This window comes from Varroa jacobsoni, unplaced genomic scaffold, assembly GCF_002532875.2.
Source record: "Varroa jacobsoni isolate VJ856 unplaced genomic scaffold, vjacob_1.0 scaffold_184, whole genome shotgun sequence".
Lineage (NCBI taxonomy): Eukaryota > Metazoa > Arthropoda > Arachnida > Mesostigmata > Varroidae > Varroa > Varroa jacobsoni.
Window position 1 is genome coordinate 260,228 of NW_019213086.1, and position 70,946 is coordinate 331,173.

Genomic DNA, 70,946 nt, shown 5'->3' on the forward strand with positions numbered 1-70,946 from the left:
GTACACCACCACGCAAGCGATGGCCAAATTTGAATTGCCGATCTGTTTTTGGTCGAAATTAATTACTAACGCTGTTTTCCCACTGATCCCATGGGTCGCAACATTATGGTATACGTAGCGACGTAACAGTGTTGGTATCAATGGCGATAATGGCTTAGCACAATCAGACGTGGAACTCGAAAATGTTTACTTCCTCGTTAGAGTAATGATTAAGTCAATCACCACGACTAGCATCAGAAAATTCGGGAGACGACCCTTTGGAAAAGTGTAACACCTTTTCTGCGTAAGAAATCTCCAAATGACTTTAATACTTCTCAGAGAAAGCTTCATAGGAGTTTGTTAGCCTTGAAATAGCCTTGAAAACTCTAGTCCTATTTAAAAAAGACCACTTATCTAGCAGGACCTAACTTTTTGCAGCACCTACGCCGAGATCCGCCTATCCTAAACGTATGTTAATACGCCTGCTATATTTTTATCGAGAATTCGTGTTCGTGTATCCACCATTGACGAAAAGTAATCGCATCTTTTTTAGACACAAATGGGTAGGCTTGCAGTATATTTGCCGTAAAAAGAATGGCTATAAACAAGCAGACACCATCTATTTCAGTAAAAGAAAACATTGTGCCAACTCAGTTTCGTCCTTAGATATTCATATTCACGTGTATACGAACCTATATTACGGTAACGAACGATGCTTCTGTAAAAAGGAGTTTTGTGCTTGCCATTTCCATAAAATGAAGAACATCTAAAGGCTATTGCTATGTAGTAAACTATAGGAAAATGAAAGGCCGATTAAGAAAATCCTGCTTAGTTATATACGGCACGTTATTTTTTTTCGTCAAAGTATTGTCGTGCGTTTATTCCTAGAGCCTACTTCAATTGATGGCTTTCTGAAGATGCTGGGCTTTATTAGTGCAACCTCGATGCGGCAATGCGACATTCGTCTACAAGAATGCGAAAGGTCATAATCTATATTGGCAGACTTGAACCGTTTTGCCTTCACCTTTAAGTGGCCTTAATTAAAAAGAGGGGCCTAGGTCCACACATCACTCGTAGCCATATGCGTATTCATATCAGGATATATTCGCTTGACATTCATGAGTCTGAAGCTATTCATTGCAAAAGAACACGGAATTCTTGCTAAACATTTCGCCCCTAACAACATAACGTCACACGAACATGTAAGCTTAAAAAAGGACTCATCATTTTCACACACGACTTGTCAATATAAGCTGAGAGTCGTTAATTAATCTATAACCTTTTGATACCCCGGCAGTCGGGAAATGTCTGCTTATAACTTACACATTTCCTTTAGAGTCCTTCCAAATTTCATATGTTTCGCCAGACGCTTTACTAACATTGTTGGTGATTGGAAAACGACAGGCAGTAACCACCGGATCAATGTTGAGTAGTCGCACACCCTGCGAAAGGTTGCTCCACGCCTTAGGCTCCCAAATACTACGACTCGCTAGAACCAGTTAAGGTAGAGCGCAATAGTCCCGCTCCGCTTCATTCCGTCCGTGTCCTCATGGACTCTGTCCCTTCGTGACTTTTATGAGGCGACCTTTGACAGCCTTAGCTAGACCCTTAATGCATATTGGGACTAACTGAAACGATATCAAAAAATCTACTTAAGGCAGGTAATGGCGAAACCATGTTGGTCGTGGCCATTGATGTGTCGTGAGCCGATGTCCAGACTTGTAGTGGTCGCAATTGAAGCAGAGCGACGCAAGCTACTATGGAGAAGTGAGAGAGAGAAATGAATAGAGTAACTGTTTCTTCATTAGGAAGGCCAGTCAGACGAAGCGAAGTTGTAGAGATATTTTCAACACTTGCCCGAAGTCGTTCAGCCCTGCGCTGCAGCTAAGCAAGACACATCCTGGTTACACAATATAGAAATCCGAGAAACGGCACTTTTAAATATGACACACAATACGACACTTATGGTTATTTTCTGTGAAAAGAAAATTTCCGGCCAGTGTCGAAGTTTTAAAAACGCTTTAGATTTTAGATGTCACTCGACTGTTAACTTATTCAATATTAATTTCTTTTCGATTTATAACTTGCGCCAAGGAGGACCGCGCCCAGTGGTTTGAAGATCCATAATATTTTTTCTAAATGGATTTGGTAGAATCTTAGAAAAACCAGTTGCAGTTGTGCAGTTTGCACCTTTCTGATCCCGGAAATATCGATACGTAGACGAGCATTCGATTCAAATTAATAAAAGATATTTTACAGAATCAAGCATTCACATGGCTTAAAATTGCCTTCTCCTGCACTATTATTATTGAGATACTGCGGATGGAAGTTAATACGAGCCATGGCTTCTCCGATCTGGACCATCGACATATTTATCAGGCGTCCATTTACTGCACGGTTGACCATGTAAGCGGATCCAGATTTTTTCTCATCTCAATCGCCTCATGCCATTTCATACGAATCAAGCTGTAAACGATGACCGTTTCGCATGTCGGGGTCGTCAAAAGAGTTTCTTTTTCTATTTATCTTGTTAGGCTCAAGGTCCGGGAGCATCCAGGTATGAAAAGCATGTAAACTTATATAGCTTGTGCTGCTGAATTTTATGAATCTGGCGAAATCCGTGAAGTGATCTAACAAGATGACAGTTGTTTCAACGAGCTAAACGAAGTCATAGATAATTTCGTTCGTTATACAATGCGTGCGGCAAAAAAGTGTTCAGGCTTGCTTGCAATTATTCAGCGAACCTTGACATCGCGACGATTATGTACAATGCAATAGAACATTGATTAATGTCTTCCCGCCAAGCAAACAGCGCCCTTTCAGGGATCTCTTTCAGTAAATGCGAACCCCACCCGCGCACTTTGAATAGAACTGCCGAGACATCTTAAATGGGCAAAATTATAGCCCGGAAACGATTTCCACTACCTCGACAATTTCAGCAATGCTGTCTCCCTGTTGGCTTCTTTGCTTTCGTTTCACCTCCTGGCATTTCCACTCGGATTTATAGGCCACATTCTCTCAGAGATGAAATAATAACCATTTTTGATATTTGCTCTGCTGCCCTTCTATGTTGTGCCGCGCTCTCGTCTTCAGGCTGGTGATCATCCACTAAGCAGAGAAGTGCTCCGCTGCCCTCTCGGAACGGGAGAAGCAATGAAACTGGATACCGAATAAATTAATCTTAAAACAGTATTGTGAAATACTGGCTTGCAACCAGCGGGCGATAAAAGCCAAAAAAAGCACTCAAAGACGAGAACGACGAAAACTAGGCAGGCAACGTCAACGAAAACGACGACGATAAAGAAGAAGGCTTGAATTTCAAATACTCCTCTTTCATTTGCGGACCTCAACCCAACTTCGGCCTGGCTCGAGTCGTCAGGGCTACTGGCGGGAGCATTGCGTACCCTCTAGCCCGCCAATCGCAAGCCAGGGGCGAAACCAAATAGGTGGCGACTAGGGTGGTCGCCAGGATAGAGTACAGGACGACGAAACGGGGTATGTCCTCTGGAAATCTGATCCTGTGAATCTGCTGCACTTGCTTTTACAAAACCTTCCCTAGAAAGACTCCGAAGTAGCACCATCCGTACTGGCTGTCTATGCCTCTTCCAGCTACTGTTCAGTTGCTCCAGTTATTGTTGTCACATCAGATGGATCTTAGATTGTATCCTATTAATTTTTCTGACGGCAAAGACAAACGTCTTTAAACGTGAGTAAAAAAAGAGGAAGATTCGGGATTGAAGACAGTTCCTGTTGATGCCCCGGAGAAGCTAGGACAATGATGACGAATAGTGCAACGTGTCCGTTCGTCAGCTGTGGCCAGGTTGCACTATGTTTAAGAGTGCCTTCTGTTACTGAGAATTGATCTAACCAGCGATACCATGAATTGAAGCTGTCGTTACGTGTTGTCGGAGAACGCTTGCTTCCGCTGAAAAAGTAATCACATTGCGCGTATGTGCGCATCTATGCAGTGGGATAATTACGGACGAACACTGAACTATCTAGAGTCGGCGTTAGACTTATCTACCCCTTCATTGGTGAATTCGACCTACTAACTTTATGTTCATTTTTTACTAAACCTTTTACTATAGGATGATTTTCTAAAAATTCAAATTAAAAAAACAGTTGGATATTCTAGGCAATCCAATTAACCGGTAGATCCAAATTTGTAGTAAAAGATAGGTTGTATCGGGGCGTTTCCCAGAATGTATTCTGAAAAAGGGGTCCTCAAGTTGCGACTTACCTAAATTTCACTGTCGTAGCAGTAGTAGTAGTAGTACTATAATGAGTACTTATGATAGCAATGGAGGGCAGAAGCTGTACATGACCACTTGGAGGCAAACCGTATCATACCGTATGCTATTCACTGTTGTTTTGTATTTTCAAACAGGAGAACGAGTTGCCAGAGCCCTATGTGCACAAGGGCTTTTTGACACTACCTACTGGCCGTAAGCGAGAAATCGAATGCGTCGTTTTTTGTTTCCTTGTACAGTTGGTTTTATTTTTATGATGATGATGATGACTGCTATTATAAATGGATAAGATCGTTAGATATATCTTCGTCATGTGTAAGTCTTCCTTACTGGATAAGTGTATAGTGTTTGCTGTCGTTCGGTGATTGGTTCCTAGCTATTTCACCGTTGACCTTTCTGAGTGTTTCCAATGTAATAGGTAATGTTAAGATTTACTTTAGTAAATATACAATGGGGACTACAATTGGTATTATCAGTAATATCGCGATTAGCACAATTTCATTGTTTATATAACCAAAAGACACGGGTAGACCTTCTCCTAGATAACGAAAACGATCATTGTTACCACAATATTGTAAACGAGGCTCAAATGAACGTAATCAACTTCAAATACTATGATAAACGCATAATAGTAACTAGGCCGTCTTTTTTTTCCTTTCTAAGCATGTTTTTTCAAGTGCTGCTAGTGTACCATAGTTGCTTAGCTAGCAGTGATAACATTACGAAGAGTATACATATAATCACTCCTTGAACATGTACCGGACATAAATGTACATTAATTTGCATTTCTTTCATGGTTATTGACAATATTCAAGATCAAATAGCCTTGCCCTATTAAAGGTGATAGCTTATGCCGAATTCCCTTATTTCGAAAACGCTATTTTAGCATAATCTGATAGGACTATATGACACACTGTAATGTGACCGTTTGCTGATATGTGATTCAGAGCACATAGTTGCTCATCATCAAATGCTAAATCTTTTAAGGTGTGTGATTACTTCTATTTGTTAACTCTTAAATAGGATTTCCCATTCGTTATGTGTTCGGGGGGGAAATAAAATAGTAACAACGCCACATTTGAGACCTTCTATATTTTGTTCAGCAGCTTAACGTTGAACGGAACCGTACCACAAAAAAACAGTGTTTTAGATATACTTCATATTCATAAATGGTCAATGAATTTTTAAGAAATGTATGTCTTCAAATTGCAATCCTACCTGAACGTGAGGATATACTACGAGCTGTGCCTTTCTTATTAGCTCAAATCTAGGCCACGTTTTAGCGAAACAGTTGAATCGTATTCGTACTAACGCTTTTTTTTTTGTTATCCTTTCTACCAACACTTCATTTGAATGGTGTAACTGCAAGTTCAGATCCATCCATATGCCCCGTCTCAATTCAACAAATCAATATTTCCTTGCAGAATAATATGTAACTTGCTATTATTACCATTATTGTTGGCAATAGCCTTCGAACTATAGATGCTTTCCCTTCCAAATGCAAGAAGAGATCCACAGTTTTAAAAAACTACGTCATTCTCATAGTTTATGTTTATAGTGTGTATATATATATATATATATATATATATGTAAGATGCTACGTGAAACCATCGACAGCTGTTCTCGTTTCTTACCCTACCAACAATCTACCTCCATATTATAAGAGCATCTTTTCACAGCCGATTTTACGGCCGGCCTTATGGAACGGCAAGACACCTAATGTATATAATACTTTTTATTTTTACGTCTTGTTGCACTGAATACGTTAGTTCTGAAAGGAAACAGAAACAACTAACAGTCGCGTTATTCTGTAGAATATGGTCATGAGACAAACACACCAGGTCCCTGATTGGTTTAAAGCTCAGCAGAAAAATGCTTCCATCGTGTAAACGCCAGAACCTGGCCAGAATTACAAAATGGAAGGATATGTGTGAAAGCAGCAGATAAACTAGATATAACAGTGAACTAAATCATCATAGAGGCAATAAGGAATATATAATAGACACTCCAAATGAACATAAATCAGAAACCATACACGAAAGAAGAACTGATACAAAACTAGAATAATATAATTTGTTTATCTTGTCTGCTTGCTGGAAACTCAGGGACTATTCTTATAGTTATATCATAGCGACCGTTGTTCTTTAGTTGTGAGAATATTGCCTTTAGCTGTGAGTTGGGGCAAGTAATTTGTCGCCTAAATGCCCCATCGGATCGGACGGAGGCTGAAAGTTAAAAACGATGTATTGATTTTTAAAAACGTTAGTGCTTCTCAAAATAGAACTGTCATACGAGTAATGATTGTGGCTAGGACATTATAGATTTCAGGTTATGGCCAACGAAATTACGAATGCTAAGAGTTTAACCCAGAAATACGCTAGTTTCGTCTCGGAATCCTATAGCCGCTCAACTCGGATAAATTACTAATTATTTGATTACTAATTACCATATTGTGTAGTAAATTCAACTAATTAATTATTACGGCAATTTATCGAGCATTATGTTAGTTTAATCGTACACCAATATATGTACGCTTCCTATGTGAAAGGTCACTCCGACAGCCATGTCAAACATCTTCATTTCCGCAATACCCTCCTAAAAATCTTGGACCCAACTTAGTATCATCCCATCAAATGTTTCCATTATACTTTTCGACAATGCGAGACTAGCTAGCAATGTTGCTGCAGAATATAAACTTACTTTTTACAAGGAAGCATAAGTTAATGTAATTTTTTCGATATTCAAGTCTAGACTCAGAAGGCAGTATTCGATATTATATAAATGGATCCTGGTATCCTTACGTGTTTACATCGATCTATTTTCGGTCCATTTCGAGTTCCTCCTGTTGGAGATCGCAGCGATCTTTGACGTTCTTATCGTCAGGAAGAGGATATAGGATCTTCGTTGTGGGCATGCCCTCCCAGTTGCCGGGAAACCGATCTCCGTTTGAGCGATTACATTGCATTGAAAGTGGCATCTGGGCATAAAATTCTGCAAGCAGGCGGACATTGTATGGGCTCCAATCAATAGATTTGTAGTTTTCGCTAATTGGCTTTCGGGCCGATGTACGCTCATGATGTGTTCTGGAAAAAGAAAGAGCACAACCTTAAATATGACCCATGTCCTTCACTTATATAGGTACACATACAAGGATTCTGTGTTGGCGCTAAAAAGCAAGAAAACACTTAATGTTCAATTCGTGAATTACTCTTACTACGGCTTTTTCGAAGAATTAGCGGTTATCCGCTGTAGGCTCATCGATAAGAAGAGAAGAAACAACGCGATTACATCTGCCGTCATCTAATACAATGCGGACTATACAATATGACCATTTTTTTAAACAACCCATTCTACCTGGTATCTATGCTTTATATACAATAGGTAAGCATACTCACATATGCATGTAGTCAAAGTACGTTGCCAAGCTAAATGAATCTACAGAGCTCTTGCAAACTTCGAGGTCAGTTTTGGGGAAGTAGTGCATGTATGTTATACACATCTCATCCCGAATGCCGTACCCTCCGAGTGTAACTTTACTTCGATCTACCGTATTGTAACGACAGGTAATTGTTACAGCGTCACCCTGCAATTTTCGAACAGTATATGGATAATGCTGTATAAAAAGTTCTTTAGAGAGATATCGAGTCCTGGTAGGGTCGCGTTGGGTTTTTCTTGGTCCCTGATTCCTACAGCACACCTGATATTTGGCTAAATGCATAATAAAACAAAAAGTGTCCCAATCAGCTAGCTACGTCGACTTAAGCTTTGCGTTAAACAAAAATAGGCGCCGTTGTTAACGACGGAATAAGCACGTGTTTTCGATAGCCATAATGGGAACTGCTTTTACCGGTTTGATGTTTACTGGCCGAGCCAACCTGCGAATTTCCTGAAAATGACTTGAGTAATGGTTATCTCTGCCGATTTCACCCAGAGACCTTCCCCCGCGTGAGTGTTCGACCCACACTGCCACGCCTGCCAGATGTGTGTGCAACTGGGCCGCCACAATCACAATTCCAAGCGGTGGTAAGCTCTACAACGAAACAAAAAAAAAATCGAAATAGTAGTTTGTGTAGAAAACAGAAAGTTCCTAACATGATATTTAAAGTGGATCTTAAAATGTCTAGTGTTTAAGAGAAGGTCGATAAAGAGAGCGATATGTAATTGTAAATCAAAAGATTTATCTGCAATACTCGCGCATTCTGCCGTAGTTCTCGATCTGACCTAGGGCCGTGTTTGAGGGAATACTTACCGCTCGAGTACATTCAGAGATGCAATAGCCCGTAAGATCGAACGCTTCTTGCCCAGGCGGAATCGCCATCTTATCTGTATACTCCAATCCCACCTCTAGGATTCCAATGTCGTAATTCCTTAGTTGATCCGTATAGTGAATCTGCATGCCCGAACTGTCCACCAAATCTGGTTCGTATAAAAAATTATGGCCATGTTAATTAAATATCACTTGACCGAAGCATGTAGAACGAAATAACGTTGCGGCGCCTAAAAAAAGGTCTTCGAACAGTTGCACAATAAGGGTAGACGCGTAAAATTCCCTCGATAAACTATTTATATTCTCTAGTTCATTAATGAAAATGCATTTATTCCTACCTATTTTTCTTAGTAAATCTTAGTTCTGTCGTGATACGATAACCAATAAAAAGACCAGAAGATTTCTTTTCTCGCGGAGATAAGATAAAGAGTAATTGCCAACGACAGAGCATGATTGCCAATATTCATCTCCCTAATCAATTCAGTAACAATATTTAGAACAACCAATTTTACGGCATGTAACATTGCAGTCTATGTACCTGTTCGTACGTCTGGATTGTTGAAGTGTACCTCGAGCATTACGTAGGCTGAATAATTTCGGCCTCCTACTGGCAGCCCAGCCTCCTTAGGATATTGAAGAGGCTGGATTGATGCGCCACCCAAGCGCACATAAGCACCATTATAAAGTGTAGGCATAATTTATTAACACAATGTTACCTTAGTAAGCATGGGCACTACGGTATCCATTAAAGCATGCTGCTTTTTCTTAACTTAATTATTTCCTATTTACTGCGATGCAACTATTATCCAGTCAGTTATGATTCTGTATTCGTCTAAACATTCACTGCGTACAGCTTGTTGATTCGATTGAAAGTTCGCACCTGCGTATGGATTCAAGATACCAAAGTGTCCCTAAGATGCGATCTAAGACGTAAAGGCGTTGGCGCCGAAATAAAAAACATAAGAAGCAATTTTCTTGGAAAACATATTTTCAAACGAGCTTTAATAAAAAGCGATGTCTTTGCTACATGAATGCGCTGTAGCAAGGATGAAGCCGTTATTACCGGTGCTCCCATTGCCCAGGCGGAAATGACATTTTTGCATCTCTCGAGTATCACAGGCTTTCTAGGACTTTGACAATCATCGTTCCAATTTGGGAGTACTTCGTGAACACCAACTTCGCAATGAAACAGCTCCATATGGTGAACTACGCCTTCATTTCCGGGCGTTATGATGGCTTCATACTGCACCACGTGTTGTTTACGATGGAATTCCGGAGGAAATCGGAATACCTTACACCAATAAGTGGTGTCGCGACCCGGAACTGCCACCTATGCAACAATGTCAAATAGAAAATTAACTTTACAAAGTTTACATTGTAATGACCAATGTCTGAAGAAATGCCCTAAAAGAGTATTGAATACCATAAAAATGTTATAAACTCATGCCATAGCGAAGCATCACTAGACGATGTTAGAACCGGTAACGACCATTATGAAGATATCTCCACATTATTAGGTCCACATTATTAGCTAAAGCAGGCCTTCGAAAGCAATGTAAGCCCCGTGTGGAGACCCCAGGTAGCCACCATAAGCTTTATATATCAATAACTAGTTATCACTGTAGCACCTCTCCATGTTTCGAGTTTTAGGTCCGCTTTTGCCCTTAGGCATTCCATTAGACAAACGGCTGGTTCCGAGCACAAAACAAGATCTCTCTCTCTATGCTGCTACGGCTTCGAACCTAGACCTCAACGTACGTGTCCCTAAGACTAGCTAATCCCTAATATCGTCGTGAAACCGGCAGTTCTCCTTCAGCAGGAATACTGTTGGTAAAAATGTCAAGCTCCTAACAAATATAGCCACATTTGTTAATGAAGACGATGTACTTTAAAATTCAGGACATTATATTACAGCGTTCAGTCTATAACTTAGAATAACATAATGCGATACGTCATGTGCAAGTATTTACCCGGTCGTTAGTAAATGAAAGTGTTTTGACATGCTCTGTAAATTCTTCATCTGCGGTTATTGTTTTGAGGATGGTAGTACGTTGAAATCCTTTAACGGGTGCGTGCGTAATTCGTAATCCATCAGCTCTTTTCAGCGGACCTGGACCTGATGCATAAACCACATGTACAGTACCTTCTTGTATGACATAGTCGCGGGGATCACATGTATCGAAGCTTCGCGAGAAAAGAAACCTGCAATCATTCAGGAGACACTTTTTACAAACAGGATCGTTTTGCCATAAGAAGACGATGCTTTTAAAAGTAAAATTGATCACTGGAAACCCAGTCACATAAATTAGATAGAATGGTGTGATGGAATAAGAATCAATGTTTAAGGTACCTGAGCGCAGATCCCTTTCGCTTGAGCGAATCCAGCCGACAGTGCTGCGGTTCCTCGACGTAAAGAAAACCTTCGGAATTAGTGTGTCCGTCCTGAAACCGAATTTAGAAAAAGCTCGTAGTCAAGTCAGCTTTTGTACTTAAATAGCGCCTTTCCTTATTCTCTATCTTTACCCATGGCGCGGGTTCAGGCTCATTCAAACAAATTAACCTAGTCATAATATCAACCGATCGTTATCATTTACTTTGAATTAAGCTGTAATTTATTTTCAATGATCTATTGGCTACAGGTTTAGTGAATAGTCATTCAAATATATTGTTTGAACGATTCTGAGCTTCTGCAAATGTTTTTATCATTTTTTTTTCAAAATAAAGTTTGCCTCTCCTATTAAATGTTGTTTGACATGAACTTCTGATATATTAGAATGTGCCAAACTACCATTCAGTTATAACTGGCCATTTTGGTATGTCCCTCTATTCATGCCCTTTTTTCGAATAAATTTTTACTCTAGCAGCATATTGAAGCATTTGCAAAAATCTCCGCCCATAAATGTACCCATTTTTAACCTAATTTAGATTAAATTGAATATCTAGCATCAATAACAGATACTTATTCTTAAATGCCTCATCCGACATGTAAAATATTACATCGACACGCGTGATTTCTCTCAAACCTGTCGCTTTTGCTGGCTGTTTAGGCCAATTGCCTTACAATAAATTTACTAATTCAACTTCATTTAAAGTTGAAGACTATTATATTCTTCGTCAAGCAGACTCGTTGAACGTGATGATAGCAACAAGCATATCGTGGCTCGTCTGATAGAACCTCTACGCCTTTAGTTATCGCGAAAGTCTGGGCCATACCAATTCGCTACATGATACATCGATACCAAGCACTTTGATCAAATGGCGTCACGTATTCATTAGTTCGATTTAGCAGACGTAAAGTAATAGGGAATTGCTGAGGTGTTGACCGGTTTCTGGGTTTCTGGGACAGGAAGCTGGGTTTCATGAGACCTGCACAGGAGAAAATAAGAGGCGGCAAGGAAAGAATGACGCAGACGCTATGCTTCTAGACGGCCGAGGAATTTAATAATGGCACCACTGTAGAGTGCCACCGGTCGCACAATAGCCAAGGCCATACATACTACTTTCGCCTCCGACCTACTCACGCCATACGGACGCACTAGGCAACGATGGGCTGTTTAGGCTACGGGCACGGGAGGCGATCCTTACAGAAGCATAAAAGATAGGGTTGACTTACCAGGCGACTCTTTTCTCTCCTGTGCGGTCATTCTCACCCCGTGCGAGAGTGACGGAGGAAGGGATCTGGGGTATGCGCTTCCAGGGAATGTTGTCTTTCTAATGGGGGAGAGGAATAACAGTGAACGACTGAAGCTGCTATGAAGAAATAAAAAGAGATTACACACTCTCACAGCGAGCGGCTATGCTGATGTATGCTGCTAACTACAGCTACGCCGTCTTCTGATCATGGTGATGGAAAGAAGTAGGCTGATATGAGTCCGCTTTGAGTGAACTCAGTCACAGTGCTTTGCGCGATTAAATACCACCTTCTATTCCTAGGTGTTCATGGTTTAAAAACAGGGCATTCTTTGCATGGCCACTGCAAGCATATATACAGGTGGTTCACTATTTTAGAGACTTACTTCACACCCATTAACATATTTTAAAATTCATATATACGCGCTTAAATCTCCTATCAGCAAATAAAAATCAGGCAGGCCGAATGATTAGGGTATGCGCTAAACATTAGTATATAATGTTACCAACAGTGAAAAGCACAAATAATTAATGGTAGTAGTAACGTTTAGTAACAATGACGACGTTTTTGTATAGAAGCTCATAAACATGGATATTTTTTTTCTCAACGCATAACTTGTAAGTAGTGCTTTTATCCCACATTTTCTAATGTTGTCGATTTTGTCGACAGGGATTCCCGTCATTGTCATTTACCTTTATTGTATGTGAAAATTCCACAGTATTTCGTACTCGTAGGAACTATAAAACCTGAATAAACTTACAAGTTCCACATTATTAGTGCAAACATAAGATCGCTGTAGTGGCCTGCTACAGAGACCATGACATTTTAGTCGATGACTTCAATCATCATTTTTTTTTTTGCGCAATGAATGCGCCCAATGGAGGCAAACGAAAAACGGCCTTGTAGGTGCAGACAACAGTCTACATAAGTATTAGAGAGAAGCGAGACAATATCAAAGATCTTGGAGCATTCGCCGCAGCCAATATGCGGAGCGACCAAAGCTGTAAAGGACGGTTTATTTATGCCGCCAAAAAATGCAAATTTTTAGAAAAAAACGATTGCGGGTTTGGTAAATTGCACGGATTTCTTGGGACGCATTCCAGCAGGTCTATGCCTATCGTCTAATTATTTTAGGTCAAATTAAGTCAGTACTGGGCAATTCAGTTACGTAGCATTTTGTAATTGTAGCAATTTGTAGCATTAATACGACATTCTCATCATTTATTTTTTGCTGCCATCAGATACGGTACAGTAACAGGCTTGCTTTAGTGAGCTGAGTTGAAATGCGTCTGCTGTTGAAAGGACATGTTACTAATACCCCGATTATTAGATTGCTCAAAGAGCATAACTGTACATATCTGTATATGTTAAAACTGCTATCTAACAGCATTATATTATAGAATTAGCCGAGTAAATAATAAAATACATGTTAAGCTGCGTTAACTTGGCGTTAGGTGGCTTGTGATCACAAAACGTACCGCCTATAATTCTGGAATTAACTAAATCAAAGTAATTTAAACCTATTTCTCGAATAATTACATTGGAGCTACTCAAAACGGGAGAGTTGCAAACAATGAACTGAGCGAAAGATGTATCACAGCCCAAACAGATAAACATTTCTGTTAATTCATTGTCTTGGGAAAAAGGATAATGCTAAACTCCTGGCTATTCGTCGTTAAACTTTGACCTGAATCGTGATGTTCGAAGGAGAAAGACCCATTTGTTTTTTCTACTGCTATAGATTTGCAATCATGAATTATGCGAATCAGTAGATACTGTCATCACCCAGACTCGAAGAAAGAGAATATTTATTTAGAAAAGATCCTCATTTGTTCATGTCAGTTCTTTCCAGTCCAGAAAGTACTTTAATCCCGCCAGAGCACCTAATAATCTAGAATCACTAAAAGATATTTAATTTAAGATTATTTATTTAAGGTCCTTGTATATTAAAAGAGAACTCTGAGTGTACACCAACGCAGACAATCTCTATCCAAAGTTGATAGTAAAATATGGCGCTGATTTTGATAGGTCAATAAGATATAACTATAATCCACATGTTGTGCTACAATTTTGATAGCTACTTACCTCGAAGTGGTGCTGACCTCGCCTGTCAACCCAAAGGACACAGGTATCGGCACCGCTCAAATTGCCTCGATCCGAAAAGCCAAATGCAAACCAGCTGCTGGGGTGAATCTGTAATTTTAGTTCAAAAGTAACCACGCGCGCTTGGTAGTCCACTTGCCAGAACAGATAGAAGTGTCCGAACGAGTCGAGCTGCAGCGACGAAACCGGACTATTTCCGTTGGACGATACTGCGTCAGCGCCTGAAGAGCCAAAGAAGGCAGCTTCAACTTGGTGCTGATGCATCGACCCTGTAACGAAAAGAAAAGCTAACGTGACAAAAAATCCTTTCTTTTTTTTTACCTTGATGACGCATCAGATCCTTCCAGTATTTTTACCCGTTACAGCAGTCAGTTGAATCGACAATCGTATGTAGATTCTAATCCTTCATTAATAAAATTAAACCGCTAAACAATGGACAAAATATCTGGTATGACTTAACATAAACCGGATTTTACTTTTAAACTTCCTGCCCTCAGCCTCCCTCACCCCGAAACGACCCATTCCGTTGCTGTATGTTATCGTTTGCATTGACTGCTGCTTAACGGTCGCTGGTGCTAAACTTGCTTAAACCTATGTTTCCTACTGCATCCCAACGCAAAGTTACTCTCAAAAGCAACAAACAGCTACGCTATCAAGAAATGGCACATATCGAGTTCTACTGAACTTTTCACTAAATGGAACATAAATGAGTTGAAAAAAAGTTTTTAAAAGAATATAACAGAAATGGATGGACGTTTGCGTAATGGCTTTATATCGTAGTCGTCGTAACTGCTAGTTGATGTCTGCTGCCATAAGTCTTGCTTTATTCAACCACTTTAACCTAACTTGAATACTAAACGATAAAATACGTCTCTATAATTCCAGAAAAAAACTGTTAGAAGCTAAAAAAAAAGTGTACTGAGTCAGTATGTACATCTAGCTTTCGTTGAATCTGGGTAATGCATGTCTTGCTTAAGACTTAGTCATGATAACTTAAAACATACGGAGGTTCTCGTTTAGCGCCTGCGTTCCCCGTATAGCATTGCTATTTCACTACAGTATTTCGAGGAAATACATTGCATACAAGAAGCGAAGCAGGTGCTCGTAGTAGATGCCCCCCCTCCTCCTCCTCCTCCTCCTCCCCAAAAAAACAAATTTCACAGATCTACATACATACATATATATATATAATGATTTACAAATCAACTTTCGTAGATTATGAGCTTCACAGCTTTGTCTGTTCCTATGCCATTGTCATGAAATAGAACACGAAGCATAATTCCTGTCAAAATGCACGAGATGCAAGAACTTCTTTCTTGAAACAACGTTTTATACCGAAGAACTTTGTGTAGACAATCTGTTTTGTCCACGTTCCCAGGAGTTTTTCTCCGGGGGGTGGGATCTGCCCTTCCTGGTTGCCCCCAACCGTCACACCTTTCCCCACCTGTCATCGTACGTCAATATTTCCGACCAAACTGCTTTTCATCACCTTTGTTCAACAGCGAGTAATACAAAAAGCTAACACCAGAGAATTTGTCCAGAGCAGGTTGCGGGTCGCTGACTTTTTCGTCAAGTGTCGGTAAAAGTGTCGGTCATTGTTTATGTATAGGTTACAACCTATATATTTTTAATTTTTCTATTTATAATATATTACAAATAAGGTATGTGCTATAATATTAAAATCAAAAGGCGCTTCAAATTAATTTACTATATTTCGTTACGTCCCAATAAAAATGTTCAAATAGAAACACTTGTTCAACTCTTCTAGCATGTTGCGCAATACAGTCTGATATTTTGTACTTCCCATTTTACTAAGCGATTCTGTGCGTTTTCTTCTTATTAAATTTCCAGTGTTTTATACGATCGTAGGCATTCTGATCAAAGAAGACGCTAGTGTTATTCACTGCTGTCCATGGGTACCGTGTCTTGGTGCGCACCCTGTCAAAGATTCCTGCGACAGTTAACGGCTTGTTCAAAAGATATATTTCGAGTTGCACATTTGGTACTGGCTTACTTAGGTCCTAACGTCGAGATTTGAATCTCGACAATCACGTGTCCTTAAGTGTTGCAGACCGCGTTACTACCGCACCTCAAGGGCAACACCGTATTACTCATCTTGCTTCTGTTTAGCTCAATTTGGGTCCTTTCACAGCCACTCGACAACACACAAAATATTACAAACAGGTACTTCAATATAATTTCATATTTACCAACTATTAACATTGTTGACCCATAGACACTTATGAAACAATCTGTAAGGCTATATAAACTACTATGAAAGAAATATATCTTTGACTTCTCGTCTATTATATATAAGGCTATAAAATAAAAATGTTAGGTAAAGTCATAAAGCTGTAACGCAATGTAGTGCTACTGTTTTTTAGATCTTCATCTCCTTGCATCAGTGATTAGCCTCGCAAAAGAACATAGCAGACAGGCCAATGAATAAAATACCAGGGTTGTTTGTCAATCGCACAGTCGACGCACGCAGCAAAGGTTCTCAGAATCTTTGAGAATTTCTAGAGACACACATTTTCTTGTGAATGAGACGGAACAAATAACATACGTAGCTGTTGTGAGTTGCGTTCACACGATACCATCGCATAATCACACGCGCGTGCAGAACTCAGAGGGACGTATCACAGTATTGATTATAATGATATGAGCAGCACTTAAGAAGGTTGGAATTTCATTCCTATTATATTAAGCCCTGCAAATATTCGCAGTGTACATCAGTGGGTAGTGTGCACGAGTCCAGAGGAAGCCTTTTTCAATTTAGTGGATCGACTGAATAATAGAAGACCTATTTCTTTCCTCTATATATATCTCTTACAAACGAACTCTTATATAAAAACAGTTTATGCCCTGTACGCGGCTATAGATTCAACAGAAACGATATTTGCCATTCAGAAATGTGTTGTTTCAATAGAAAGGTTCCAATTTTAAAGAGCAACCTCTAAATTGGCGCTAATATGAAAGAGACGATCAGTACCTCCGATTGCGTGTAGAATTGTTCTTCAAGTGAATCCAGCAAAACAGCTTGGGATGACGCAGCAATCTTGAAATCTGGTTCCACTCTACCCACAGATTATTTACGAGAACAAACCAAAAGTTTGACGTTCTTATGGGCTTTATTTCGGTATACGTAGCTTCCAAACTTTAACATTTAATCATCTAAAGAATAACAAGTAGCATTCTGATTATTAAAAAAGTTCTTTGGTGGATTTTAACTACTGTGAGCTGGTTAAAACTGGACTATTAAGTTCATTTCATAGAAATAATTTAGAGTCTATTCTATGCCTGCTAACAATCAAATGCTTAAAATACAGATGTGTTATAAAAATGTCTTCTTAGCGTTCTATAAAAATACTACTGTTCCATTTAATTAAAGCAGTAGGTGCTTCATTCAGTGTCGTATAACTTACCCTGGGCTAAAGCCCAGAGGCCGGTAACGACCAACGTCGCAACGAAGGTCGGCATAGAGTACCAACCACTATTGCACTGCCGAAATGATGTGGTCCTTTGACAAATCTTCACACCGAGCATGAACCATCGACGCGTAGCGATGAAGTTCCGCTCGGTACCTCGGCCCCAAGAGCCGGCCAGCCCTCCTCCCATGAGCAACTCGACCCTTTCCCTTCATCAGCTTTCAGGATATAGCTAGGAGGAAGTAAATGGGAAAAATTCGTCCTATGATCCCTTTGGACTGGCCCTGGGAAATATTGTGTATATGTAGACCCTACGAGTCTTCCGAATTTCCCGAAAGGTTTAGAGTTTTGTGCTAAACAAGAATATGTCGATATGTTTGGGCTAAGGTGACAAGATATCAAAGCTGTTTATATCAGCCTGTGTCATGCACATCAATGACAGCCGACAACGATGACGCATAAACATATATTTATTAATGAAATAAATAAGAAAAGGGAAAGGACTTATATCGTTCTTCATGAAAAGGATTGCATGCATTTTGAAATGAAGGTGGTCTTTTATCGTATGTAGTCTCTCTGAAAAATTAGCTTAAGGTGTGTCTACTTACACGTGACTGACATTGCAATATCTATTTAGTCGGAACATTAATTATCAACGTCTTGTTTCTTTTATTTGCTTGATTGGCCTATAGCAGCAAGCTCATATGAAAACAAAATTTACAAAACGTACATACTATTTGAACTGCTGTCAACATTAGCTCAAGAGCGCAATTCTGTCGCATGAAGGCAGTACGGTTCTGCATATCTTTAGGTAGGCAGTACGGTTCTGCATATCTTTAAGTAGCCAGCAAACCATAAACGTTTGTAAGTGACGAGTTGAATTAACTAAACTGGCATTTTGGATTAAAAAGCGTAACAGAAGGACACGTATTATATTCGTAATGAGGCAACTGAAACATTGACGACGTTAACCTAAAAGGCAATAGCAAAAGGTCACTATCGTCTTCGGCATAAAAACAGGCGGAGCATTAGACATACGTGTTTCTAGATAGCCTATGGGTGATGTTGTACGAAAACGTAGGCTAACATCCGAATAAATTCAAATTCTGCTAAATAATGATATAAACTTATGTCCAATCTAGTGTACCTATTTAGAACATAGATGCGTCGAGATCGGTGCCTTCGGTGGGTCCGAATTAACGCTGATCATTATTGCATGCATTACTACCAAAGCTTTGAAGATTTTTTTCAATCCTACCTTCCTCAGTTGTGATTTGTTGAAGTACGTTTTATTTTCCAACTTTCTGATTTCAGTTGTCGGTATGGAGCAAGAACTGGTATAATATGTTGCAGCTATCTGTATATACTCTTGTTCTATACTTTGATTGTCTTTTCGTACTAGATGACAGAAAGCCTGAGTTTAAATTTAGAACTTGAAGTTCTGCATTCGTGGACCACAACTCTAGGATGGCAATAAAAATAGAAACAATAAATTTGACAGAAACCTGATCCATAACAAAATATACGCATATCTTCACCGTATGCTGTCTTCAAGGGTTCGTTACGGTATATTAGTTATGCGACATCCTTAAGGATGCCTCTTGTTCCCTATTATACTTTTTTCTCCTCTATGTATCTTTGGTGTATCCTCCTATGTGTCCTTGATATTGTTCGTCCTTGGAGAAAAAGTAGCTTCTGCGATCTCGTTAAGTCTATAATCCGTTTCATTCCTCCCTTACCGATTATCTGGCCTTTGCTCCGCAGTCGACCCTCCGGTGGGGTCAAGGAAAAGGCACCCGACTGCTGCTCGTTGCTTCGCTCTCACCGAAGCCTTTTTCGTTAACCTGTTGTATTTCTGCTGCTGATCTAGTGTGTGTGTCTTCTGTGTGTCCGATAAACAGTGTCACTTGTAATCCTTCTGACTTGCATTATTCACCGGGCGGCATGTCTGTCCGACCTTTTCATCCCCTGTTACCCTTCTACTTACCATCAAACAGTATCCTATTGGTTCCACATACTTTGTTGGTTTTCGCCAACGTCCTCCTTTTGTTCTAGTTGGCTTTCGTTGACCCCTTTCCTAGAATAAAACAACAAAGAAGCTCGCTGCATAGCCAAGGATAGGCGAGAGGTGTATTATAATAGAAGATGCCTGCTATCACAACAATAAGCTCTAATGAAGCTCAGCTTAATGAGAATTCGGGAACAATACAATACAAACACCAAAAAAAAGAGATGATGCCATCCATTTACCCTGATGGCGAACGCTATATGAAGCCCGAATTCCACGTGAATTGCGCTAAACTTATAATGGGTAAGAAAGTTAGATCCATTATGTGATTGTATGTGTGATGCGACATTTGATTTAAATAAAGTCAAGGTTATATGCCTAGTCGAAACATGAACAAGAGAACAGATTATTATCGCGTATGTGAAAGGATATTTGAAAGAAAGAAATAAATTCTTAAAGCTATGTTGTACACTACATAAAAAAGAGCAGATAATAACTCATAACAGGTTCACGTATCGTATATAATATTAACAGGCAAATATATATACATAATCCTAATTCTCAGAGTATATAGCGGTTACTGTACTGTTTAACAAAGTGGTAAAACATGATTGGACATGATTTTACCTGGCTCTAATATTATTAGCAGTCGGTTTAGATTGATTTGATCGTCGGTATTAAATATGGAAATCTGGTTCTAGCACCAATTACACCGCAATACTTTTTCGATAGCCATAAAAAAGTAAAACGATGCGATGACTATGTTTGGATACAGAATCGAAATTCTGTATTATTTACACTATTTATCATTATTCTTTTGCATAATGAATCTACTTCTAGTTGCATTATTAGTTATCAAATTATTATGATTTCTTTACAACTGTGTAGATCTTTAGAGAAGCACCTCCAAAAGTAAACATAAACTGGGGTTTGTGTCAAGTCATCTGTTGCGTAGTATTGTGCCTGGTGGTTATATGATTCACTAAAAAATAGCTTCCTTTGCATCCGAACCAGTCAGTTCCTTGTAGATCCGTATCTAGAGATATTCCATCATTAAGTTAATTTTTCTTGCGGTATTATATACATGCTTGAGATACGATGCACTCCATCGTGTTAGACCTCACCTTAGATGGTTTGTCAATTTGTAATTAGAGGTATAATTCTCAGATTTCTTACTATACCAGCATGAAAAGCATACGGATCTCTTTAACAAACTTGAAATGACTTATCGCGTGTTGTCGGCTGTCAGTATTGAGAGTGACGTTTCTGCAAAAATACATATGTGTATAACCTCGAGTTAGAATGCGCATTATTTAGAGCGCTCCGACAGAGGCCTCGGGAGTAGCCTAGTAACTGTAAGTTAAGGCATATGACAAGATATATCTTTCCTAAACGTAACACGTAAAAGGGAACTAAAACAAATTATAATAAATATTACGTTTTCACTCAAACACTCCGAGGTTCTTCTTTGTATTGGAGAACAATCGTGACTATTTTCACGAAGTGATTATGAATTGTCGAAAAAGCAAAGACCATTTTCTAGCTAGATGGCTTCAAAGATAGGATAATCTTAGGTGATGTATGGTCGGTACTGGGTCGACGCTAGTGTGATTCGAAAATGAAATTCGGCAGTAGTAGATGTGCTAAAAATGTTAGAGTTAAAACTTATTGTTAAACTTTATTAAGACCGACACCTGAGCAGCACCATGCCGCCAAAGAATTAAATATCCGCCATCAGACAATTTCAAACCACTTGAAAAAAGGGAAAAAAGCTCGATGTTTGAGTGACATACAATTGATGATGACGCAAAAGAACTACTCAGGATTCTTATCTGTGAAACTCTGTGGGAGTATAACGAAATCGAGCTTTTTTTAAGACGAAAATGCCAAGATCCGAAGCTGTTGATCGGGGGTAATAAAAAGTGGATCACATACGGCAGTATGCAAACAAAACAAAATATAAAACCTGCTCAATAATCTGTGACAAATCCCAAACAAACACCAAAGAAGGTGACGCTATTTGGTGGAATTGGAAAGAAATCATGCACTACTAGTTGTTGTCGCCTGGCAAAACGATTTATTTGAACCTCTGCTGTCAGCAATTAAGAGAATTACAAAACATTTAAAAATCGACCGGAATTAGTGAACAGGATAGGCGTGATCTTCCATGACGGCAATGCCACATCGCATATATCCTTAGCCAACCGCCAAAAATAATGAAAACATCATTCGCCATATAGACTAGATGTTCTACCCCCAGACTTTCGTATATTTCGGTCTGTGCAAAACTCCCCTAATGGTGTTAATTTATCTTTCATGGAGGGATGCAAAAATCACTTTAGAATTTTACTTTTTTACCTGAAAGCCATAGAAGCTGCATACCGATAATATTTAGGGATTACCGTTTTTTGGTAATCCCTAAATATTATCGAATCAAAATGACGTATGTGTAGTAAAGTACCATTATTTTGCGAAAAAAATATTTGCTTTTAATTTTGGCTTAAAAATATTTTTTCGACAACCCAAAATACAGATGCATCGAGCTAACTTTTTCCAAATGTTTGAATAGCTTTTAATTTTCTCTTACACAAATACAAAGATCAACTAACGTTCGCTAGGCTATTAAAAAGTAAACCAAAGCTTATTTGTACGTAAAGGCGTTACTCCTAACTAGTGAAAAAAACATCTGACCATTATAAGATTTGGTACATTTATTCAAATGGTAGTGTCACTATTTTGTAATTCTAGCCTTTTATATCTGTGTTCATTCATTACGCGAATATTTTCACATAGCTTTACAGCATGTTTAGTACACCTAAAAATTAGTATCATGGAACAATCGTATCACTGCTTATGCGCATACATTCTATTTTAGATGACGTGTTACCAATAATATACAAACAAACACGATGATTTTGCGTCGAATTGATAGATAGTCTGCCTACACCCTCCATGCCGGACGTCTCTTTGAATCTTTAATCCTTCCTTGTGACTCCTTGCTTTCAGGCAGGATTACACAGCCCACACGATCTGCACTAACATAAAACAGTAATTTGGACACATCATTCCAATTTACCGAGACGATCATTTTGCTTCACTGTCTGATCTGTTCTAAACTAATTGAACAAGATTGTTTAGTACTAGTGTTATCGATGCGCAATTTCGTCATTAAGTGTAAATGATTTAGTATAAAAATTTTTCTATAATAGCGAGAACAGCGATTAGTACTTCTGTGCGTTCATGTCGAGCCTTCGGTTTACTTGAGTTCACGGCGGCTTTAAGCCATGTTTGCCTCCATTTGTACCAGCCGAGCGTTCACGTTCGACGGCAGTCGATAAGGAACCTAAAAATATACCAGGATAAAATATGGCAACAATAAGTCAAAACCTACAAACTCATTTTTATACCAGCTATGCTCTTAAATATCACCAAAAAGAAACTAAATAACGGGATTAGTTGGGCAAATAATTCGCTCGGAGTAAATAGAAATTTCTATCACAGCTTCTAGCGATTACTGATTCTAACACGGATGTATAATAAAGTTTTAGAGGTGAAAAAACACATGAAGCGTATTGAAAGAATGAACTTAAGGTAAAAATAAACGTTGAAAAAATATGAGGCCCAAGGAAGCCGAGTATATATTCTACTTTCTCGTACTAAGTACGGCTGATTTATGGAATAGAAGCTAATTACCACCTTTTAATTATTTATACGCTAAAACGTACCCAAATAGCACATTAAATTTTTCTTTTAAAATTAAAACAAACTGAATGCGTGTGTGCATGAAAGTCAGTTATTTACCATTCCAGCATATTTGATGATCGCATTCGCCTGCTTTTTAATGAGCTCGAGCTTAGCCTGGTTTCCACCTAAAGCCGCAAAAATTAGTAGCTATACTTATTACGTACCATTGTTTTTACATGTACTTTGCACTTTATAAGGATAAATATTCATCTCTATTATTAACTACTCGAAGTGAAAAAGCATTTTAAAAAATATACCTCCAAGCAAAGGAAGTAAGCTGAGCGAGGTTCGATGCGACGGCCGCTTGATAGCCTTGTACTGTTCGCCCAAAATTGTCATCAGCGCCAGCAAAATATCCGGAATCACCTAATGACGACAAAGCATTGATTTATATATATATATATATAAATGCTTTTGCACGTAAAGAACTCTGGCTTACGGGTGATATGAGAACTCGTATTACAAGCCATAGGGCACACTTGCTTATTTCTTGAGAAATATCTTTATCATTTAAAGAGCTCTGTTTAGGTACACACAAAATTAATGATGCTTACCCTGCGAATTTGTTCGCTGAGACCACAAAATGTGGTGACCATTACGTCGACGTCGGACAATTGCAGCGGGACAAGCCGCAGTCTTCCCACCAGTTCAAGAGCCTCTTCATTCTTCGATGCGTGGTAGAGGTCGAAAAATGTTATCAGGTCCATGAGAAGACTGAGAGCGGGCGAGTTGTGACTGTTGAAAGAACACCTAGTTAGCTAGAACCGCATTGCCGAGATGTTCTTGTGACCCGGCAATTCCAAACCAGTATTTGTACTTTGTGGTTACAGCTGCGCAAGATTAGTACAGATTAAAAAAACTAGATCCGCATTTCGACGACTTCCCTGGGACACACTTATGGGAAACCCAACGTATTCATTGCTAATGCAAGGTCTTTTTCAAATATCTGACCAGCCTTACCGGTCGAGAACCTGCTGTGCAATCTTCTGAAGCTTAGCCCGTTTACTACCTTCTGGCCCTGCTTGTGTTACCTGGAAGCGGACAACATTAACGATAGAGAACATACTCGATTGAAATAATTTTCGTGAAAAAGTAGTAAACCAGAACGAGAATGCGACAATACATGTCTATATTGTAATAAATCGCATAAATATACGTTTTAAACACAAATCTATAGTGTCTTGTGGCTTTTAAACTCCGAGTGCTCCAAGTACTCGAGAGTTAATTAAACATGATGTTACTGGTATCTGCGAAAAAAGGCTACAACGAAAAACAAATTAAAGTGAATATTGCATAATTGTAATAACGCACATATGAGAAATATCTGTTGGATATAATCCGAGTAAGAACTAAACACTGAAATACTATAAAAAAAAAACAAAGGATACGTAAGAACGTCCTATTGCTACAAATTACCAGCATCACTGCGATGCATCTACCTGTAGGGATAGAACTTTGGTAAGTAGGTCGACACATTTCTGCTTTTCATTGGCCAATTCATAAAGTGCCACAGCTTCTTCATTGAGTCCACGAGATTCGGCGGCTTCCGCAACAGCCGTTGCCACTCGGTTACGTTCCTGACTGCCAGTGGATCCCGTACAGACGAATTTGTCCAATGCACCCTGCACTGTTCCCCCATCAGCATTTCGTTGTCCAAGTATTTTCGTAAACGCTTTCGTTTCCAAGGCCAGTTCAATGACACATTGCAACCAAAGCGGTTCATACTTTTCTTTTAGGGCATAGTAATACTCAAGAGCAAGCTCCGGCTCGGACATTTCAAAGCGACGAGTGTACGAGGTAATAAGACGAGGCAAGTTCAACTGGCAGTTGCTACCCTCCTTGACAAGGACGGGATCGATCGTCTGTGCCGTATTACGTAGCAGGCCAAGCTGATTCAACGCGATTGCCATGTGAACCGCATGACACTTGTGAACGTCCGTCCGATAGAGAAACTCAATGGCTACTTCAAACTGCGCTGTAAGTAACAGCACATAGGCAAATTGTAACGGTCGCTGAGCTGCATCAAAATGAGTCTCCCCGTAGTCGTCTGTGATACGCGATTGTAGCTTCGCCAATGGAAGCACGTCCTGACTGTGTGAAATAGGAGCCGCAAGCGCCTTGCACATCATTATCCAAAGATAATCCTCGATGCTGGCCATGCCGACTGGGCCGTGGTCACTATCCACATCACAGCCTGCCAATACCGCCAATACGACCCGCTGGTGCGGGTTACCTGTGCACAGATTCAAGCCAAAATCGCGCATATATTTAATTCGTAGCTCAGCTGCACTAGCGTCACCCAAGCGCTGGTGAGGGTTACGTTGACACTCTTGGAATTTGCCGGCAAGGTCTGCCATGCCTGCTTGCTGCGCAACTTCACGAGCACAAGCTAAGTCCCCACAACGGAGTGCATGATACAAAACCGCCCAAACAGGATGATCATTAATCACAGGTTCATCCGAAAACACTGAAAATCATTGCAGGTAAAGCACAATTCAGTGAGTTGTGTAAGTATATATACTACATAATGAAATTCGAATCAACTCTTTAGTTTTCTGTTAAGTAAAATTCCATATAGAATTTCACTTTATTTTTACGATTGCCACTTAGATCCAATCACGTAAAGTCAAATCTAAGTGATATTTTGTATCATATTTAATCAGGTACACTCACTTCGGGGTACTGGCCTCACATTCAGATACGCTCTGATCAGTTGGGCAGTTCCGGGTACGCCGCCGAGGGCTGCCTTATTTAAGTTGCCATAGACGGTAGCACGAAGATCTTTTAAATGCTTTTTTTCAAGGAATCGTTTTGCTTCGTGCATCAAGGACAACCGGTCATTTCCTTGATCAATATTTTTACATTGTATTGCTTGTAGTACCTGCCAGAGCAAAGCTACGTCCTTTAGCTCAAGCTGTTCGGCGACCTGTGCCATCTTGTCGACGAGCGTTTGCGATTCGCCTAGAAGTGCGCCACACAGGTAGGCAGCATTGTGCTCAGAAAGTGCTCGAGCATACTTCAGCTCTTCTGGAGAAAGGCGGGCTCGTATTGGAGCACCGGTCGAACTCACGATCAGATCACGGCCGCGAGAAAAGGACATGGTGTTGGTCATGTTAAGCGAGTCGTTGAATGACTGGAACCTCATATCGCTCGTGGTGTCCGCACTGAACTCGATTGACGATAGAACCTTTCGCTTCTGATCTTCCCACCTGCAGAAATTGACGGTGGGCGAGTATAAAACAATGACATAATAAAAAAATGTAGAATACAGGTATACATTGTCGTTTTGGCAGTGCAGTTATATCAGTAATCAAAAAGGCAAGTAAAATATGCCCATCATAAGCAATATGTATACGGGCTTAAAATATGCTCCTGTCTCTTTAACCTTTTTTTATGTGAAAAAAACTCAGACACAACAGTAAGAAGTAGTAATTGGCACTACCTATATGACTGGGTAGACGTCTGATATGAAATAAAAGCCTTATTTTTTTTATTTATTGAGTGACCTATAAACTACACAATTCGCGTGGCAAGGTTTGCGTGGTTTTTTTTTGTATGTGATGGTCCAAATTTACAAACCTTTCTTGTTCAGCAGAAACAACAAAGCTTGCGAGATCATCATTTGTATTCTTCGAGTGTTCTAGGATAGCTGACGTTAGAGCATTCTGGCGCTCATTACGTAAAAAGCCGTCAATGTCAGTCGCCTGAAAATAACCAAACCGAGTTAATTAATAATACCTTGTATCCTATTCATTTTCAGGCTGTGACTTTCTGCGCTACTTGCTCATTTTGTCGCGTACACTGCTACGCTGCGTACATGATTCTAATGATACCTCCCATACGCTTAAGTAGAGCAGCCCATTTTCTACGACGAAGTATAATATACCAAAAAAACGTCTGAATATTTTGTTATGGTGATGGGAGTATGTGAGAAATCGGAGAGTCAACTATTAAGAAATGGCGATAATGATCTTGATAACTTTACTATCAACATTTCTAACGACAGTTTTTTTGATCTTATAATTTACTCTAGCTGCGTTTTACTTTGCAACAAATATTCGCCTTTGAGTCATTATATCCGTCTGGATAAAAATCACTATCAAATCATACTGTTTTGTAATTGACCTCCAGCTGTCTTTCTTCGTTCCAACTTACCGTTGCATTGATACAGTTATACAATACAAATCTTGAAGCGTTAAAACCTTTGAGCGAACTTATGACCGAATTGAATTGCATTTAGGTAAGACAACTGTTTTCTAGTGTACCATTGATAACTAACGCGTAAATTAGTAATGAGTTGGGGTTTTTCCCGAATTAAATTTAATTAAAATAAGAAATATCACAGGAAGTACATCTGCCGATCTGCCGTCATTACAGCCTATGTGTAGATGGTTTATCGGCAGTCCCCTTCTTAAATCGTGCTTCTGAATGACAACAATTCCTTACCTGAATACTTTGAATTGGCGCGAAAGTTTGAGCAGCTGTCAGTTGGTCGATATGATGAGATAGATTAGGTAAATTGAAACCTTGCGAACCCAGAAGAATGGCGGCTTGCACATCGGCTTGTTCACGGCTAGCAGCGCCTTCAGATACTCGACTCCAGAGTTGGTCACCTAATGAAGGAAAAACAAGCAATCGTATTATACGAGTTCATTTTTAAGAAACTTTGCCTCTCGAACGTGGCTAGTAAAAGGAACATATTATTTTCAACTGTTTTGTGTATACATCGTAATACTATTTCTTACCATCTGTAACCATTTGCGTGATACTGCGTACAACGCGTGGGAGCTCTTGACCGCCATTGATATCTGCAGCGAGCTTCTCCGAGTCTTGAAGCAGACTTGCCAAAGATGAAATATGTGAGGTGTCCATCCTTCTGGTCGCCTAACAAAATGAGAAACGTCAGACTTTAGGTTATTCGCTTCAGAAGAGAGAAAAAATGGAAGCGGTAGACAATGATAGGCGTTCTATCTAGTCATTTGTAGCTTACAGGATATTTTTTTCAAAAAGTGTTATTATCTACCAATGAATTATGTAACGGTCAAAAAATGTGAATTTATCTTGTTCGATGTATTGGGCCGGATAACCAGAAAACTCCAATCGCTTCTATTTTTTTGAACACCAATTGTGTCTTTTATCGTAATATGTATCAATTTACCATTTACTTCTGTGCCACCATGTATATAATTATTCATCTGTTATTAGATTTGTTATGTTCGCCATTTGCCGTCCATTGAATAGACTTTAGAACATGTTATTTGTTAATGCAACATTGACACAAATAATTTTTCAGTTTAAACCGAACATAGGCTTCAGGTTTATTTAGTACGACGATTTCTCGATTTTAATAATTATGAACCATTAAGCTCATAGTATAGACCTTTTCTCTATTACAGGATCACGTAGGCCTGTTAATGAATGCTATTAACAATTTTATATGTTGCGAACAGCTATCGTAACATTCCAGAGCAAACAGATAAGACTTCCACGGCGGCTTCATTGAACAATAGAAAACCATCAGGGTTGAGACGCTAAATTTTAAAAATATCCTTTATGGCATCTACATAGCGCTTTAAAAGTATCGATGATTAGCGCTTTAGCAAAGCGAATTCATATTATTTTTTTTACCTAGCCGAATCTTACAGAAAACATTGTCCACTGAATAAGCTCATAATGAGTTTTCTTGCGTTAAAATCACTTACAAAATGAAATCATCATCTGCAACAGACTTCGAAACTGTTGGTAGCCGAGATCATAGGTCAAAGTCAGAGGCGTTTCCTTCCTTAAATTAAATAAATGATGTAAGAAAACGTCGATACCTACTCGCAATATTGACAGTTGGTTAATTTGAGGAAGTTTTCTGTAAGCGAGCATCAATTAATTTTTTGAGTGTCTAAATTTCGTAAGCCCGATTGTCACCTTTCGACATGGTATTTCTCAGTAAGTAACCAACTTATGCCAGTGTGCTTCTTTTCAATCAGCGGACTAAAAAGCTGATGTAAGAAAAATCAAAGAAGCATCGCTAGTAATCAAGATGATTCGTAATCTAATCTTCTCGCTTTGAATGAAACTTCGCCGACTTCTACTATCATTCTTTATCCGATAGGTTAATACCTAAACGTTCTCGATTTTTGTTACTATTATACATCATTATTTTCTGAGATAAAATAGGATACAAATTAAAGGTAATAACTTATCAAGGACAGTTCATTACAAATTATCAACGATGCCAATATAAATAGACAGAAGCACATTGTTCGAGAACGTCACATACTTTATTTCGTATATCTAAGACATACAACAATCAAATATAGCCGAATCACTAACGGATCTAATGATAAAGTTTACAGGATACTTACAGTTGGATGTACACACAGATAACACGCTAAAAAGAGAAAACTAGGAAAATTATTCTAGAAAATTTTGGCGGTAAAGCACAAGGATCGTTCGAAATAACAGTTGACTCGATGGATGAATTGGTGGGCAAATCAAAATATGTTCACATACGGGCGACCAGACCCCTAGCGACAGAAAGGGTGAAAGATTGTAAGGTTTCTCCCTTCTAATACGCCTTGGCTTGTCGCAAGCAAATCTGTCGGACTGTAACTTTCGAACTAGTAGGGCTTGGGTGATTTTTAATATGTGTTTCAAATATACGTCGCGGCACTCAGGAGTTTCACGTCCGACACCGCCGTAGACCATTCGATCACACGGCTGGCTTTCAGTACAAAACGAAATGTGTTTACAGCTCGATTCGAACCTATACGACCACATGTTCCTAATCTCTGATAGCAAATGCATTACCTACTAGCCTATCTTGGGGGAAGCTATCGGGCATTCTGGCAACTACATACCTAAAATTTGCGGTTCCACGTGCAATTCCTCTATTCATGGAGCAATTTTAGAGGTAAATCGATAGTAGGACATGGTCGCCCGTCAGTTGTCCTTTCTAAAGCATGGTAAGCCTAGTAATCACACGCACTTAGATAAGGAGAATAGGCGAATTGAAACCGGCACTGGATATTCTCATGCTCAGTCTAAGAAGTAATTGAGACACAGCGATGAAGTTTGGCGTTATTATTAAATAATCGTACTACGCGTTTTCGGTTGTCGCGCCAAGGGTCTATAAGTTTTTTTGACGAATTCGGAGATAACGGGCTGCATTTACTATCTAATTTTCGGCGAGTATCTCATAGTGGCAAATGCTCCAGATGGTTTTTTGTTGGTTAAAGGCGCGGCACGTGGCTTCAATGACCGATTTTAGACAGGGGTAATGAGCAGTCGTGTCTGTACGTCAACATGTATCAGGGATCGGTAAAGGCGGCTTCAAAAAAGAAACCAAAGCCTAGCTTTGGTTCTCCAAGCAAATATTCGTTCAAAAAAATTGTGTTCTACGTTTTGGTCGAACTGCAAGGATCTGTTTTATTGGGAATTGTTTCGGCATATTTGATTAGCCCAGTTGCATCGAATCAATCAAGCTGCCCGATAAGGTCAGCTCAAGCTGCTCCATGACAACGCGAAACCACACATGGCAAGCATCATCATATCTGCCTTTCTGGATTTCGAATGGGACGTTCCATTACATCTTTCATACTCTCTAGATTTTGCGCTGACGGATTCCGATCATTTTGTCTACTAATAAATAAAATTAGGAAGGGCAGATTTGATAGTGGAGGGGTCTCAGAATCTTGCTGGATAAATTCTCTGGATGAATTGCAACCAACCTGCAAATTTCTTGCGAGAAGGAATAAATAAATTAGCTAACGGATGGCAGGATGTCGTCAGCAATGACAGGAGATACAGAACATAATAACTTATTGTCACAGGATTAAAAAATGTGAAAATATCCTCTGAACTAAAACATGTCGTAGTATCTAAAATTCCACAGTATTCTGTAGAGGTGCACGTCGGTGTAACTTGCACTTTTTTTATAGCGGACAATATTAATTTGTAGGGTCAGAAAAAAGATATGAAAAAAAGAATAACGTAGAAGGTTTGATAGGCAGACTAGTAAGATTGTCTAACTAGTGAGCACTTCGTTCCTCCTTTTCAGCTGAAATCTTGCTTTATCTGTTTAGATATAATTACCATAGAGACATGCTTTCAATGCATGACACACTGTCTGCCCCCAAATTTTTGCGTTATGGTTAGTAGATATAATACGCACTCCCAAACTTCGTACATATTTTCCATTAGATGGAGGCGATTTTTGAAACAATGCTTTAATTCTAATTTTATCGGAACGTAATTTTACCGCCTCATTCATTTAAGATGATAAAATCCGAAACACAAGATTTTACATGATTTCCACCTTAACTAGGGCTAAGTTCTTTGTTCATCCTATATGACGAAGTGTATAGCTGTATACCTGGAGTTCTAGACTAAAGCGCACGTGTAGAAGAGTAAATTAGCTTGTTAGTTGTTGTTACTACGTCAAAGATATATCGATTATGGATGTATCTTATCATAGCAATACTAACTAAAATCTATTAAATTAACAGCAGCCTTTCGAATTCTTGCTAACGACTGAACGTTCGGCTTTCGCCACGGAGTTTCGATTTGCCATGGGGTGACAATATATGATCTCTTTACCTTCGTGGGTAAAATTTCAAATGGATAGAATTTCAGATTCAGTTGCAAATATCGCACAGCAAAGTAAGTGGAAGTATAATTTCATCCTCTTTGGACACAACTTTGATTTCTTTCGTCTTGAAAGAAGTAGAAAGTCCTCAATACCACTGTTCTTGTTATGGGCAATTATCCAAGTGTAAACAAAGTTAAAATAAATAATGACTACAAACTGTAATTATATTCACGCCAATTATGCGTACGTGCGCTGTGGCCAACTCACATAAGGCTCAACTATTGTATTTCAAAAACAATTACTGACTTTCAGCTGGCAATTAGATTTTGATCTTTAGCACCAGGTTTGAAGATGCAAGTTTACAAACCTACTGCAATAATCGTTGAAGTTTGGGATGATAAACTTCGATTAAAGCAGCAAAAGTTAGCTTTTCCTTAGTATATAGTAATTTTAATAGATACTTTTGTTATTAAATGCGCGCCACTAAATTAATGTCAATGGAAGGCAATTAAAAAGAAATTCTACAAACAATTATAGTAAAAATTGAACTTTGTGTAGATCTCTTACAAATACATTACCCTTTTGAGCATTCTGTATAGCAACCAGTAGAAACAAAAGTGGGTTTCTATTACGTTAGCCTGAACAGAATGCACTATAGAAAATCGTATTCAGTTTGGACTAGAAATATAAAAGTCAAATTATTTTATTTTGATGTATACGATCTAAATAGAATTTCTGTGAAGCCGGAAATGTCTTTTTCAAATGTTTCATCATAGCGGAATAAAATCACTGTAACAAAGCTATGTAACAAATTTCAAATTATCATTTTTGAAGTCGCCCAGTTTTCTTGAGAATACGTATTATATTATCTATAGTTTCAAGTTTCGCTTCTTTCTGCTTAGTGCAGACTGCACAATGAGTATAGATATTTTGTGACATCCTCTGAGACCGTTTCACGTTATATAGCTAACTCAGACAACCTCTGTCTCTGTTTGTTGCGGCAGCATATCAATCACCTACCTTTCGTAGAACCAGGCCATAGCAACATCTGTAGTTGTACGTTTGTGTTAGCGATCTTTCCCAAAATGCTAATTTATCCCGACACTTTTTTAGATTCTCGGTCTTTGGTCGACCCTCGTCGTGGAGTTCCCCGTAGCTTCCAGCTCTGGAATTTTCGGACTTCACTATTACGGAAGCTGTTAAGTACGTATTCGGCTTTGCAGCCACGCAATCTCCACGTGCCCTTCCGATATTGTTTGCATATAACACATGTATAACGCCAGCATTTTTTCACTTACAGAAGGCACACTCTTTTCCAGGCTCTAAACGCTTCAACAATCTAATGTCTGAATCCAGAGCCATAGTGTTCGTTGTGCATGCAGATACAGATTTTCTTCCGAGGAAGTTCTACGCAAAAATTTTGCAAGTTATTGTCCGGATTCAAACACGCAAGTTAAACCTGAAATACGGAAAATCCAAAGTTCCGGGGAATGGTTGAGGTGGTGGCGAACTCTGGAACAAGCTGGGATCTATTTACTGGACAGTCGATTTAGAATAGCAACAGACCTTCCTTGGTGCTTGTATATGTCTCACATAGTAGTTAGTTTAGAAATCTGACTTACTTTCTTATTTGCTGCTTATGTTCGATCGGTTTTTAGCGTATTTCTGCCGTTACAGTCTAATTTGTATAAGAACGTTATCGGTCTTTTCCAATTAAATTGTAGGTTACTTCGCTTCAATGCACAGATGACAAAATGGGGGCCTCTCGTATAGCCCTCTCACATCTTTTGATTGCTGTCATCGCATCCCGATTAATTTCAGTACAGTATAATGGTACTGCGTAAGGCATTTATAGAAATTACTGGCTTTGTATCCTTTGTGTCGTATTTTGGGCCAGAGCAGGATTTTCAAATTCCGGCATCAAAGAAGAGAATAGTTAAATTCAGTTTAAGAATATTTGCGAAATAAAATTCAACTGTAGGATCACGATACCATATCAGAATATCAACTATTCCCGTGATAGCTTGGTGCTAATCTTTGAGACACGTTCTTGTTCAGGTTCGCATCCGGTTAAGGAAATACCTCGTTGCGTGCTGGAAATCAGCCGTCTGGTCGAATGCCAAACGTCGATACCGGACGTGAAAATCGGAACATAGATACTATGGACCTACAATATACTGCTGAAGTTAGTCTTTCGTTAGTATATATCATGAGCAGTCTACGTCTCGCTCTTTTACCAAATAACTTGTCTAAGTTTTCCACCCACAAACAGCAGAAGTATGTTCATCCACCATTTATATTATTATCGAACGCGTGGTTCAGGAATAGTGCGCAAAATTACTCGTAGATTTACGATTTGAAGTTTTACGCAACGACAAGTCATAGCACGCTCGCTTTAGCCTAAAGATAATTTAACAATCTGATTACATTAGAGAAAACGGGGTAAGTGCAACACCTATCTTGTAGCGTTTCGGAATCAATGGACATAGAAGAGGAGATTTATGATGTGGCATACACTTGTTAATTAAAGGTTCTAAATACATATCCAACTCCATACAGCTTGATAGTAAATTACACTCAGATGCCTGCATTAGATATATACACTAAGATTCTGGAATCATGCCAATCAGTAAACAAGGTTATGCTTCAGATGGTACTCAGAAATTCTTTCGATCTTTCTGAAGCGTTTTCTGGATTCTTCAGTACTTGCCCTTGCGGTCAGAAAAAAGCATTCGCATAGATTCATTCTAACTGGGCTTACCATTGGAGATATGCAACTACTTGCTATTTTAAATTAATCTATGCTAATATTTGAGTAGGCGTACTTATATGAGCATGCTAGCCAGCGCCCCATTTAGTTTTGTCATTCGTATAAGGCCACATTTCGTATTTGCTTAGTCACCGTTCTTATACCAACTGTTGGTACCTGGCCTGCTCTAGGAATCTTAATGAAAAAAACTCAATATCCAAATAAAGGTTTATTCATTACAAAAAGCATTCCAGTAAATTATTATTAATTGAATCAATCACTACATATCTTTGTTAGTAAAAGTATCTTAATATCATCACTGCGATAATCTTCATGTTGTTCCTCAAGCGGAACCTCTTTGACAACAAATTTTTTTCTACACAATGACAGAAACTCCTTCATTGCGTCGACGTGTGTTTTCTGCGGCCGAAACTCAAACGAGATAAAAATTCTAGTATTTGGTCCACTGATATAATTTAACGTGTTAACGAGAGGCTGAATAGCGTCACCGTAATAGATGCACTCAGATGCAATTACCACCTTTGGCTTTTCATCTAGGACTAGTTCCTCTGGGTGATTCCAGTCAAGTGTTGCAAACTGGCATGGGGCACGTAGTAACTCTCTATTTTCATTGATATTCTTCTCAACAAGTTCCTTAAATTTGGCAAAATCGGTAAGAATCACCTTCTTAGCTGGAAACGTGGCACATGTCAGGCCAACGAGCCCCGTGCCCGTTCCCAACTCTACGACCGTCACATCACGCATAAAATCTTCCTTAAACCTGCAACGATAACAACAAAACACATCCATTTCTTATATAATCATTATAACTGCAAAAGGGATGAGGCAATATTAAAGTATGATTCAGAAAAAAACAGTGCAGTCACGGAAAGCCACATGGTCACGTGCAGCAAGTATTTAAAGCGTACTTAGAGATGAAGTTTGCTAGAACGAGCGCACCATCCCAGACGACGCCACCGACGTCACTCGGTGACTGCTGACTGATGATGAGCGGCCTTTTCAGGTGGTCCAGTCGAACCTCACGAGTAAACGTCTCTAACGTAGCCTCCACTCTATTTTTCTGATCCACCATTGCTAACGGTTAAAACGGTGTCTCACCCCTGTTCAGACAGTAACCGACGAAGAAAGTCGCGTATACAAAGCTAAAGCTGAAGATGAGCGCGGGAATACCGAAGAGATACAACGGCCCGGGAACATAAGAACGTAATGGGTGATTTTGTTCGAAGAATGGCTGTCACACGAAAATCACAACCATTTGTAAATGTTAGTAAATTCATATAAAGTATGTCACGATAGTGGTGATGTTTTTTAATTTATTATCTGGCTGTCCATAATACATCACTGCACCAAGGATAAACCATAAATACTGCACCATAAATAGAATCAAATTGCGTGTAGTTATCATTATGACCTAGCGTCGAACAGGCACATCGAAAGAATTAAATCTGTATAAGACAACTGAGGTTCACTAGATTTCGTATTGTATTAAAAGAACTGCAAGCAAAAAGATCACTTTCACGAGATTTTAAAACCATGTATTGACCACGTAACTTAGCTAGCTGTACTGGAAACGTACCACAGCGAAGATCAGGAACGAGTACACGGATAATATGGTCAACCCCGTTGAAATCAATGCCCCACCCTTCACTCTATCTGTAAACTGAACAGTATATAATATATGTATAAGCACATGAACATATATATAAGGTAAATATAAGTGATAAAAATACAAACAAAAAGGCGTATTCTAGTTTGTGGAACCAAATACCTACGAAATTAAATATCTGTCATCTTATATACGTCGAAATAGAAATATAAAAGCGTTTGTACAGTATAGACCCTCAAATACTGTTGCAAAACTATATCCTAGTTTAATAACTAAACACTCTTTTTCAGTTGCCAATAAACACAAGGGTACTTGGTAAATTCGCACATATAATAACAGTTATTCTATATTCAGTGACTATATAAGCTATTTGTATTTATTTAGCAATGCCTGTTGTTCATCTGATTATAATCAATAAAACACAAACTAACTATCAAAAAAATTTTTTAAACAAGTGGATGCTAACGCATCCATCAAAATATACTAACACTCATATGTTAATCAAAAATGAAATATCATAAATGTATAAAATGTCCATGAGCATATAGTTTGTATCTAAATACAGTCTTTCTTGTTAATGCTTCGACATTTGCTACTAGCGCAAAAACTAACGCAGATCATTAATTTGTGACAACAATATCAACCGAATTTCACTAGCGCTTAATATCACTCAGCTCTATGTAGTCCCCATAAAAAATAACCACAAACGCGCTCACCAGCATTCGTGCCAAGTATAAATACCACGACATGCATGTACGTTTAGCAATAGGTTACTTTGCACAACAACCTTCGTGTCCAGCTGTGCATTATGTATACGATAAATGTTTCCTTCCTTCCGATAGTCAGCCCTCACAGTAGCGTCGTTTTGGTTAAGCGCTTCTCGGCTCAAAATATTCGTTCCTATGGGAACTCTGAGCGACCTTCTCTCCCCACAGCGCGTTTTCCATCGCGTTCTCACCCAAAGCAAAAACCCAGATACCTGCATTGCTGTTGTCTCGTATCTGGACAGTTCTCGGATTTTCGAAGCATATGTTTGTAAACACGAAAAACACAACCTGCAGAGGAATTTTGTAGTACGTATGATTCGGCGATATTTTTAATGGGATGTAAGGTTGTACTGGTTTCGAATCAGCAGCTTATTTGTTTGCCATTTTTTATACCAGTGGTGTAGTGCGTCACTAATAACAATTATAGGGGGAATTCATATTAAATTCAGAAAAAACTAGGAGAGAAGGTACCGGATAATTAGCTGCTGTCGTTTCAAGAAAGGTGAATCATTCAGCAAAGATGTCAGCAGTACAGTATCGTCAGTTGCTTGCCAATTTAGGGAGTTCACAGGGAACGCCGAAAGAACAAGCTGATCGGTAAGCTTATTTACTAATTCTCGTCTATTTTGTTTTGAGTACTGCCACCCAAGGGACGATAGTCAAATAATAGTGTTATTTTTATCAAGAAGTAGGGCCAAGCTGCACAAAATAGTTTTTCGTTTACCCAAACAAACTGCATAATAATAATAGTAATAAGAAGAATAAGAAATTTTGTGCAGTGTGACTTACAAGTTGGGCGCACCGAGTTTAGGCATTTTTAGTCTCGTAGTTGAAGCTGCTTCGTTATTAAATTAACATTCCCACCGCCATCCTCTATGATTGTATCTCTTCAGGTATCGTGAGGTGCTGGAGAACATCTTGGCCATCACTAACGACGAAGAACGAAGTGAGGGGCTGAAGATATTTATTGAATCAGGTCGGTGTGAGCAATGGCTTCTAGTTGCAAATGAGTGACATAGCTTTCACGTGGTTCAGACAATGAAACCTGTGGGATCCTTATTCTATAACGTCATCTAGAACTCTCCAAGTGCTGAAGATTTAGCAATGTTTAAGTTTCGACATGTAGTATCTTCTCGTGCGATATTATGTACTACTGGGTAGTCCTGTTCAGCTCTCATTCGACGAATCCGTCAAGAAAGAATATTCGACAAAATAAATATATATATATATCTATTTCAGGCAAGTGTGCAAATATAAACTGGTAACTTTCGACATTGTTCCTAATCACATTAAAATCACGGCAGAGAGCCAGCATCATATTTCTTATTGAGAATATAGTTACCTAAAGAAAGAAACATTGACGACAATAATCAGGTTTTTTTTTATCATCGCTGGGCAACAGTGTGATATTATAAAATAGTTTAGTAATTTGTTCACACTTTCTGCATAAAAAACTGTATTTAGAAGCTTATGCTAGTTTTCGCCTTCTGACTCTTTTATGTTATTTTATTTTACAGTGATCAATGAAAATGTCTCTCTAGTAACATCTCGCCCGCTGTTAAGTGATATAGCGGTACAGCTTCAGCACATGGGCACTGGACCTGTTTCCAAGGAGTTATGTCTCTTCACACTGGACAAATTACAGCCACGGCTGATTTCATTTCAGGTTGGTGCCTCATGCTCTCGCGGTTTTTAAGAAACACCAACATTTTTTACATATTTGCGTTCTTAGGTCATTATGATTACCCTGTGTGGATAAAGCAGTCTGTCAAAACCCTTGACACATGGCTTTCATTTACGCCATGTTTGGAGCGCGATGTCTAAATAATCCATACATAAGATCCGATATTCAAATATCAATAGTAACAGAGCTAAATTGCGTTCACATCTATCTGCGTACGAGGAGATAGCGTATGAGGAAGGTGCAAATAAAGTACCCATTTCAATGAGACTAACGAGATCCGCGAAGTTACACTGTCTTTTGGACAAGTCCTTGTGAATGTTTGGAACCCAAATATACCACTGAACGTAAAGACTCGCAAGAAGATAGTGTGTCTTTGTTTTACTGTTACTGCTTTTGGCTATGTACTTCAGGAACAAGATTCCACAATTCGACAACATCTCGCTGACATTTTGGAGCAGGAAGATCGCTGGCAAGAGGCCGCTACCGTCCTTAGTGAGATACCTTTCGACAACGGACAAAAGTAAACAGACGTTTAAAGGATGCGACCTCTAGCGTTGTCAGACTAATGTCATACAGTACTACCGCATGTCTCTTTCGAACTTCTGGTATTCCAGTCGTGTCATCAATCTTTTCAAAATATTTTATTCTTAATATATTTTATTACGAATTATTCTACAATAGTGTACTTTGGTAAAAATTTTCTGTAGCATTAGCTGAGGTTTTCCATGCCTTTAAAGTACGGGCAAAATGTTTTCTAAAAAAAACGTAGGCATATATAAAGATGTGCTTGCTTTATAACAATTTCTGTATCATTAAATCTTGTGCTTATAAACACAGACAGTATACTAAGGATTACAAGCTTAAAACATATCTGCGAATTGCTCGACTATACCTCGATTGCGGTGAGATCATGAAGGCTGAAACGTTCGTCAACCGGGCATCCCTACTTCATGCTGACCAAGAACCTGAATTTGTCATTTTGCACAAGGAATGTCACGCTCGTGTCTTAGACTTCAAGGGGTAAGTGCTGGGTTTAGCTGGGCCAATATAAATACGATCTAATGAGCGTGCTCATACTTCGGTCGTGTTATATTTCTAAAAGTTAAAAGGATTCAATTAGTGGGATAGAATTTCATAATTCAATTTTACGTGTGTCATATATAATTAGTTTTGTAAATGCTTCGCACTAACTTAATCAGTAATTATCGAGTTAAGGCACATAATGTTGTATTAACAACTACATATTACGTTCACCGCTGCTAGCCTTTTATGTAAGTATCTTTTTAAATAGAAATGGTCATAGGATGTCGCTAGCTTAATCGCTATCCAATGAATTCTCCGAGCCGCGAATACAGTAATTTAGGACTCTTTATCACTCTATATCCGTTAGATTAAGAACCACAAAAGACTCCGCTTAGAATAAGCTTTATTAGGCACCGCTTGCGGTAATTTGATGTCGATGCTGGTTTTATTGTTGTTACATGCCAGTTATGTTCAATGAGACTATTATATCGTTCTTCAGACTGATGTTGTCTTGGGGCTTTTATGTTTGAAAATGATTTACCTGAAATAATTTAAATTCTTTGGTTTTTTTTAAATTTGAAATTTGAACTTTAAGTTCGAATCGCTTTTAATACATTACCCATTTCGAGTTTTTAGGGACACTTCAAGCTGATCATTCGTAACATATTCTAATTTCACTTCTATTTTTCAATTATTTTCATAAATGCAGAAAATTCATGGAAGCAGCCCAAAAGTACAACGAACTATCATACCACTCGGGTCTTTCGAAAGAAGCCCAAATGAAGGCTCTAACCAATGCCCTCATTTGTGCAACACTCGCATCTGCTGGTCAGGTGCGCTCGCGCTTGTTAGCAACCCTTTTCAAAGACGAGCGAGCTCAACGTCTGCCAAGCTTTAACATACTTGAAAAAATGCATCTCGATCGTATTATCAAACGGAGTGAACTCGGTATGTTGATTTGATGATTTCTAATGCATGTTTATATGTGTAAATTGACTTTTAATCGGAGCGGCGATCGGTAATAATAATAATCATGATATTAGTCAGCTTTTCCAAGGGGCTTGACTAGCTATGGATTTGTCTCGCTCGTGACGCGCTGATTTTGAACAGACCTATAATGTAGTTGGTTTCGTAGCGGCTGATTGCCGTTGATTGACAAACTGACTCGGTCCCCGGAAAGTACGTAAGTAGGATAGTTTAAGAGGATACTAAGAGTTAATATATTGGCCTTCACCGACTGCAAGATCAAGTTAAAGTCTATCGGAGCTTGGTTCGATTTACGTATGTTCCTGAAACTTCGGCCGGGGGCTGATATATTCGACAATGTCGCGGGCACACAGTCAACACGTTTGTGCCGTTGTCGGGTATGCTGACCCCCGGCCGACTTTCGTTCATCTTGTCGAGGTCTGTCCATTAGTGGGGAAAAATGCACCATAGAATGCCATTTCATCGTTCAAACGGTGACCCGTATGACCCGATTTCTGAGATTTTGGTAAAAAAAACGAGCTATATATCAAGTCATCTTATTGTGAACCTTTGAAACACTTTCCTCCATAGATTTAGATGTATCCCAACGTGATGTTAGCGAAAAAATTGCCTCATTTGGTCGTTGGCTGTTTTCAAATACAGATATCAATTTTTACTACTATAAAGGACGTGTTGTATTTCAACTTGCTTCATCGAGATGTATCGATTAGCGTTACTAAAAATCCAACAAACAAGTGGTAACATGCGTTGAATAATTGATGTTAATGTTTTGCAATTTTTCTTAGGAAACAAAAGTCTTTCAGAGAACGTTTGAATTTATAACTAAGAGCTGCATTCGGCCTACTTTAACATATCTCCCAGGCATCAAACAATTGTATTTGTCCGTTCCTCAAGACAGCTTAATCATCTTACTACCCTGTAGCTTAATAATGATTCTACTGCCTGTGTTTTATCATTTCTTGTTACAGACGAATTTAGCCAGTTATTAAAGCCACACCAGAAGGGCCTGAAAGAAGACGGCCGCTCGTTCCTGGAGAGCGCTATCGTTGAGCACAATCTCCTATCAGCATCAGCACTCTATGACAATGTGACATTCGCCGAACTCGGTGCATTACTCGAGATTCCGGCTGAACGAGCGGAGAAGTGCGCCAGCCAAATGATCACTGAACAACGTTTGGCCGGTTACATTGATCAGATTGACGGCAGTGTAGAATTCCATAGTAAGTTTTTGGACAATTTCGTAGCCTTTGTTAAGGTTCACTGGGTACTGGGTAAATATGATTAGAGCATCGAATGGGTGGCATTTAGCATAGTAAAGTTTGTTGAAATTAGTGGAGATTTTAGTTGCAGATTATAGACACATTTCATATCAACAGCGTCAATAGTTAATGAAGTCGTAAAAGTTAAACTACTCAGATCGGCACGTTTAAGGTCCAAAGTAATTAGTAAATTATCGTGTTTCTTCATTTCCAGAGCCGGACGTATTACCTCAGTGGAACTCACGAATCGAACAGCTATGCCAACAAGTTAACGGAGTTATTGAAAAGATTACGGCAGGTCATCCAGAATGGCTGTCGCAATTGACGGGCTTTTCCAGCCAGAACAGTCAGCGATCTGAGCAGGACAAAGAAGAGGCAATGGTGTCCTAAACCGTTAGGACTCTCGGGAGGATACCGGTATATGAAATCTGATAGCAGCGAAGTATGAAATACTGCGATACTTCGGCTTAAATGTTATCGCGTGCGAATGGAAAGTATGTGAAGCAGAAGAGAAGTAAATTGGTAAATTAAACGTGATAAAGATAATCTCAGTACACATTTACTTTACAATCGAAGCTGATAGTTTGTTTTTCATTGTACGAAAACATTACTATGTTTTTAATAAAACATACTTTGCAAAGACAGATTAACCTCTCATGAATAACCTAAATATCCTGCTATATCGTCTTATATATCTTAAACGAGAACGAGTAAAATAAAAACTTCCTCAATAAATTAGCTTTATCTGTTCAACAGAAGGCAGAATTGTACAAAAATCCGTTTGCTAATTGCTCGAATGTTTTTGACTATAGTTCCACGTTCTTTTTCGTCGTGATATGGGTATCGGATTCTTCATTAACGTCAAATGACAAATTATAATTAGCCCAAAAACGACCAGCCACTGCTGTGGAAAAATTAGGTAATATAGTTCCGGTGGCGCATCGTGGCCTGCAATTTGACTTTGTCTCAAATTAATTTGAAAACCTTTTATTAAATATTTTTATCTTTCAAGAATTTACCCGTAGCAGTGCAGTTACATAAAAGTAATTTAGTCAGACATTGATAGGCATTAAATTCTTCGGCGGTAGATCCTTTAGGGGCTCCCACATCTTATCAACCTTTAGTTGCATTAGCTTTAATTCCAATTCGTATAGCTCTTCAACTGCCGCATCAATCGCCAACTTCGTCTCCCAGTTTTCTCGAATGATCATAAGCGCCTCATCCTGTAACTCCACGACAGTCGGATCGTCCGTCTCTGTTACTGTGGTCTTCCCATCCCATGACTCCATATTTTCAATGCAGTCTCCCTGTAATAAGATTAGAGCGTCCGGCGATTAATTTGAACTCCAGACGAAAGGCCGTACTAAAAACTCGTCGGGTTTTGTTACCCACGTTCTCAGACTAATCGATTTTGCTGTTTGCGACATGAGCATAAACGAAAGCAAAATATTAAACCAGTAAGCTATCATATAGATACACTTATGAAGCGACGAGCCGACTTAACATTCTTCTCACAGCGTCAGTGCAACTCAGTTATATAACCTCCTTTGGTAACAATGATAATCAGATTTATCAATGAACTATAGTAGATTAGAACAAACCTTATAGCGTCCAATAGAGTTTTTTTCGCGTAGTTTTTTCACGCGCTTGTCGACAGCAGCTTGGCGTTCCCCAATATCGTCATATAAATCAAGTATGCACTTTTGTCTCTCAAAAATATATTCCTCTTCTTTATACAACTGGCGCAGTTTTTCCTCGTCGACGACATGATCAGATATATCCCGCTTCTGCTCCTCACGTATTTTTGCCAACACCTGACGCTCATGCTCATTCAAGCCCTTCTTCTTTCGGCCAAAAGGACCAAACGAAAAGGACATAGTTGTCAATACGCTACGCCAGCTAAATTGAAACCTCGAGTTCGCTCAGTCCTTTTGATTCCCGTTTAAGGCGATTTCCGAAAACAGACGAGCGTGGCTGCCAAAGACACACACAACCTGAAACTCAACGCAAGGCAACGTTGTCTTCGGCAAATAGTATGACCTCTATTGTCTGACACAAAGAGTTCGATTCGCGGTTTACACGGCAGAGAATTTTTATTGCTTTTGCTAATGACAGATACAGTGTGGAAATACACGTCTACAAAATAACAGATTGTTGTTATTTATTAATATAAAATCTGTAGGCTTAAGACTCAACGAGCCAAGCTGTAAAAAATCTTCATAAATAACTGCAACAATGGAGTAAAAATAAATGTTGGATAATTAGAGAGTATAACAATGCTTCCTACAAATGGTCTTAAAATTATGCAATGTACTTCCTTGGTTATACAAAACGAATAGAAAACGAAACAAGTGCGTTTTTCGCTCAGGTTGCTCCTTCCCTTACGTTGCGTTGACCGTATCTTTGCTTCGAGGAAGGATCGCCGTGGTCATCACTCCGTTTTCTTCGTCACGATATCAGTAACTGTTAAAATTGATTATTAATTACTAAACTATAAGTAGTCAGCTATTCTGGCGAATAAATATGACTTCAAAAGTGCATGCATTAGAAAAATGCACTTGCTATTAATTTCCCAAGGTGTTCACATAAAGTTGGAGTTGTTGTTGATATACTGGCAGTTGCTAATAGTGTGATAGGTTATTACTGTCCCACCATTACAAATAGCGATTTGTGGATGAAAATATTTAGACAATTGAATTTGTTCGATTCTCCACAAATTCTCGGATATTAGTAGACTTCCTCTGATTATTTAGAATAACTTCAGTAGACTAACCAAGATGTCGAAATTTCGGTATCTTAAATTAAATTACGCTCCGTTGTTATTGATATGCTATATAAGATGAATAGAAAAGATACTCGTTATACTTCGAGGTAATAATTTCCTGGTAAGAATCCAGCTAACAACACCTAAATAGGTAATTAGATAAAGGAAATCATTTTATATTAATTGGCCTTTAAAGCAATGATTATAGTCAGTCTTTTAAATTAATGCTGCTGTAGGTGACAAAATCAATTATAACTTTGTCGGCACTGCAGCAAATCGAAAACAGTATCAATTCATATTTCTACGCACAGACCACGTAGTAGTTACATTCTACTAAACATCATTTGTTATATTGAACATTCGCATCTATTAATGCCTGCATTACTCTAGTTGAAAATATCGCTACTATTTATAACATTCGTTTCATGTAGTAGAGGTGACGCTTCTCTTAGAAATACTAGCTCTTCCATCATTAGATACTTGTTTTTATTACCTAGCCGTATGGCCTCGATTTATGGTTTTGAGAGGTGTATCAAAAGATATAGTTCGACCTAGAATACGTATGATATCTAACACGCTTTTTAAAACCCTTCACAATTTCGAATGTCATCATTCAGCAGGGCCACCGAGATCTTTGCGTATTTGTCCACATACATTAAATGTATGAATCTGAAGCTACAAATTCCTTACTTTTTTTGCTTCTATTCCGACTACACGCCCCGCAGGTTAGTGATGATCTGTATGTCATAATACAGTCGGTACTCAATCAAATGCTCAAATTCAATCAGATAGTTTTAATTACGAAGCACTAGCATATGATGTTTTGAAAGGGCTTTTGGCCTATAAAAGCGGCAATTTTCCGCTTTACGTTGGTACTATGTCGTTGAAGCAATTCGTGGACACTTTTAAACTGCTGACAGACGATGGGGTACGTAAAACTGACGTATCGTGTTTCAGTGATGGCAGGTGTGACAGCTCGCCGTAAGTTGATTTCAGCGAATCTAACATTTACATTTTGTCCTAATATTTCGTACCATATTCAGAACGTTCTATCTTAACCATCTAACACAGCCATTGTCAACGCTGGACAACTAAGTAGAGGTGTCGAAGTGAATTAGACCGGTGTAACTGTTTTCGTACGTAAAGTATCGAAGTGGGAAAAGGAACAGACGTCATTGACGAGCAAAAACCACCTATTAGCAGACTGGTCCGTCAAAACAAATGTAAATAATGCGAACCTGTTGCAACGTTTCATATTTACCTGTACGTAATCTTTCATGTTGCTGGAAGGCTGACGGAAAACCTCTCGCTGCCGTCACGCAAAAGCGATCACAAGAATCGAAAAAGATGTACTACGAGGTAGGAGAACCATGCACTTATTCACAATGTCCAAAAAGATTCTCGTATAATGTCTTTCAAAGCAGATGAAAAAACCACGGACTCGCAGTGCCAAAAATTATGCATTGCTGCTAATTCAGAGGTTGGGCTCAAGGGCAGTAGACCTGCCAAGAAACCTTGACCACCCGAATGAAACGAGCCCGTCTTCATTGAGCAAACCAATTCAAAAATGGTACTATTCAGAACTAGGAAAAAGTCTGTCTTTCAGACAAATCTCATTTTAAAATTGTCGGAAAAAATGCCTTTCGACGTGTTGGCGAACAATGTTCTGAAAATTATCATGTCGAAAATCAAACGTCTGTCAAAAGTTATGGTGTAGCCTATGATTTCTGGTGAAGGCATTGGGATGATATATTTTGCACAGGTAATACTAGAACAGCAGAGATAAGCTGAGATTAGTGAAAGAGTGCTATCTCAAGTATAGGAATGGTTTCCTGATGGTAGCTACGTGTTTATACACGGTACAGCGTCCTGTCACATAGTCCGAAATATTTCTACGCTACTCGCTGCCAACGATGTTTAAGCGACAGATCTCAATCCCATAGAGACCGTGTAGAAATCGTTTAGGGATTTGGAAACAGCAGGAAATAGTGTGTTAGATCTTCCTGAAAAATCACTAATTTGTGATTTTAGCCCCCCTCTACTCGGAGCCAAAGCAGACAAAAATTGCATCAGTACCCCCCAAAGAGTAGCGCGAGTTATCGCTGCAAGGGCCGCTGCTACAAAATAATATCGTACGACATGTACATCACTTGTCAGCGATTTGACACTTTTTGCCGATCTCTTTATCGACATGTAGGGCACCAATGTAACGTAGAACAGCGTCGCTTTCATAGGTCAAAAAGCATTTGCAAATATTTCGTTTTAATTCTGCAAGGTTGGCTTTGAAAGTTAACATTGTTTGATCAAATTTGTTAGAGTACCGACTCTAACTATGTGGAACTTTATTGTGCGCCATAATTTAAGGAAAAGAGCTTGCAACCCTATAAGATGAGATATTTTTATTAAAAAAATATCTTAGTTATAGAATGAAGTGAAACAGAACGAAGGAAGTGGGCGCTAGTTCGGGAATTCGACGATGTCTTTATAACGGGCACTTAGCGTGAAAAGAGGAATCCACATTTTTCGAGGTCTTCATGCGATCTTTACTAAACGAACGCGAAGACCAGGTCGGAACAGACGTAGCTTGCCCAAGAATTAGATTCAGATTATTGCACGAACTAAAAAAGATTATTTCCTCCTTTTTTGTATCGGCGAATCTTCCGAGAGGACCTTCTTGTAGAAAAATAAGAGTGCAATACAGGCACCGCTTTTAGTTACAACTGACCAAGAGACAAAAGATTAGGATCAATCGAAATACGACCTACACTTTGTCTTTATAATACTCGTATAGATAAACTTAATTTTTGAGCGAAGTACTTTTAGCTATTCCCCATATGATGCACTGAGAAATATATTATTGAAAGAAGCTATTTTGGAAGCATGAACAAAATTGTCAAGAGTAACCCCCTTTTCAAGAACGAGCCGCTTTCGTTTTTAGATGTTCAAGCGTACAATAAAAGATTATTTTTAGCTTGACTTACTTTAAAAGTCTATTCTTCCCCTAGCCTTTTACAGTTGTATAGAAGAAATGAAATTTCCTGTTATCATTAAAAAAGAAACACAAAAGGCAACTCAAATATTTTGTTCTCAGTTAAAAAAATTCTATTTGTGTGTATCTTTCTTCGCTGAAAAAAAATTCACCTCAGCCACACAGATAAAGTTTTCCCCTGCATGGTACTAACCGGTTTCGTCTGGCGATGAAGATGACTTTAAACATTAACCGTTCCGCTAACGAGGACAACAACACTAATTCAATATTGTCTCGACTCAATTAATCTATTAGTCTCAGGCGAAAGCGATATAATGTTGAAACGCTTGTTTTTTTTTGCCTGTATTTTACGTGCAGGTCTTCAGTTTCTTTAACGATTACAGCTTCTTCTTTCTTCCGCTACAGCTTCGCCGTGAATACAAACATGCATGCAGGTTCCCTATAGAGACCTTGCCGCAGAAGACCAGAGGCGGTGAGCTGACAAATGGAACAGCAGACCCAAAAGACAAAAATCTGCGCGGAAAGCAAGGGAATGGACGCACAAAGCATCCGATGCCGCGACGACAGATACGATTGTATTAGGAGCGACGGTAGCAGCATGCCGTCTACACGCCAACCACATCCTAAAACTGAAGAAGGGCTCGTAAACTGCACAATATATGCGGACACGCTTAATTTTCAATTCGCCGAAAAACAACGAGAACGATGGCGGTGACAATAACAGCAGTAGCGCCAACGGCAAACCAACCGTTTCGCCGAGTGACGTCAGACACGCTCACCCGGTCGAATCGGTGGTCAAAGCGGCAGAAGTTTGTGAACAGAAGCCAAGGTGGAGGGCCTCCATTTATCCGTGTAGTCTCAAAATGTTTGTTTTCTCCGTACGTTGAGATAATGCAACGGTGCCTGAACAAAGTTTGTTGCCGCTGGCAGTATTGAGTTGATCGCGCTGGTGTTACTGGTGAGAAGCATGCGAAGTCACGCAGATGCACGGACGAACGAATCTAAGTATATAAGACATAAGCGGCAAGCTGCATAAGCAGAGTCAGCAGAATGGAAAATACGATTAGCACATGCTCTACAACAATTTCTACTGTACATAGATCCATGTATATATCCGTAAGTTTTCTCTGGATGACAACATCCTTAGATCGAAAAACGACGCTCCTCCGCAGAGCTGTTACTGATAGTAGCAGTGCTAGTCTGGCTCTCGCCCCCTTTATTCTGTTTTCGCACGCGATGATTTGCGATCTGGGAACTTTGTACTGGCTTCTGTTTTATCAGGCGATATCTCAACGGAGATATATTACTTTACGTTTTCTTTTTAGACATACACAAATTCCCCCTCATCCTCAATATTCAATTGCTATCTTTCTTTTACCGTAACCTGGAAACGACTGTCAAAGCAAACAGGTATAAATTCTCTATCGCAGACAAACTACATCTTCAGTTTGCCATATCGGTAGAGCAAACACACGGCTGTTTGGGTCAGTTGAATTCCAGTAAGGTTGAGAAATCTCTGGGCATCGATACTTGCGCAAGCACATTTTACCTAACAACATTTTGAATATACAGAAAAATGCTGGCACATTTTATAAAAGATAAGAATAATCATCTTCTATAAGAATATGGTCCAACTTGTCTTCGGCATAATGATGTCAAAACGAGGAAGAACCCGGTAAGCTTTGATACGCTTGCTTATTTCCTGTTCCTTTTTCCTAAAGTTGCGTAAATGGCGCATCTTCTATAGATGGCCTCCGTGCGATTATCACTGCTTGAAATCGTGATAATAATAATAGCAATAATAATAATAATCTATGATACGCAACCAGCACAAAGAAATAATGAAATAGATTCTTCATCCTCAGCTCGCGACGCAGCGCTCGTGTAATCGTGTAATACTTGCAAGGTGCATCCGAAGTTGGCTTGTTCACTTAAAGATTTCTGGTGATCGATTACTTCGATAAAGTTATTGATAAAGATAGAAGATGCGCATCTAATGCACTTCTAGTTCCGCTAGGGTCTGCATGTTTTTTCAAACGTATATATATATATATATAGTTAAAGTTCAATCGTTTATGTTTGCCCTTTAACTAAGTGAAGGCGTATTTGAGTCGTGAGTTTCCACTATCTCTTCCTTTCTACTGGCAGATGAAGTAATAAGCCTTACGATAATGCTCACGGATGCCTCGATAATGCTGGCACGCCCAGTCGAGCATTGTGGCGGAGAACAACACTAAACCTAAAACTTCAATTTTGTTGGATTCTAAATCGAACGAGGCTTTTTGATTTTGAGCTCGCTTCGTGCTCGGCCAGCTTTTGGCGTCTCTGCGGGGTCTCCGACTGGACAGGCAGTGCGAGGCGGAGGCCAGCGCCACCTTCATGCAAGTTACCTCTCATCATCACCGTTTCTTGCCCTGTCCCTCTAAATTATATTGCGCACACCACAGCGTTATCAGGCTGCCCGTCGTTCGCGAGATCTTCGCATGCGGCAATAGAAAGTGCGCTATTACAACTGTAAACAACAACTCCCAAACCGCTTTTTCTCTCTTATGGAACGACGTAAGCGTCAGCTGCTAGTGGAAATTCTCAGGCTTCGACAACTGCTCACATATATGCAGTATGAATGGATGAGTATTAGGTACTATATTTCAGTTGGTAAAACGAATATCAACAAAAACAGATCGGTATCAATGCTATAAAACACATAAATATAGATCGCAGAGGAAGCGCACACATCTCTCTCTTCAATTGTTCTGGACGATGCATTTCTGATCAAACACAGCTCCCTACAACAGAACGCACGTGAGTAATCGTTGCGAGGTTGTTATTCTTAAGTGGTCCCATTTAGGAACAGGTGGACCGCCTACCCAATCCAATACCGGCGCAACTTTTTGTGCCCTTGCACCCTTCACAGTTTACATTCGGCATTCGTAGCTTCGTACATAGCGGCGCACTTTCATTCGTAGCGTTCGCAGTTACAGCGTCATTGTGGTGATTGTGGTCTCTTGTATGCCTTCGAAGATGCAGCAACATCGGTGCCATGTCGGTCAGAAGACAAGGCTTTACTGAGTGACGAAGAAGTCGGGCGTAGGCTCTACAGCATCAGAGTCTACCTTCCTGATTCGTTCGCTTTTGCCCCCTCTACTCCCAGCCAGTCCAAGTCTCTTTGAGTTTGTCTGTACTATCTATGTCGATCTAACGCGCGCCCAGTCGCATGCCAGCAGGCGATAGCAGCGCAGGCAGACGATATGTCTGGCATAAGCAGCACAAACCGAACCATTGCCTTTGCTCAAGTCGGTTGGACATAAATATCAACAACAAAATCCTTCGTCGATCCCTTCGAATGATTCGATTCTTCGAGAAAAGAAGAGAGAAGGGTACTGCGGCTTTTCCTATTTTCGTTTTCACTGCTGCCGCTGCAGCGTCTGCGGACATGTGCCAACGGCCTTAGTCAGGCCAGCTTTCGCCATCCTGTCGTCTCTGTGTTGTTCTCCTACTCATCCCTCTGGAGGCTCTGGAGATTCCCGGCCACCAAGAGATCTTGTCAATGGAAGTCCGCACGCGATTCGGACGTGGGACAGACCATAAGATTGAACGGAACTTTCTTGAGAATTGTCGGCGTGGCAATGGCCATTGCTGCCGAAAATGCGAAAAGAGAGACACCAGTCAGCGTCGATACGGGTATACAAACAAACGGCGTAGTGCGACCCAAATCAGAGACAAAACCCGGAGCAGCAGCAGGCACATCGATGGTACGAGCTGGCAAGTGAGGGGCTAGCTGCATGCATTAACTCTTAAAATGATTGTCGTCAACGGTCGGCCTCAATCGTACGATTTCTAGAGCGCTAGAGGCGGCAAGTGTGTCACGTTTGTACTGTAATTTTCTGTCGAAGGCAAATGAATAAAAAATGTCCACTAATCCCAACAGAGTAGGCGCGCATGGGCCGCAAGTCAACTGAAACTAATCGAATAAGAAGCGAACATAAAATAATGTTGGATCCCCCGGTTAATCATCCTTTCGAAATCTCATGTAGTCACATATGAACAGTGAATGAGTAGCTTTTTCCTTTCTATTTTACTAGTCGTTTTAGGCCATGCTAATAGTGTCGAAGACGGCTTGCTCGATGTCGTCTGGTCCGTGTAATAAAAATGTTTAGAACGTCTTACCGAAATTCTCATATGAAGAAAAAAAATTGATAGTACTGATAGCCGCACTGATGATGACTTTCGCCAGCCAGTGAGTGCTGGCTAGCTGAGTAGAAGCTGCAGATGAATGCGTGTATTGCACTGCTGTATAAAGAAAACAAAAAGTAAGTTTGTTATAGATTATAGTTTAAGGCAGATTCATCGAACAATTTAACCAATGTTGACTATAGCACATTGCTTGGCGGACGGTGTATGGCAAACTGGTAGCCAAACTCGTCGCCATTTGCAGCAGAATTTCACTGATAAAAATAGGACTCAATAGCTTATATTCGAAGGCCAATGACGCTAATTCGCGCGCAAAAAAGTCGTGCAATGTAGGCCACTCGCCTGCCGTCAACACTGGAACATCTCAATTAGGCGCTCCTCCTCAACGACGATTAAGGCGTTTGCCGTTTCTTTATTTTCGACCTTGTTCACTTCCTTCTTCTCAGAGCGATTAACCAAACAAAAACGAATCATTTGCCGTCAGATGATAGCAATCACTTCGTACTCGTCTGTTATCTTTTTGCTGGTTTTCCTTACGTTTGCCATTCTGTTATGGTGAGCTGCGTTGATCTAACGCAGACATCCTATCCTAATTTATTCCTGTCCACTCAGTGAAGAAAGCCGCGTTGGGCCCTGACCGTCTCACCCATTCGTCCGTACTTTAATGAACGTGGAGCGGACAAGCGTTCGCACAAAACCCTAAATTCAATTACTTTTCTTCTTTCATCTTCTTCTACCCATGATTAAACCTAACCTATGCGAGAAAAAGTACTTCGTCTCGACTTTGCGGCACTTGTTTTGAAAAGCTGCCAGCAGCAGCCGCCGGCGCTCGACTAAGCCGTAGTCAAAGTCGTTGGTGTGGTATGGCACTGGAAGTGTGATGTCGGTGTATAGTTTCGATGACGATGGTGGTGACTGTGTGGCCTTCAACTACCCAGGCTGGTGCCGTTCGCAAACCAATCATACAACTTTCCTAGCTCATAAGCCTTGAGAGCCTTTACTTCTCTTTCTTCCTCTCTCCGTCGTTTCACTTTGCATTTCTCGTTCATCTACTTTACCAGGAGGTGCACCAATCCATGTCTCCGTAGTCCTGCCAAGTCTTGCCAACGCACTGGCGGGCCAACGACCAACAACCATATCCACATCCACAAAAAGTTCTAATGAATCTCTCCGACTCACGACCATTGACAAGAACATGCGGTAGTCAGCGTGCGTTCGGGTATCTTCGGCCCTCGATCTCGCCCCGCGTTAGCATGTATGAAGACAAGAAAGTGAAACAGATTTCTGCACTGGCAGCTTCAGCGACAAGTTAGCCCTCTGGCAATAGATGGCAGGCAATGGTTACTGGTTGCTGCTGCTGCTGCCGCCGTTGCTTGTGAGATGGCGGCGCTTCCACCATACGTGTATACATATATGTGATTGGTACAACTACTGTTGGCGCGGGACATTTTGAACACTCAATTCATCAAACTGAGCTGGCGTTCACTCGCATTCGCCCTCTTCCACGCGCCCGTGAGCGAACAGGCTGTTTAATTTTTGACATAATGACCTCGTTGCTTTATCAGCCAACAGGCCAGACAGCTCGCCCCACTTGCATCGCCCCGTTAGAACCCAACATCGAGGACAACGACAAAAAGGGTCTTCGGACAAGCCCACGGTCGCCTGGTTGTTTCGGCCTGTTAACTTTGCTGTCGTTATGTGAACGTGTCGATGTATTCTACAATAAGGGTTTCTAGCTGAACCTCCATACCGGACGGGTCCTTGAATTCTCCGACTTATTCTACCGTTCTTCTGTCCCTGTTCGTTTTATAGGCAACGTCCACAAGTCGGCGGCTCCCTCAGGATAGTGGCTGGTTCGGCCGCCCAAGCAGGCGAAGTGAATGTCTAGGGGCAAAGAGGAGGAAACAACGAGAAAGTGAGAGGAAGAAAAAACAAATTCCGAAGCTTTATCCGTTCATTAATAATCGAAACGAGAGGGAAATTAGTTTTTGCCCTCGGTGATTGTAGGCGACACGTCATACGGCGAGCACATACCGACATTTACATGTGTAGCATGTGTACGCCATGTCTCAAGCAGTAGCAGAAGGCACTCTTGCAACACTGCCAGGCCCCACAGTATGCAGCTGTAGTCACAAAATACCAGCGAATCCCGGCCGGCGCTCGGGGTGAGACCTGCCGAGCGAAAGCCAGCGAGAACAATATCGACATCTCCTCCAGCGAGCGCAGGCGAACGCTGCGCAACAAACTGGCTCTTCGCTCACGCTAGTCAACCCTCTAGTTTCCAGCGTTTGGCCGCTTTTCCGTTGGCGAGCGTTGCAATACTCCTCCATCCGCTAATTACACAACACAAAAACACAGTGAATGGGAAGCAGGAGACATTAAATGTAGTACAAGATAAATGATTATTTATGGATTTTAGTTCCACAATTTCAATATTGGCCATCTCATAAAATTAAATTCAACTCGAAGCCAAAAGCGACCTACCCTCTGAACATTGTTGCGCTAGAAAGAAGTATGATGTTCGAACGTGTTGTTCAATAACGTTTGTCTTGCTAATCTAGCTGGCCTATCTATGATTATGATACGTCTATAATTACCTATTAGCTATCGTTTAGCGGTTACCCGTTATGATTATGTAGTACAAAGGCTAGCCTAGTGATGACAGTATCTTCCTTTGAAATGCAGGGCATTTTGTACAAATTGAGCAGCAAAACATTGTATAGTAGATAGCAGGATCTTCCTTGTTCAGACCAGTACCCCAATCCACTAGCTAAATATGCCATCGTTTCCAGAACACTCTTCTGCTTATCTGATTACAAACCTCTCTTTGGATTTAATAGTTACTAAATAGAAACTTCTCAATTTATCTTTTCAGTTGTGCTCATTTTTGATCTTTTTACATTACATATGGTACAGCAGTAGCGTAATATATACATAGATATATTGATCGTGGGGCGACTTAGCACAGTGAAGATCGGATCGACCACTGAACAGAGCATTAAGCGAGATAACGTAGCTTCTGTTCTGTGTTAGAATTAAAAATTTTGTCGTAATTGTCATCCTATTTGCATTTATTAGTTACCCAATGGGTATAACGACCACAGTCTAGCGTCGACCATAGCCAGGACAACAAAGTGTATTTGGTTTGGATGCGCATCAAGCAATAGTAGAAGCAAAAACCTCGGATATTCGAGACCGAAATATTTTTTTGAAGCCTTCGCTGCCCGACACTTCAAGTGTGCTTAGCCGATTTTGTGTACGTATTCCAGAAAAAATAACCAGGCATCTAGCATGGAAGTTGTGGCCCTAGAATGTCATGAAGGTTATCTTGCTCTATATCAAATTAAGGTAAAAACTTCTTAAACGATCGCTTATCGTTTTAGCGAACAGAGAAGGTTTGAAGTATATGGTTCGTTGACGTTGGACACTGTTAACAGCAGTCGATTTTAAGTAAAACGTTCCACTCGTCTTTAAAATAGTTAACGATAAGTTTACCATATGATTCTTACTTACCGGCATGGTATCTCGGTATGGTCTCTGGGGTGACGTACTGGTCATACTGACACTTTCTTGTGTACTTCACTCACTGAACGGTAAAAAGCTTTGCATCCAGCAGAAGTCTTTTCCACGCTCGACCATTTGATGGCGCAATGCCAGCATCTTATGTCGTCTGCCACTCGCAGCAGGTCATCTTCAGTGTGGAGTGACGCGAGATAAAAAGGATCGGAACGTGATAGAATTTGCAGCATGAAGCCAAACGGCTGAAAAGATGGTGTTCAGGCGAAATGTGGACAACGACGCGGACCAGTGATCGAAGCAGGATCTAGGTGAAGTATAAATATACATGAAAAAATGCGAGAGGCATTAGTTACCAATGTCAAGAATATCTATTGGGTAAAAGGGGTACGGAGCTATATCATTTGTAGGTAGCCATAGTTTGTACGTGAAAAGCATGCCCCGCAGCTAGAAGAAACGACAACGGTGAAAATCGCACGAATTTTGCTAACTAATGTTAGTACAGCGGTATATACTGTAATATGTTATCCTTTGGCACTGCTATTTCGGCTTAAGAGTAGCCAAGTTTACGTTTAGAAGTTACGCATTATATATCATTTCGTTGTCGTTAATAGTCTCTGATACTTCGTGCTGTACATATGTATAGTGTGTACTACACTACTTCTAGCGGCTACATTTTACAAAGCGTCGCAGGGGACGAAGTTTACTGTGGCCTTCTGTGCCGCCACGAAAAATCATAAGAGAAATAATGGAGCTTCCATTGCGTACGATATCACGATCGATGTTGCGTGCTAGACACGTAAACATTGATTGGCTTTGCAGTCTATTGAAGATTAGCACTATGTAGAAGCTAATCAAATTCGTTTAGCCTCCAAAACCGTCTGGGCTGGTCAATGAAGTCTGCCGAATATCTCTATAATCAACAAATGATATCAATGGTAATACGCAATCCATAAGTAAGTAGACAATGCCAGCCTTCAGAGGACGTCCTAACGTACCTAGACTATTTTAATATGTCGTTTATTATTGATGTAAACTCTATGCTGGCAGCACCTCAACGCCGTATTGCTCGCCCAAGACATATTTTTCATCCTTATCGTTTCTCGCAGAGGTAGCAGTAGGCACATTTCGTTTTGTGCTGGGAGTCTGAAACGGTGTATAGCAGCACCACCAGACGTGAGACTCGAAACACGTACTTGCTTCAATCGCTATATTCTACATTGTAGTATACTCCGATATAACACCAGGACAATAATACCAGTTAAAATAACATTGTGGTGGCGTCAGCCACCGATAGGACGTCGTTATGTTAGAAACTACCCTTCAGCCAGCGAACGCCTTGAAGTAAATGTTGCCCTTCGCGACACCGAGCTCACGTCACGATGACGGCGATGAGATCTGTTTCGTTGTTGATTTTTGATTGTCTTCGCTTTCACAGATTTGCAGACAGGCTGGCAGAATGGGCTAGGTATGAGAATGGATTTACAATCGCCGCTAGCGCATCTGGTAAGAGCGATTCATCCGTGCGCGACCCGAGTCAGGCACGATCCGGCTCGTCCGGTCAATATTCCGAGGCAGGCAAGCAGGCGGGCTCGGCAGACGATCGTAGCAGCAACAGTGACGCAGGCAGCAGCTCAGTGTTTCTGCACTTCCCCAGATCTGCCCACCACGGTTTCCCACTTGGCGCTTAACGGCATGAAAGAGTTATTTCGCTTTAGCTTTTTCGCCAGCTACCAGTAACGAATCGTATTCACGCCATATGCGTACGGATAGCGCATATATACGTAACTGCTTTCGCACATTATGTCGCAAACAAATAAATAATCAGCCCGAATCGTAGGTCAGTGGCGCCAGCTCTGCGCAAGTCGTTTATTTTTCCTGTTGTAAAATACCATCGTGGTCGTTGCTCGTAGGAAACTACGGCTATGGCAAGTGACAGAATAAGGCGAGCGTAAGGCTGTTGGTTTCGTCCCGATGCATCAGCCAACGAAAGGACCTGAGCTGCATGCACACCTACAGACAGACTAGGACTCAATTGCCTCTGGATCGCGTAGACGACTGAGGCAGCAGCTGCTGCTGCTGCTGTCGGAAAGCTGTTGCAACCCTATGCTGTATTTACTGCACGAGTGAACTCATTGAAGACGCAATGTCTCGACGACGGAACAACTTTCCGTGCTTTGCCCACAATAATGCAATATCGCTATAGGTAACGCAAAAACAGAATAACGAAAAGCCTCTTCCGCTATACCTTATTTCGGCACGAATCTTATCGTCTAAATAGATCTCTATCAAAATTATTATTAGCCTAAGTAAGTTAAATATTACTTGGCTCTGTTGTTTAACTCATCGTAATACGTAATATTTTTGTATATTTTTACATATATACTACGTTTGAAACTGTACACTCTGCCAAAATTTGGCCTGACCTTTAGAAAGCTTTATCATCGTCCAAGTGACGAGTTGTATAGAGTCCAATAGAGAGTAGACTGCAGTGAAATTTAAAAATCTTCAAGTTATTATCTACTATTTTCAAGACGGATTATTTCTCGGAGAAGAATGCCACACAGGAGAAAGCTCATAGACTAAGCCAGACTTGGCAGGATGACTACCTGGGCGAGTCCTCATCACATAGGAATGTGAACATCATCTGTATATGATTTATTGAGAACGGCCATCGACTAACAAAGAGGATCGACATTATTCTTTGCCCCGCTTAGATCTAGCTCAGAAGAGCGCTGCACATTGAAAACGCAATCACGTCTGAAACCCTGCTTCGTCGAGCGTCACACTGAGTTTAGAGTATTCTGTTTGAAGTACGAAAATCGTCACTCTGTCTGTCTTTTGCAGCGAGTCCTTCAATCTGCTAATAAAAACCACCGTGACCCTGAGCGGCCCGGAAAGATGTGCGATTTGGCAGGATTTTAAACGGCAGGAATTTTCCATATCCGCACATGAATAATTGAAAAGCAAGGACAAGTCGATTCGTTCCGTAAGAGACGGAAACGCTTTCTCGGCGTACGAATCTACCGAAGGACTTGGAGACGTGTTTCCGAAATGAACCCCTGAACAAATCTGGGTGAGTCCAATAATCTTTCCGTCGAATCACAGCCAGCTGATCCGAAAGAGACATTCACTAAACTGTAGGTGTATTTACTCGATATTACTGTCAGAGTTAGATGCCGGGTTCTTTCGAGTGCCGGAAATAGCCACTGATAATATTCGAAGCTCAGAGATCATTCGTTCCATGGTTATTTAATCTACAAGGCAACCAAGAATTGCCCCTTCCTTACACGGTACAATGCATGAATAAGTGTGATTAAAGGGAGAGTGACATCGCGTTCGACGAGCTGGTATCGATCAACTAAAAACGAGGAAAAAAAACAAATCGACGAGAAAGAGCTCCGCAGAGAACGAGTTCACGTTCTCGAAAATCGCTAACTATGCCCTTGTCTTCTAACGATTGGTAACATCGCTGTACTGTTGCGATGCATGAGTCTATTATGCTGATGCTATTGTGGTAAATTTGCAGCAGACGCGATGCGGCACTGCTGGTGGACCGCACGTCACTTGCCTGCAGCGCACGGCCACTTCAGCTATGGAACGTAGTAACCCGCCCGCCTGTCTGCTCGAGCCGACCCGTGAACGGCTGTACGTCAGTGGCGGCGCCACCGCTGTCATTTGACAATGGGAGGTGCTTGCTATCTTGCTTGTCCGCTCTGTCTCTGGTCGCTAGGCGACTAGGGCCTTCCGCGCGCTGTATTCTCTTCCCTGTCGACACTGCCGCGAGGCTGCTGCGGGTGTGGCAGCGGCGGCCGCTGCTGGTCCCGCAGCAGCCTTCATTGCTACTGCGGCCGTTGCTGTTCTGATTAAAAATGTAATTTTACTCGTGGCCACCAACGCCAAACACACACACAAACACAGTTCGACAGACATGTATGCGAACACAGACGAAACACACCCATTTGGCTCTGACCCGCTGGCAACGTCGTCTCGTCAACTAGGGCGATTTAATAACGACAAAGCATGCTCTTTCATCGCCGCTAACGCTACAAGCCGACCACCACGGCTCGGTTAGGGCGCTGTGTCGGCTACCGCCCGAAGGAGCCCAATCGGGACCACCGAAGAAGGGGTTCTAGTACAAAGGAGATCGTACGAGCAATGCCGAGGGCAATAACAGTCTCTAGGCTGAGACGGCATCATCGATTCGCAAAGGAAACCTGAAGGAAAGTCGCGCTGGAACGATGAGCGAAGAAAGCCCTAGCAATAGTACAGCCCCGTGGCCTCCCTAACGACGTGCAGCTGCAAGGAGTTCCCTTTAGACCTGTGCAAATGCATGCAGATGATGCAGGTTCAAGTGTAGCATATTTACCATTTAATCGCTCAGCGTAAGAAGGTTGCATGGCAATAATTTTATTAGAAAAAGGTAAAAGGAAGCTCAAGTCCAGCCAACCTACGTCGATAAACGAAAACGTTGTACCGACCAAGTCTGACCACTTAGCTTTTTATTTTTGTGTTGCACAACGCGAAAAAATTAACTAGCAGAATCTGCTATTGCAGAAGAAATAAAAAAACGCTGTCAGCAGAGCTTGCGCTCGTTGCTACGGCGGTTGTGCTCGTTCGACAAGAATTGTTTCGACAACCGTCAGACCAGCGAACTACGCTTATTATTGTGCAGTCGGGTATGCGACCACTAACTCTTTGCCCAGCCCGGTCGATCCAAACGCGAGCGCCGACGTCAGCGTCGGGTAATATTCTTATTATTAATTTTATTAAAAGGACTCATGACGGCCGAAGACATTTCGAAGATAGGGACATGGAGGAGAAGGCAAGGATAGAATATGAGACGAAGTAGCGGCTGCTGTTATTCCCAGCGGCGGTCGTGGGCACTGGGAGAATATTTTGGAGTGATTGACACTGATGGGTGGAGTCGCGCCGCTTGTCGACGCTAGAACAAAGAGTGAACGAGAGAGAGAGAGAGTGAGAGAGTGAAAGAAACGAAGTCGGCGATGTGCGCGAATGAGCGTCGCCGCTGCTGCTTCTGCATCAGCAGCTGAAGCAGGTATAGACAAGACTCAATGAGAGCTGTGCTAGCCAGCCATAACCGGCCGAGAACTTATAGAATTCAATAAGAGGCATAACGATGAGAGGCGCCCGTACTGTTGCGTTCCAAATACGAATACGCACACATAATTACCATAGGTACAAATGTGTCAATCAGCAACGTCCATCTGTCGCTAAGGCTATCTATAAATCGTCGATATACTGATGTGTGCGCTGTACGACCGACAAGCGATTTTGCGAACCAACAAAATGGCGGTTGAACGTACGAGTGGGGCTTTCAGCAGGGTCAGCTGTAAACATGATTTGGAATAGTAGTTTGATGGTTGCCTTATTCTTACGTCATCCAAGTGATGTTGGTAATAAATTGAGTTACATAACTTATGTATAAGACTTATTTGAAAACGTAAATTTACTTAGACGATAATGAAGCGATACGATTGAGTGTTGATGATTATATTTATTATGCTATTATTTCGAGTGAAATCAGTTCCTTCGAGCTATATATATATATATATATATATATATATATATATATATATATATAACTGATATATCAGAAAATAGGCTAGGTCTATAACTAAACATCAACATCATTTTTGACGTTAGAAGTTAACACTGGACATATATATACACAGTAAAGTATTTAAATCTTGACCTCTTATAGTTCGTGTTTCTGATACTGTATCTAAGGGAAAACGATAACTTTTCACGTCTCTTCGTGAGCACAATTTTTAGGTAATCATCGTTCGTCTCACGTTTAACACCACTTACTAATCATTTTCAAAATATTCTTACTTTAATACGTGGATAGCCCTCTAATAGCTCCCGCGCCTCAGGTTATATTTGGTAGGTGCAAACTCCGTGGAGTGTCGCAAACATAAAATATACAAAAATAATTCTAGCGGAAATTAATTTTTGGCGGTATTTGGAGCCTTACAGAGGCTCGGTCGGAGGTCCCAGAATGAAAGGGTTAAAACGGTTCAAATGCGAAGAGGGCGCTAAAACAAGCAGAAGATCTAAAAAAAGACCAACTTTCATCTGGAAGACCTTGATATCCTAATCCTTAAAACGAATGTTCATTTTTATAGAGAGAAATCCTGGCGGGTCAGCAGTGGCTCTTCGAGTCATTTTGATGAATTTTTCTTTCTTTTTGGATCCAACCTCTAACATAAGAACCCTGAACATCTTCCTTTAAATTTCTCAAACGCTGCATGCAAGCTATTAATAAGATAAACCGTCAATTTCAGGCAAAAAAGAAGTTAACAATTTCGCTGAGAGTTCCCTCTGCGTCGATAGCTGATCTTCGTTCAAATCTTTCGTCATAACGAGCTTGCTGTTGTGCTCTAGAAGCAACTGGTTTTCTTCTGGCATTAAAAGCGGCAAATGAATACGTGCCCGGATTCAAATGATCCGCCTTGTATATGGCAAGAGTTCAAGATGGCAATATATTACTGAATACATAACCTACCAACTGATTCCGCAATGACTTTAAGAATCTAGTGGCTATTGACGTCTGGGTAAAAAGAGAAACGAACGCCATATTCCTAGCCATCCGAGCTACGTTTTGTTCGTTTATCACCATAACGGTAGATCGTAGCTATTCCGATATTCTATATTCTTAAAATAATCAGTTGAAACTATACTTCAATGTAGCAATTATAATATAGTACGATAATTCTTCTTCTGTACTTCTTACGAGTTCTCGAGATGTGCGAACCGAAAGGTAGTAATTAATAGTTACTACTGTAATAATAAGGCGTTCTGTTCAAGATTTGCCCTCGATTTCTTTTCCTGGACATACGATTCATTGGCTTATTGCTGAAATCAAGACGATTTTTTTTTTTCTATACAAATATCAAAAACACATATTATATTATTGAGATATTCGTATTTTTTTAACAAACAGCGGCAGCAGCCAGCTCAACGTCACCAAGTTACCAGGTGCTACTTAAACAGTACGGAATTCCCATTCAGTATAATCAAAAACAAGCTATGTTTCTCGATCGTTCATTTTTTTTTATCCCATAAAAGATTACACACATTTTTATCTGTCTGGGGACACGAGGGCTATGACCGGACGTAATGATGGTAGTTTGCCTCACCTCGAAATGATTTTGTATAGTAACCTCATCAGTGGGGCTTCTAGATAGTAATAGAGCATAAAAGCTTTTTATCACCTTTACGTTTTATAATTCTTCTGATCGGAAGCTGCTACCCTGATATCTGCACGTAATATTTACGCATAAGTAGTGCATGCAGACTCACTCCGATTGTACTCACTTACCATTCATCAAGAATGGCCATTCCTTCGCTATAGTAATTACTGTTTTCCATATGGACGGTCAAAATTATGTGTATACATATTGGGTCGGCGAAAAAGTATCGACCTATTTTTATAGTAAATTGCTTTACCGTCACATATCTTAGTCAACATGGGTCAGCGTTACTCTCGTTTGACAGCCGAGGTTGAACAGCGGTAAACGGGGTATTAAAAATTGTGCCTTTATTTAGACTTAAAACAGAGCTCCTTGAAGATGAGTGAGATTCCTGCAAAATTCGCTGTACTTGATTAGGATAAACGCACAAATACTACTCATGCCCATAACAAGATTACTGTTCATGACGCATTATTGAAAGAAACAGCCTACAAAAGGGTTTTGTAATTTTCGCTCAGAGGACTTCAATGCTCCTCATAATAATCAACCGGTTACGGAGAAGGCTGATGACATCGTTGCGATAGCGGAGCAAGACCGACGTGGGAGTACCCATGATATCGCCAAGGAACCACACATCTACCAAAAAACAGTGTTAAAAAGAGGTAGCTACAAGAAAAAGGTCGATGTTTGGGTGCCACACAAGCTGACGCAAAATCATTTATCGGACCGTATTGCCATGTGGAAAAAAATCTATAGCAACGCAGTGAAATCAAGCCATCTCTAAGGAGGTTCATGGACAACAGTAATGAACGAATTAATTTGTGGAAAAGCCGCGCCTGATGCCAAAAAAGGTGATCCTACGCGTTTCATGAGACTGGAAAGGAGTTATATATTATGAGTCGCTTACGCCTAAAAAAACGACTGATTCAGACCTCTATTGCCAGCAATTGACTAGGCTACAAAAAGCGGCTGGAAAAAAATGAGTAGACTAGTGAAAAGGAAAGACGCCGTCTTCCTACGTAATAGTGCGAAACCACGTACATCTTTCGCTGTCCTACAAAAATTAAAAGAATTTGAATCGGAAATTTTCATGTATCCGCCACGCAGCCTTAATCTTACACCATCAGGTTATCATCTGTTTCGGGCTTTGTAGAATTTTCTTAGTTTTAATTCTATTTCAATAGAGGGACACAAAAATTACCTGTTACAATTTTTCGTCTAGAAACTACAAGGTTCCACATTGATTAGGTTATGGTATTACAAGAAAAATGGCGCGTATTGAATTTAGTAGTACTACTTTAAGTATGATCAAATGTTTAATTTTTTTTTGGTAGTTTTAGAACAGTTAATATTTCTTCGACTATCTATACATATATATATATATATATATATATATATATATAGATGGTGTGTAGAGAGTGAAGTGCGTCCAATCTAGATGATTGACAGCACTCATGTGATTATCAACGATGATGATCGTGATTAACCAAAACAGACGTCTGGAGGAACAGGGTTCAGTACACGCTGGTCCTGTCCCTCGTATTCTGAACGGGCTCATTGTTGTCTAACCGAAGTGGTTATTTCTACTGAATAAGGATGAAGCCCATTCCACTTCTTTTCATATTATTATCTTGTCTCCTCGTCGTTTTCTAAATACTATACTTATCTCCCTTTCGCAGGCGGCTGTGCTATCATGAGGCATTTTGGCGATTTGATTCGTCACGATAACATCTCCTTCATGACGTACTCACGCTACTAATTCGTACATATATACAGACACGCGCATTTTTATAATAACGTAATTGATGCTGTCTGGAACAGCAGCTATCCCGTACGTTCAGAGTTGACGCGCTTGTTGTTTTAGAGCCGCGAGATCTGCCGCTACGTCGTCCTGTACAGCTGTAACGTTTAAAACCGCCGTCAACGCTATGATGAGCCTACGCTATCGTGTCTTCTTCTCCGTTTTATTCCGTCGGCTGTGGATTTAGGGATTGTAGAATATATACAGATCGGGAACTTGTGGATTGACCAGCCACATGTATACTTGTCTTCCGGTTGATGCATACGTTTTCCTATTAAGATTGACCATAATCTATGTTGCGAGGATCAAGGACGAAACAACGACTCGCAGAGGAACGAATTAGACAAAAAGTGGACATGGTTGAGACGACGAATGTTGTTGAGGAACAAACATGGCCAAGCCGGCTAAACTGCTATGTAACTTATCACGGGCTAAACATACAACACTTCGCGTATGACGCAGAAACGACACGATACTAGCAGCATCGTTACACGGATCGTTCGCATTCGAGCGGTTGACCCTATAAGCTGCAATAGCCAACCTTCTTCTTGGCAATAACAACTAACGGTGACTGTGATGGCAGCTGTTGCTGCAGGAACAGCCGCGAACAATAATTCGACATAGCTGTCGTCGTCGTCGTTGTTGTTGGCTTCGTTGGTATCGTTCGCTTTGGCCTGATAGTGGCCTGGTAGGGTAGGAATGCGGCGGGAAAAAGAAAGAGCAACCGACCGAAAAACTCCAGCGATGCTACAATTACCGCTGTTACCATCATCGCCGCTAACACTCTGAGCTGTTTTGACGCGAGCTAGCACGGAGCCGTATGACTGCGTGTTAGCCATCATGGATGCGAACATGATGATAATGATGACGACCATGATGATGAAAATGAAGTAGAGGAAAGAAGTGGGCGATAACGACGACATCGGTCAAAAGTGATAGGTAGACAGGCGAGCAGAAGGCTAGAGAAAGGAGGACACGGTGAGGCAGGCATGCAGGACCGAGCGCGCTTCAATGAAGAGCCGAAAGGGCCAGAGTAAGTGAAGCAAGACGTTGTGACGGACACAGACAGTCAATCTATTCTAGCAAGTAGTCAGTCAAGCTAGCAGCACCGTCGCCAGCAGCACAACCGGCCTAACCACGAAACATTTGTAGACCAAGAATGACTATGATTACGAGCGTTCAAAATGTTGTTCCTTTTTCATCCCCATCTTTGCTTCTCACTCGCTACCTTCAGGTTATTTGGGCTCACCGCTTGAGCTCAAGTTCACGTGGCGAAGAACAGGCACAACTTAATTAACTACTAGCTGGAAGTAGCCAGCTAGTGTGGAAAACTGTTAAAAAAGAAACACTAACTGAACAACAAAATGAAGAATAAACAGGAGCGAGAGAGCGAGAGAGAGAGAGAGAGAGAGAGAGTTAATGGGTATGGAGGTAAAGAAAAGAGGCGGCGAGAGCGAATCGTGAGACGGCTAAATCTAACCACGAGTGTATTGACCAACAGGCAGCCACCAGCGATTGGATGAAGGAACCTACGTAGATGGACAGGGTATAATTTGCACGAGTATGAGGCCACAGGGGAAGGGGCAACGGCGGCGCTTGCTAGCCGCCGTGGCAGCGATGGTGACCAATGGTCGAAAAAAGGGAGAGATAAACAAGGGGCAGCACCCACAACCTTGGCAAGAAGGGAAAGATATAGGTATGTCGACAGAGATGAAAAATGACAGCCAACTAACAATTTGAAAAAGTTACCTCAGCAAAATACGGTACTTGTCCCAAAAAAACAGAACGGATACTGCTGTCCGTCGTTGTCTGGACGTAGCATGAACGCGATTACTGTGCATGTTGTAGGGTTCGTGCCATATATATATATGCCAAAGCCAGAGGAAAAAATTATGGGATGACCAAACTGCTAATGCGTAAAGACACCCCATGCTATATGATATAGGTAGCGTAACAAGCTGGAGCTGGAAATCATAGAAAGAACTATAGAAAGGTATTACAATGGCTGTTTGTGCACGGAAGCACGATAGGACATCTAGTAGAGCATTCACGAGTGCGCTATACAAAATGAAGTGTTAAGAGACCAAGTACTTCGGTCATATATATATATAACAGTAGCGATCAAATGAATGTTTGTTTGTGACGTACTTCAATAGCAACAGACAGCCATTATGGTCTATGCGAGGATCGACAGATATTTGAACAACAATAAGAGCTTCGAAAGTCGATTACGTTGTCGAATAAGTGTAATAAGGTTTTCGAAGTAAAAATATGACAGAAAACTACACGGTAACTGTAAACTGTTAGGACATTGTGGGAGGAGCAGCATCTACAGGACACCGGACGCTAGGCTATGCTTGCCAATGTGTTATAGGACATAATACATTCTATCTAGCCAGTTTTCGTAGCATGGCATTATTATTATCGTTTGAACGACCCTCACTCAATACGCTAACTGGATGGAGTGCATGCGCAACACATGATAGTATTTAATAAATAAATGCAAAATGTATCCTAAATATAAGTCCTGTCCTAAATTGAACTCATCGAACGGACCTGAAGACACATGACTATTTAGGTTACGATTTTGGATGAGGTCGTTCTATGTCGTAAGCCTATAAATGTATGAAAAAATTAGACAGCTCTAGGTATGCCACAAGATAATAACAAAAACTGTCAAATCTGATGTGGCAAATTGACAGTAGGATTTATCCGATCGCGATTTCAAACTCGCAACAGGTTGTTAAAAAAAATACCATGTGCAAAAAATTTCCACAAGCCAAACTAGGCGATTTGATTTAAAAGATAACACGACCTTTGATAGGTCCAAAAGGAACTGCATGTCAGAGACAGTGCAATATACCTCCACCAAATGGAGTTTAACCAGATCATTTTCACGAACGGTCAATAGAACGCTATAATAGATGTGATCAAAGATTTTTTAAAGCGGAGTCATTGCTTTCCAGGGCTTAGGCTTAACTAGATAAACCAATTGCTAAGCCTTCATTCTCGTCTGATTCTAGGCCTTATAGAGTATGATACCGGCCTTGTTGGTCCAATACGGAAGCAGTGCTAATGACACCAAAAGATAGATCTTCTTACACTCTTTGCAACAATAGCGCTGTTGTAAGACTTAGAAGATATGCTCAACAAGCGTATGTTAAGTTTATGTTTGGCCTGTCACGTCTATTTTCTATGAAGCTGTAGCCACACGTAAAACACAGCGTCAGGATAGGATTCAGTTATCATCATATAAGTGATACATAATGCGCGATAGTAAGATTAAGTTTCTTTGTGCCAGCTAACAGCCGTGGACTTTACTTGTTTTTAAAGCGCAAATTCTAGTTTTGTATATTTTACGGTAGCGGAATCTATTAAAACAGACTTCGGCCGTTTTGCCCAGAAAGCTACACAGAGTATCTCCAAAAAAGTTAAACTATGTTGTTTCGTTACGACTTTTTTTAAACTTACGTTGTCCGATTGTCAAGGACGTGAATAGTTTAGCAATCACGCAATCTAGAATTAAAGATTTTTGCGTGAGAGCACTTCGTATATACATATACGTTACCGTGATGACTCCCTTAAAGCGAGATCATCACGTGCGCTATAGTAGCTCATATGTAACAAGGCAAACATTCTGCTAACTGCACAGATTAGGATCGCCTTAACGTTCACACTCTGTCCTGAAATCTTTTTGTTCCGCCTTCACCACGTCAATATACATACTGTAACGTATCTGCCCATTTGCCGGCGGTGTTTAGGAGCATCGTCCGAACTCTTTTTACACTTTACCTCTTTTTATCTTTATGTTAGCAGGGTCTGAGAGCCTGTGTGTGTCTATGCATAAGTCTGTGCATTCGTAGTTGATTCTGTTAGACGAAACGCGGACATATTCAACGTCAGGTAAGCTTTTGTCTGTACGGCGCTTCGAATGCTGCCCCTGATGCTGTCCGCCACCGTTCATATGTCATTTGAGTCACATCGGCTCTTCGCTAATGCTAATAGCAGCAGCAGTATCTCTCGTGGCGTGGTTTTCCCCTACGCTACGCTGATGATGAGCGGTGCACCTATAGGCGTTCTGTCAGCGCTGCCGCCTGTAGCGACCTCTGACTGCTTAGCGTATCCATGCCCACGTAGAGGTGCATATTGACGCGGGCGGGCAGATAGGCACGAACACGTCGAATAAATCAGACGATCTGCTTAGCCCACAATTTGAAGGTGGCTTGATAGCTCGTTCCCTATTGCCCTCATAGAAAGAAGATATCAAAGTATCACAACAAGCAAACCAGCCACGATGGCGTCACCGCAAGCGTGACTAATACCAAACGAAGCTATGCGCAAGCATTACAACAACAGCGGTTAGAAATACGACATAATAACGAGACGGAACCAGCGTTAGTAGCACAGGAGCAAAAGTCTACTTACTGTATATGCGGTTCACATAGTGCGGAAGGTAGGTGTCTGTACTATTTAAACATTCAAGACTAGCTTGTTGCCGCTCCCGCGTCATCGGTGACGCTGCCGGCGGTGCCACGACCGTTCGCGTGGTCTTAGTTTTACCCCGTCGCTCGCTAGCTTACGACACCATTTTGTACGTGCGTCGCTGTGGTACGATATCAGTACGTTTAGAAAAACAAAACATTCATTGCTCATTAAAGTGGAGCAAAGGTCATGTTGTACAATGAGATAGGCTGCTATTAATAGCTGTTGGCCGGTGACGACATCTAATGGAAACATCCGATTGTCACCAATATCTGACTTCGTTCATTTACTGAATAATAGGCCAAAGACAAGACGCCCTTTAACCTAAATAATTGTACGAAATGTATTTATTGGCACTAAACGTTCACGGTTTACTTACTTCAGATTCCCTGATGACCATGGAGTCAGTCTGGAGAAGATAGTGCTGGTAAGATCATGAGGGCTTTTTTAAATTTAGAGGAATTCTATTAAAAACAACAAATAGTTCACATTGTTGCAGCATATAATGTTGCCCCATACAACTGATATTACTACTAGATTCGTCTGCACGAACGTGTAAGGCCGATTGGTCCCTTAATTTCATTTTTACTATTTTGTTACACATGCTACTTACTGCGGCTTGTTATTGTTGTCTATTTCTTTGACAAGAAAACCCTATATGGGCGCCTTCCAATGCGGATACGCAATCGTTCTCCTGAAATAGGTAAATGGTAGATAAGGTAATTTTTCAACGCTTGGGCAATTGAGAGTGTATGTTTTCATTTGAAGCTCGCTTAGGAATTGAAACGTTTCTTTCAGCATATACTGCAAATGGGATTACATTATGTTATGTTATGGTTTCTCTGATTAGATAGGTTCAATTGATTCAGTGTTTTCAGCACAAATGTTACTCGTCATACTGGCCATGCGCCGTATGCGGAAATTACGTTGGAACGGAGAATTATATTAACGTATTTCATAACAAACCAATAATGTTGTTCTAATCAGTTAATTTCCGCATATTGCGTTTTCTCTATTTGACTTCTTTATTTCTTTTTTTTTTGTGTTGCCCGTACAATGCTTCGCCTTTTATTTGTTTACCCCTTTTTTCCGAGTGACTATAGTTTATAGAACAGATGTATACGCTTGAAATGTCCGCAATTCTATGATATGGTCGTCTCCTGTTGTTCTTGTTACAATTTTTATCAATAAGAATATATAGAAATAATTAAGGTTTAAAAAACATTTAGCCATCCTTCCTATACTAAGCAGGAGAGTCGTATTAAAGCTATTTATTACCGCAGTGTGCACAACAGGAACCACTCGGTGTCGACGTCAGTCATCAAGCTGGTTCTCCGGAAAGCTGTCCGTCTTGATCGAAACCGCCGTCTCTCATTCTATTATTTTGGCTAACCAAATGAAAGGTTTAACAAAGACATCGTCCTCTTCCGTCTTCTACGCGGGGGCCCTTTCGCTCGCTACGAAAGCGACGGCTAAGCCGAAGGCGGCCGCTGTGGACGAACGCAAGTGTGCTAGGCAATCTGTCCTTGGCGGTAATTCCGTGCGCTTCAGACGTCATTTGTCTGACACATCGCCTTCTGCCAGCCTTTTTTCTTCTCGTTCCTTGCTATTGCCGCTCCGGCTAATTTGTAGCTGACGGTAGTTAATGCTGCTTCCTCGTCCACCAGCAGCGTCGTCGTTTGTCCAGCAGTTCGGTTTCTTTTCCTCGTTGGCATTTAGCCTAGCTTCAGTAGTTGGCTAGGACACTGCCCTCGGCCACGGGAAGTGGGGACACCGGCTGAGTCCGAGTGGTTGCGTGAGGCACTCAGTTGCCGATACTCATATAAACAGAGAAGGGGGACAGAAAAGGGCCGGTTGACGGACCTACCGACATACAGCAGCGAGCCAAAGCAAGGC

The 70,946-nt window shown here is 40.5% G+C and overlaps 5 protein-coding genes and 1 long non-coding RNA gene across 12 annotated transcripts; 2 read left to right on the forward strand and 4 right to left on the reverse strand.

Moving 5' to 3' along the window:
- Nucleotides 1-4,445: 4,445 nt before the first annotated feature.
- On the reverse strand, nt 4,446-17,848 carry LOC111272129 (dopamine beta-hydroxylase). Its single transcript, XM_022853381.2, has 11 exons — nt 17,656-17,848; nt 14,213-14,499; nt 10,847-10,938; nt 10,467-10,698; nt 9,560-9,826; nt 9,035-9,137; nt 8,479-8,645; nt 8,077-8,259; nt 7,625-7,812; nt 7,031-7,312; nt 4,446-6,454 (listed from the first exon to the last, which is right to left on the reverse strand). Exons 1-10 carry the CDS (start codon nt 17,846-17,848, stop codon nt 7,045-7,047), a joined length of 1,980 nt encoding a protein of 659 aa, XP_022709116.2. The 3' UTR covers nt 4,446-6,454; nt 7,031-7,044.
- Nucleotides 17,849-22,359: 4,511 nt separating this feature from the next.
- LOC111272114 (nuclear pore complex protein Nup93) lies at nt 22,360-29,866 on the reverse strand. Of its 3 annotated transcripts, none has more exons than XM_022853369.2 (13): nt 29,770-29,866; nt 29,113-29,192; nt 28,156-28,294; nt 27,857-28,023; nt 26,990-27,114; nt 26,084-26,619; nt 24,850-25,877; nt 24,371-24,441; nt 23,965-24,145; nt 23,668-23,776; nt 23,468-23,535; nt 22,895-23,009; nt 22,360-22,696 (listed from the first exon to the last, which is right to left on the reverse strand). In XM_022853369.2, exons 3-12 carry the CDS (start codon nt 28,280-28,282, stop codon nt 22,944-22,946), a joined length of 2,478 nt encoding a protein of 825 aa, XP_022709104.1. In that variant the 5' UTR covers nt 28,283-28,294; nt 29,113-29,192; nt 29,770-29,866; the 3' UTR covers nt 22,360-22,696; nt 22,895-22,943. The 3 variants fall into 3 exon arrangements, with proteins under 3 accessions (XP_022709104.1, XP_022709087.1, XP_022709097.1); XM_022853352.2 differs by having other exon boundaries at nt 22,360-22,701; XM_022853362.2 differs by lacking the exon at nt 29,113-29,192 and having other exon boundaries at nt 22,360-22,701.
- A 3,453-nt stretch (nt 29,867-33,319) lies between these two features.
- LOC147753838 (uncharacterized) lies at nt 33,320-34,991 on the forward strand. The gene is made up of 2 exons (XR_015315658.1): nt 33,320-33,420; nt 34,053-34,991. It is a non-coding gene; the product is annotated as an uncharacterized LOC147753838 (long non-coding RNA).
- On the reverse strand, nt 34,960-37,274 carry LOC111272142 (protein N-lysine methyltransferase METTL21D). Of its 3 annotated transcripts, none has more exons than XM_022853404.2 (4): nt 37,087-37,274; nt 36,341-36,424; nt 35,673-35,995; nt 34,960-35,524 (listed from the first exon to the last, which is right to left on the reverse strand). In XM_022853404.2, the coding sequence occupies exons 3-4, from the start codon at nt 35,834-35,836 to the stop codon at nt 35,017-35,019; spliced, it is 672 nt and encodes a 223-aa protein (XP_022709139.1). In that variant the 5' UTR covers nt 35,837-35,995; nt 36,341-36,424; nt 37,087-37,274; the 3' UTR covers nt 34,960-35,016. The 3 variants fall into 3 exon arrangements, with proteins under 3 accessions (XP_022709139.1, XP_022709146.1, XP_022709157.1); XM_022853411.2 differs by having other exon boundaries at nt 37,158-37,265; XM_022853422.2 differs by lacking the exon at nt 37,087-37,274 and adding an exon at nt 36,859-37,007.
- A 138-nt stretch (nt 37,275-37,412) lies between these two features.
- On the forward strand, nt 37,413-42,734 carry CSN4 (COP9 signalosome subunit 4). Its single transcript, XM_022853392.2, has 8 exons — nt 37,413-37,734; nt 38,031-38,113; nt 38,655-38,803; nt 39,232-39,341; nt 39,659-39,841; nt 40,554-40,792; nt 41,800-42,051; nt 42,305-42,734. The coding sequence occupies exons 1-8, from the start codon at nt 37,658-37,660 to the stop codon at nt 42,478-42,480; spliced, it is 1,269 nt and encodes a 422-aa protein (XP_022709127.1). The 5' UTR covers nt 37,413-37,657; the 3' UTR covers nt 42,481-42,734.
- A 72-nt stretch (nt 42,735-42,806) lies between these two features.
- On the reverse strand, nt 42,807-48,486 carry LOC111272151 (uncharacterized). 3 transcript variants are annotated; one of them, XM_022853438.2, is made up of 4 exons: nt 48,037-48,486; nt 44,476-44,553; nt 43,692-44,084; nt 42,807-43,397 (listed from the first exon to the last, which is right to left on the reverse strand). In XM_022853438.2, exons 3-4 carry the CDS (start codon nt 43,965-43,967, stop codon nt 43,143-43,145), a joined length of 531 nt encoding a protein of 176 aa, XP_022709173.1. In that variant the 5' UTR covers nt 43,968-44,084; nt 44,476-44,553; nt 48,037-48,486; the 3' UTR covers nt 42,807-43,142. The 3 variants fall into 3 exon arrangements, with proteins under 3 accessions (XP_022709173.1, XP_022709181.1, XP_086829336.1); XM_022853446.2 differs by lacking the exon at nt 44,476-44,553; XM_086973210.1 differs by having other exon boundaries at nt 43,692-44,553.
- Nucleotides 48,487-70,946: the final 22,460 nt, after the last annotated feature.

Excerpts from the sequence above, each read along its gene's own strand:
- LOC111272129 (XM_022853381.2), bottom strand. The coding sequence starts at position 17,848 with ATGGGAGGAGGGCTGGCCGGCTCTTGGGGCCGAGGTACCGAGCGGAAC. Across the intron at positions 14,500-17,655 it reads CCTCTGGGCTTTAGCCCAGG|GGTCGATGCATCAGCACCAA; the intron begins GTAAGTTATACG and ends TTTTCGTTACAG. Across the intron at positions 8,646-9,034 it reads CAATCCAGACGTACGAACAG|ATTTGGTGGACAGTTCGGGC; the intron begins GTACATAGACTG and ends TATACGAACCAG.
- LOC111272114 (XM_022853362.2), bottom strand. The coding sequence starts at position 28,282 with ATGGACACCTCACATATTTCATCTTTGGCAAGTCTGCTTCAAGACTCG. Across the intron at positions 25,878-26,083 it reads TGTGAGGCCAGTACCCCGAA|TGTTTTCGGATGAACCTGTG; the intron begins GTGAGTGTACCT and ends AATGATTTTCAG. Across the intron at positions 24,442-24,849 it reads CCAAAGTTCTATCCCTACAG|GTAACACAAGCAGGGCCAGA; the intron begins GTAGATGCATCG and ends GTCCGCTTCCAG.
- LOC111272142 (XM_022853404.2), bottom strand. The coding sequence starts at position 35,836 with ATGGTGGATCAGAAAAATAGAGTGGAGGCTACGTTAGAGACGTTTACT. Across the intron at positions 35,525-35,672 it reads CTAGCAAACTTCATCTCTAA|GTTTAAGGAAGATTTTATGC; the intron begins GTACGCTTTAAA and ends TTATCGTTGCAG.
- CSN4 (XM_022853392.2), top strand. The coding sequence starts at position 37,658 with ATGTCAGCAGTACAGTATCGTCAGTTGCTTGCCAATTTAGGGAGTTCA. Across the intron at positions 39,842-40,553 it reads CGTGTCTTAGACTTCAAGGG|AAAATTCATGGAAGCAGCCC; the intron begins GTAAGTGCTGGG and ends TCATAAATGCAG. Across the intron at positions 40,793-41,799 it reads TATCAAACGGAGTGAACTCG|ACGAATTTAGCCAGTTATTA; the intron begins GTATGTTGATTT and ends TTCTTGTTACAG.
- LOC111272151 (XM_022853446.2), bottom strand. The coding sequence starts at position 43,967 with ATGTCCTTTTCGTTTGGTCCTTTTGGCCGAAAGAAGAAGGGCTTGAAT. Across the intron at positions 43,398-43,691 it reads ACTCTATTGGACGCTATAAG|GGAGACTGCATTGAAAATAT; the intron begins GTTTGTTCTAAT and ends ATCTTATTACAG.